The following is a 72,089-nucleotide window of genomic DNA, read 5'->3' on the forward strand; positions in this document are numbered from 1 at the left end:
ATCTCAAGCATTGATGAGCTCATTACCTTTTTAAAGGTCTAGGTAATTAGGTGCTAATTACTCTATAGTCACTTATAAAACGTAGGTTTCCTCTCCTCTAGATTACCTTTTCTATATGAAGAATTTGCCCAAAAATAATCTTCATTTATTGAGATCATTATCACTAAAATCAAGACTCTTTAAACTTTATACAAATAATTAAACTTTTAGGGCTTCCCCTTTTTGATTATGAACAAATTTGAGGGTAAGATAATGCAATATTTATCTAAGTTTAAGGTTTAATTTAATGAAATTTAAAGTTTTTGGTACTTTTTTTTGTACACACCCTCTTAGTTTGAGATATATGCCTTAACGCTGATCTATGCTTGTTTTAACAAGTTTTTAGTAAAAATTGATAGGTTCAATGATAAAAATTTAATTTTGATGTGTGGGCTATCCACATTCATGTTTCCTCTCCACATGAACAATTTGAATAAAATAATGTTTAATATTTATAAAGTAGACTGCATTAATAATAACACTAAAATAATAAACTCAACTTTATTCGTTGATCTTTTTATATTACTACTTAAATTGAATTGTTGTTGTAGGTATGTTTATTACCATTTTAAAATAATAGTGAGTAATGATAAAAGTGATTTTAGTCATGTGAAAATTATTCCCAACATACCATAATGTTTGACAATGTTATGACCATTGAAATCTCGATGTTCTCTCTCCTCATACGTGCTCAATACTCTATCAATTATGTATGTGTATATCAATTAAACATATATACGTACCAAGAAATTAAACAAGTTAGCTAATTTTTTATGAATCAAATGTCTACAATTACATTACTTGCGCTGAAACAAATAATTAGAGACTATCTTATTAAATTTAGATTTGTCTAACTTTTTTTTTTAGTTCAATAGTTTGAGGTGAAGATTCGAATATTTGATGTTTAGAATAAATATGCGCATTAGTGATAATTTATTTTCCTAGTAAAATGTTAGAGCATACCGAAGGCTTAATGTCCTTCCCTTATTTTTCTTTTCATGATAATTTTTATTCGTCGAGGTAGCAACCAACCAGCTCACATATTTATTTAATGTTACATTTTATGCCATAAAATTCATGAGAATATCTCTACTTCTTCGATTGCTATTAGTATGAAGGGACTCTTCTTGAGTGGAAAAAAATAAAATAAAATGATTCTTTTTCTTTGTATAGGTTTAAAAACTTTTGTATTGTCTTTAAAAAAAGAAACAAAAATTTGTATTACCATACTAAAATAAAAGGAATTTGTGTTGCTTAGGAGTTAGAATAATAAAATTAAAGTTGAAAATCAGTAATCAAGCAAAACACGAAACGCTGGGAATACTCACCATACCATGTAGTCATTATTGGATAACTATTTCGTTTTTTAATTCTCTATTTTTCAAAATTATGCTTGCTTCCTTGCAATTTCTTTCATATATTTTTTTATTTTCATAAAATCATATTTTAATTTTAAACCAAGTTTTTTAGAACTATTTTTTTTTTAATTTTTAAGATTTGAGTTATGTTCATGCAAGAATTTGCACAACGATTTTTCGCGAACCGAACTCGAACCCGGTCTCCGATCTCGACCTGAACATCTAGAGTGGACCTGCATAAAAGGGTAAACACTCCGACGCTCAAGTCAGTATAGGTCGGACTCCGTATTTAGTTCGAGGTGAGATTCGATACCTGAGCGTGAAATGAGACCCTCTATTTATAGGTGGTGGATCCGACAGTACTCACGACCGGCGGTTATATGTCTTTTCTCATGTCGAACCTGTCGGGTTCCAAGTAGATCGGGCCCCAGCCAGGTCGAACCTTGACGTCTATACTTAGTTGGGCGAACCCAGTCTCCTCAGCAAGGCCGAGGTGGACCTTTCAAACACCAACAAGTCCTGGTATGTTGACCCCAAACAAGTTAGATTTTGGAAACGTTTTTAAATTATAGATAACAAAATAAAGAAATATATAGTGGAAGTATTGTTAATAAGCTTGATTTAAACAAAAAAAAATTGTTATTAAATGGGTTGTAGTGATCCATCTATATATATCATAAATCAAAAATCAAAGGCTACCTTAATCTGTGGTATGAATGAATACTGAAAAAGGAAAATATTATTATGCAAAATTATACATTAATTATTATTAATTTTGTGCTTATAAAAAAAATAAATTACTGAAGTTATTTCATAGGATTAATAATAATATCTTTACGTATTGGAAAATATAGTTTCCAAAATAACAAAAAATTGAAAAAGAAAAAAGAAGTTGGATTGCCCAAATCGCCAAATTGGGCTTTCTATCTACCTGTGCGACAACACTAGGGCTTTCATCCCTAGGCCCAAAATGATCAATAGGGCAAAATCTTGGATAAAATTGCATATCAATCTAGAAGGTGGGGGGCGTGGAGGCGTGCCACGTTTGGTTTTCGTAAGTAGTGTTGCATATCAATTTAGAAGTGTGATAAAAATGCACTCGGACAAAAGTGGGAAGAAGGAGTCCTTTCCATTGCTTTCCCCTCTATAATGGATCTTGACATGATATTAATTTTCATCTTCTCAGATGCAACTACCCCATCCATATTTTTTAAAATACTTTTGAATTCCAATATTATTTTTAAACACTAGATGGGTTAGATAAATTTGATTTATTTATATGGATTCTAACATAAGGTGGGAAGAGAGAGAGAGGGAAGAGAGAATGAGTAGGGGTGGGAGAGAAAAAGAAAGAAAAATGGAAACAAAAGTATTACCAACGGAATGTCAACTCTAGGGACCTTTTAGAACTATTTTTTAAAGGTCGGGGACCAAAGTGTCACTTTTGAAACTCAGGGACCAAATAAAAACTTAATTTCAAACTCAGGGACCAAAAATATATTTTACCCTAGGTTGGGCGGCCATTACTACAATAGGGTTTCATATCACGGTGTCTATTTGCATAACACGATATGAGGATGAACATTGCAATATTATACCCTAATGTGGTTATACTTGAATCAAGATCGTGATCTTCATAAAATCACTATACCAGATAATCATCACTTAATGCGATTGGAAGATGAACATCGCAATCTTAAACCATATCGTTGGTGTTATCGAAGAAAAAGATCTTGATGTAACATGATCAGATGGAAGAATGCCACGTTACACGATGACTCCAAAGCCCCAATATTGTAACTCGGATTTGTGACACCATATCACCTTTGTCATCTTTCCGGTAGAGACTTAGCAGAGTTGTTAGTGGATGAACTATTTAAACCTATTTTTTAAAACCTTAGTGGGAAAAATGCACGATTTTGAAACTTAAAGACCAAATTAGTACTTTTCCCTATAATTTTCTTTCTTTATTTCTTGTAGTCATACATAATTAGAATAAATATAAAGAGTGCAAGTGTACACCTGTCACAAGTAATAAGTGGAATGAGTGTCGATCCTCAAGGACGACGTAGTCATTTTGAGAAAAATAATAATGATCGGAAAAGTTGTAATTGGATGAGGTGACAAATAATTCAAGGAAATGTTGATTTGTTGGTTTAAAACTCAATGGAATAAAACCCAAGCCCAGTTACCTCAAATTAGCTAGAAAATGGATGCTCAACCTCTCTTGTTATTTAACGACTACGCTTCTTAATCCACTTATATCTAAGCAATCTTAGATTTTATAAGTTATTCTTAATTTAAAAATAATCGCAAACTTGGGTCAAGGTCGTATATCTAGGCTACTTGAACGAAACCTTTATATCTAAAGTCTTCCTCTCCTTGGTTTAAACTTGGTTTAATCCCTTAAGTTGTAAAAATGAGTCAACATTCTCAGTATTGACTATGTTTAAATCTTAATTGACCAAATTAAAACTTAAACTTCATAAAAAACCTTAAGTGATGAAGAAGTGAGAAATTACCAATTTACCCATGTTGTCCGTTTTAAATAAGTAGCTAATCATCCGTAACTGGGTTAGGAAAAACAAATTTAGCGTAAAAACATAATGTAAAGATTTTGCAAAAGTGAAACATGATTTGAGAAAGTAAAAACATAATGTAAGGATTTTGCAAAAGGGAAACATGATTTGAGAAAGTAAAATTGAAGAACAAGATGTAAACGAGAAGTTGTAATCCGAATGAACTTTACCCTGAAGAAAATGTGATGTAAAGAATGAAAAACAGTGCTGAAATTTCATAAATGGAAGTTTAAAATTACAATAAAGAAATAAACTTAAAGGAAGGGCAATGTAAAACTAATCTATGTTGAGAAAGAACTCCAAGAAAGCTCGCAAGGTGATCAAGAATGGTAGAAAGCTTGATGCCAATGAATGAGAAGCATGCTGGAATTTATACGAGGTGTGGAAGTTGGTTGAGAAGTTGAGCGAAATGTGGAACCAATGCTTAAAAACTCTGAATTTGTTAGTGAATAAGCATCCTTCACGTGACACGTGGCTTTATAACCAAATATTCAACCTTCCTTGCATGGATGACACGTGGCTCTCCTAGATGTAATTTTATACACAAATTTTAGTTTTTGTTATCTTTCCACCTTTAAACTATTCTAAAACTTAATATTTATGTAAACAACTTAAGGTAGAACAAAATATCTCAACTTAACATCAATTGGTCATGAAAAGCAAGAAAAACAACCCATTCGTAAGTAAAACAAAGTCGGAACTCATGAATTTAACCTCATTTTTACCCTTATAAAAAGGGTAATTACTCATCCAAATATGTTAATTCATTCAAGAAAGGTATGATCAATTACCTCAAATTTTCATGTAACTCAAATAACATGTTGTGGATAATTTATAAAACCTATTCTCAACCAAATTATGGCAAATTAAAAGGAAAATAGAAGGCACATGCTTACCCCATGGATTTCAATGATTTACTAATTATAATCTTTTATGCATGTTAGAAGAATTTGAAACTTTATACCTCAAATCATACAAGAATACATAAAATGACCTCAATCTAGAAGATTATGTTAATAAAACCAAGTTCGAATAGGAAAAAAGGATACACAAGTACTTGGATAATTCATAGAAGATATTTGAATAGAAACAACCTAATTATAAAAATTTCTCTAACTGTTTGGATAATTCATAGAAGAATTTTGATAATTTCTTCATGTGACGTATTTGAGCAAGAAAATTGGCACTCAAATGACTTGTGAATCTCAATGGAGAAAGTGCGAAGACAGCTCAGGAGCTAATGACGTGTAAACATTGGGAGTTAGTGACAGTGTGATATTTTGTTGAAATTGTTTGTTATATTTGTTATTATCCATTGATTTAGCAGTAAATTTTGATTTTGTTAGTAGGTTAAGATCTCAGCAGGAGTTTTCTTCCCTGGCTTATATATGGCTTCACTTTAATTCACAAAATTACAATGGCATAAATAGAATTAAAATGGTTTCTCCTGCATCTCTCTTTTCTTATATATTTTGGTATGGTATCAGAGCATAATATCTTTTTTAATATATATATATTTGTGACGGAACGAGACAAGTTGGGTGCAAGGGTTTCTCAAGCAAAAAATTGCAGAATGGATCCAATACAATTCCTTTTGATTAATTCAATTGTTACATTACAAAACATATATGTAGACTTGACAGGGGAGAAGATTAAGAAGGAAGTTGTTACAGAAGTAACTATACAGAGAGGATATTGCAAATTTAATGGGCCAAATTTGGGAAGATTCTCTCTAACGGTAATTAGAGATTAAGATGGAGAAATCAACCATATTTGGTGAGATTTGAGAAATTCTCTTACCATATATATACACGGGTGATCTTTAGCATGAATCAAGGAAAATGACTTTATGTCATAGACAAAATCTCCGATTTTGTCTTTTGCTATTCTGCTGTTTGGTTGATTGCTGAGTTGTTATTGTTGATGTGGTACTGACAATGCATTGATGTTGTTGATGTGGTGCTTGTATCATTTGTGGTGTTGATGTTTTGTTTTACATTTTAGTTCAATTCTGATGGTTTTGTTTTTCTCCCAAAACAGTTGTTGCTTGAAGACAGGAAACAAAAATTCTATAGTGAAATTGAGTGATGAGAATTACCTTCTATGGAAATTCCAAGTCTTAACCGCTCTCGAAGGCCATGAATTAGAAGATTATTTGGAAGGTGATTCTGAACCACCAACGGTGTTTCTTCAAGGTACTGGAAGTTCTGTCATTACTCACCGTCCAAATCCAACATGTACTCAGTGGAAGCGATAAGATAAAATCATTTTTTCGTTGCTGCTTGGATCAATGGTCGAATAAATTTTAGAGCAGATGTTACATTGCACGTCTGCAAAGGAAATCTGGAAATGTATGCTACAAATCTTCAACTCAAGAAATCTTGTCAACTAAAGAAATGTGTTGATGCATTGGCAACTGTTGGCAAATCTATTTCAATTGAAGACCATACATATTATGTACATATTGGCTATACTCGAAAATGAACATAAATTCACGATCTCTGTTATTACTGCTAAAACTGAGTCTTCATCTGTACAAGAGGTTAGGGCTCTTTTGCTTGCACAGAAAAATCGAAAGGAAAGTAAGCAGGCTAATATTAGTAAGACCTTTCCCTCCTTTCCCTCTGCTCATCTTATGGTTCAAAGCAACTCAAAGAAAAATGACAAAAATCCAACCAACATAGAAATAACCATGATAGCAGCCAGAGAGGTTGTGGACGTTCTAATCGTGGAGGTAGACAATGAAAACACAGCAACAAAATGTTACTCGCATTATGATCATGAAATCATGGTATGAATTATGGTCAATATACAAATGTCAGCGTACCCCGATTATGGAGCAACAAATCATTTGACCAACAATTTCAATAATTTTTTTGTGGGGTCCGGATATGGTGGAGACAATCAGGTTCTTGTAGGCAATGAAACAGGTCTGCCAATTTCACAATTTGGTTACTCTTCTTTCTTCTCACCCTCTACTAATCAGGTTTTTCATTTAAACAACGTATTACATGTCCCTCACATAACTAAAAACTTAATTACTGTAAGTCAATTTTGCTACTCCAAGAGATTCTTCAAGAAGGCTTGTACAAGTTCAATCTTTTTAAACATTATCCTCAATCTAAATCTCTTAGTCGCTCTTCTACATCTAATAATGCCCTCACTTCTGTCTCTAGTGATGCTTTACATTCTAAAAATAATGATTTGTTGTCTTTTTCTTAGACATTTGATAGAGAAGACTTGGACATCCCGCCCTCCCTATTATTGCCAAAATTTGCAGGTCAAATGTGTTTAATAATAATACTTTTCATTTTTGTCAAGCATTTGCTATTGGCAAACCTCATTCTCTACCTTTTACTCATTTTCTTACAAAATTTCCTACTCATTTGCAATTAATTGTTTCTAACTTGTGGCGGCCTTCTCATAAGGCTTCTCATAATGGTTTTCGTGATTACATTAGTTTTATTGATGCTTATTCTCGATATACATGGATTTACTTTCTTCAAACTAAGTACAAAGCCTTTAAAGCTTTTGTTCAGTTTAAAACTTCAAACACATAGTATTGATCGTCGAATTTCCTATCCTTACACTTCCCAACAAAATGGGATAGTGGAGCGGAAACATCGTCACATGGATACTGGTCTTACAATGTTGTCCTATTTACCACTTGATTACTGTTCTTGAAGATTTGAGTCCCTTGGAAAAGCTCTTCTAGCAGAAACCCGATTATTTCTTAAAGACATTCAGCTAAGTGTTTTCCTTGCCTTAGACCTTATAACTCTCTTAAACTTGAGTTTTGATCTCGTCCTTGTACCTTTATTGGTTATAGTAATATACATAAAGGTTACGACGAGTGCATGTCTTCATATGGTTAAATTTTTATTTCTCGTCATGTCTTGTTTGATGAACTTACTTTCCCTTTTGCTCAACATCAACCTTCGTTACCACCGGTTAATTCTATTGTCCTATAATCACTGCCTTCCCTTCTTCCTGCAACATTTTGTTTTACCACATCTTCCCTCTCAAATTCATTTTAACCCCTTCTATTGAGCCTCCTAGTACTGCACCATAACCTATGTCTGAGCCTCCAAATTTATCATCTAACTCACAGCCTACTTCCATTTCCACTAATGCACAACCTACTTCACCTATTATCTTGCCTGACTTGCCTCCACTTGGTACAACCTCCATTTCTTCCACCACACCTACGGATGACTTGGTACACAATTCTCACCTTATGATCATTCGTAGTAAAAATAGGATCTTTAAACCCGAGGTATTTTTTATGGATTTTGTTGACTCTGAACCTCCAATGGTGAAGGAAGCATTACGATGTCCTGATTGGTGTCAAGCTATGAAAGAGGAATATGATGCTTTACTTCAAAATTGTACTTGGGATCTGGTTCCACAACCCTTGGACAAGAAGATTGTTGGTTGCAAATGAGTCTTTAAGATCAAGAGAAATTTTGATGGATCTAGGTGTGAATTCTCTCAATTCTGAACCCCAAAATGAATGAGATCCGCTCTATTTATAGAGGTTTCTATAGGCTTTGGTGGGCCATTGAGCTTGGATAATTTTGGGCAAAGCCCAATTCTTTAAATGGATTTATTTAAAAGGCACGACTTATTGTCAAAGGGTTACATCCAGTTGTAGATATTGATTATTCTGAGACTTATAGTCTTGTGGTAAAATCGGTCATCATACGGGTGCTCTTAATTTTAGCTCTTGCTCATGGATGACCCATTCGTCAAATAGACATTAATAATGCCTTCTTACATGATTGCTTGCTGAATCTATTTTGTGGAGCAACCTGTAGGATTTCCTACGCATGGATCTGTACCTCTTGTTTGTTAGATACATAAAGCGCTTTATGGCCTAAACAAGCTCCTTGGGAGAGGCTCTCCCGACGGTTTTCTCCCGACATTTCCAACATTTTTTAGGCTTTTCCTAACCTTTTTTCGGTTAGGATAGACCTTTACTCTTGTAGTGTGTCACACCTATGGTAAGTGGACATTTGTTCTCTGCTCATCAAGGGGAACCATTTTATGATGTGCATCTTTATAGGAGAGTTATTGGGGAGTTGCAGTATGTGACTCTTTCTTGTCCAGAAGTCTTCTTTAGTGTAAATAAAGCTTGCAAGTTCATGCATTTACCCACAATTCTTCATTGGCAGTTGGTCAAACGTATCCTTCGTTATTTGAAGGGTACTATTACTCATGGTTTGTTTCTATCTAAGCCTCGTGACTTGTTACTTCATGGTTTTGATGATGTTGATTGGGCCTCTGATCCAAACGATCGTAAGTACACCTCTGGGTTTTGTGTATTTTTCGAGGGGAATTGTATTACTTGGGGCTCTAAGAAACAATTTATTATTTCTGGATCAAGCACTGAGGCCAATTCCTTTGCTACTGAACTTGTATGGTTACCATCCTTATTTGCAGACCTACATATTCACCTCCCAAAGCCTCCTATTATTTGGTGTTACAACTTAAGTGTTGTCCAGTTAAGTGTCAATCTGATACTCCATTCAAAGACTAAACATGTGGAAATTGACATATATTTTGTTAGCGATTTAGTACTTCAAAAGAAGATTTGTGTTCAACATCTTCCTGCTTTAGCACAAGTTACAGACATTCTGACTAAGCCTTTATGTGCTTTTAGTTTCAATCAATTGACATTCAAGCTCAAATCAGTAGAGGTCTAAGCTAGTTTCTCTAAAATTGAAGTCGAGATTCACGTGTACCTGTAGGTAATTTTACCCTTAATATTTACAGACAGTTAACACTCTGTCATCAATTGTTTGTGAATACTCTACCGAATCATGGCGTACCCTGGAGATCATGCAGGCATTAAATGTCTGCGGTAGATATTGTGATAACCATCTATAGATCGCGTGCGTAACCACGCCCTGAGATCCTCAGTGCATAATATGCTTAGTGCTTGACGACACGGTTAGGTGATCTTCACATGAGACTCGAAGTGTTGTTCAGCCGCTTAGGGCCTCTATCTAGCCATTCAGCTTATAACTCGGAAGTGAGCTGTTGGGCTCCTCGGGATGGGGACACGTGTCCAATACAGAATTCATCATTCATCATCAAACCTCATGATGGCCACCTACCTTAGGAATTAGTAATTCATATGTGTTTCTCGGCACCAAATGTTGTAAGGCTCAACTGGTTGCCCCTGAGATTAGTCGAGATGCGCGCAAGCTGACCCGGAAACTCACAGGTATCAAAGAAAAAAAAAAGAAAATCCTTCATCATGACGTGGACCAAAAGATTAATAGAATTTATAATATATTGAAAATTATAAATCCTATATTAATAATATTCTATCTTACATTTTCATAGTTCTAATAGGATTAACGTACTGGTAAGTTGCCAATATTGAAGAAAGAAGAGATGTCAACTTCCACAAAAGTATCAAAGTGAATACATAAATCAATAAATAATAATCCAATGGTAGCTAAAATAGTACTTTGCCACAAAAAATTAAGAAATCTTCTAATAAAATATCTCTGAGTTGCAAATTTTAGTCTCAATAATTTAGAACATAATTTCAGTAATTTGAAATTAGTTTTAATTTGATCCATTTCAATAATTTGAAATTATTTTTAATTTGATCCTAATAATTTTAAAAGTTACAATACATTTCTTATATATAATTACGTGTACTTCTCAACTTGTGATCTGTATTGGTACCATGTATTTGATTTTTTTTAATGTAGCAATAATCATTGATATGTTTTATATTTGGTTAACTATGTTAATTGAATTTATTAGATTTATGGTTGAAAAATTAATAAGAGAAAAATTGGTGGGTATATATAAATAGTTTAGAAATGAATATTTGCGAAGTTTAACTAAACCATTAAAGTTAAATTGAAACATTTAAAATTGTAAGGACAAAATTGAAACTTAGACTAACCCATAAAAACTAAAAATTGAAACTTTTGAATCACATGTACCAAATTTGAAATCAAACCCAAATTATAGTTAATTTTCTAATTTAACCTACAGTTCTTTAATTATAAGTAACTTAGTAAAACTTTTCTTAAATAACAAATCATTTTAATATTTGTGATTCCACTCATTTTCAGAAGTGTTTTTTTAGTAGGCTCCATTTTTCCTACTAGGGGCATCTACCAGGATGACTTGTTATATCACTATCTTTTCATTGTTTGTGCAGAAGGGCTCTCTATGATGACTCATCATGCAAATAGCCTTAATCGACTGTCTGGTATCACTTTAGACCTAGATGTACTACCGTCTCGCATCTCCTATTTGCTGATGATAGTTTAATCTTCCTCAATGCCACTGAGGTTGAATGTGCTCTTCTTCGAGAAATTTTGGTTGGATATGGGCAAGCTTCGGGCCAATGTATTAATTTCTCCAAATCAGTTCTCCTCTTCTCTCCTAATGTTCATACCGAGCGTCATAAAATTCTGCCAACTATTCTAGGAGTGCGTTTGGTTTCTCATCTTGGTACCTATCTTAGGCTTCCATCCTACTTTACTTGCAGGAAAGGAGAGGACTAGAACTTTCTCAGAACAAGCTTTGGAAATTTGTGTAGGGCTGGAAACAAAATTTCATTTCCGTGGGTGGCAATGAAGTCCTCATCAAAAGCATTGGATAAGTCATCCCTTCATATGTCATGACAGTTTTCAAGCTTCTCAAAGGTTTTTGTCATGAGTCTCCAAAATGTTTGCTAGATTCTGGTGGTGTACAACCAATGACCACAAAAGATCCACTGGATGAGTTGGGGTTGCATGTGTCTGCCAAAGGAGCTAGGGGGCTTAAACTTCCAAGACCTTGAAGGTTTTAACCAAGCTCTTTTGGCTAAACAAGTTTGGCGGGTCCTCCAATATCCCAACCTCCTTATCTCTAAATTTCTCGAGGCTCGTTACTTCCCTACTTCACATGTGCTGGATGCTTCGGTGCCTAGGACCTCATCCTATTTTTGGAAGAGCTTCATTTGGGGAGGGACCTCCTTCTTCATGGGTTGTGTACGAGAATAGGCAATGGTTCTTCAATCCATGCCTTCTTAGACCTTTGGCTTCCTCGGCCCTTGACCTTCAGAGCAATTACACATCCTCCCCCACACATTTTGAACCTTAAAATGTCAGATCTTATCTCACCCTTTAGAATGTGTGACTTACCTAAAATCTCATTGTATTTTGAGTCTGAAGACAGGGATCTAGTTAAGGCTATTCCACTCAGCTCTTTTTACACCAAGGACTCTTGGTTTTGACACTATGATAAACGGGGTTCCTACAATGTGAAAATCGGCTACAAACTCTACATGAATCTAAAAAATCTCAGGGCTTCTACATGCAGCAACGGTTCGGGTCACTATTGGAAAAATCTCTGGAGTCTCAAAGTCCCTTCTAAAATTAACCTCTTTTTATGGAAGGCCTCTTATAATCACTTTCCAACTAATTATACTTTGTAGAAGAAGGGGTTAAAGATTTTACCTTTTTGCGCATTTTGCCTTTTGAAGTCGAAGACTGTGGCCCACTCAATTTTCCACTACAAGCGTGCCCGCCAAATTTGGCATTGTCTCCTCCCTTTGGTGATCATTCCCTCTGACCCGCATCTACACTTCAAATAAATTTGGAACGAGATTCCGGTTCACCTTAGTACAGAGGAAAGAGAGCTTGTTGCTCCCATCTGCTGGGCGATTTGGTCTGATCGAAACCTCAATCTTCGGACGAAGCACCTCCGTTCCTTGGAGGCTAAATGCAATTGGATCACAAGCTATGTAAACAGTTACCACTCTGAGCAGGCATTGCTGGTTTCGGAGGCTCTTACGAGCTTTGTTCGTCGTGCACCTAATGGCAGCCCTTACCATTGGATTCCCCCTCCTGCTGAGTTCCTTAAATTGAATGTTGATGTGGCATGCAATAGCAGCCTTGCTTCGTCTGGCTTAGGTTTAATCCTTAGGAGCTCCAACGGGTGGATTATTGCAGCTTCTTCAAAATTTTCCTCTCTGTCTCCCTCTCTCAACTTCTCGATGAAACCAGAGCTATCTTGGAGAGGTTACGTTTGGCTATTTCTTTGAATTGCTGTAATTTGCAGGTAGAATCAGATTGCCTTTTTGCTATTAAACTTATCCCGGGAGAAATTTCAACGTTGAGGGATGAATGAAGTTGGATTTTGGATATCAGGAACCTGGCTCTTCAATTTACTTCTATTTCATTTCATCATACACCTCGTTCTTGCAATGTGCCGGCTCATTCTTTAGCTAAATATTGTTTTACTGATTTACCTATTCACAGTTGGGATTCTAAGGTGCTTTTGAACATTGAAAGTGCTTAGACGAGAGAGAGAAATCCAAAAACACTCCTAAATGAGGTAGATTTAGGGTGTGTTTGGGAGTGATTTTGGCATGGTTAAAATCACTTTTGTCATTGTCAAAATCACTTCCCTTTCCATGGATCGTGTTTGACAAGTTAAAAAATTGATGGTATCACTTGAATAGTAATTTTGAAAAATCAATTATGCTTAAATTTCTTTTTTTTTTAAATCATTCATTTTATCATCATTCCCAAACACGCATTTAGTCTAACATTTTGATTTCAAGTCCACTTGAATGAGGGGTGAATTTAATTTCCACTTCCAAAGCTAAAAAAGAATGTCGTTCATAGATCAACCAATAAAATCACACAAAATCGAAAAGTAATAAAAAAAATTAGATAAAATACACTTGTGATCCTTGAGGGTTGAACTTGGTGTCTATTTGGTCCTTAAAGTTTCAAAAGACACATTCAATTTTTGTCCCTAAAATTTGGAAAATGGTTCTAAATGGTCACTACATTGATTAGCGGAAAGAATGACGTGGCAATTACCTTGCTTGCTTGACTTGCTCTTAGAAAATTATATTTGTTTTATATTATATTTGTTTTTGTGATTGGACTGATGCGTTGGCAACCTTTCTCTTCCTCTTCTTCTTCCATTCTCTTCCCCGACGGCGCTGCTGTTTCAGATTTGGAAAAATTAAGGAGAGACCTTCGTTTTAGATATGGAAAAATGAAGGTTGAAGGTGAGCTTGTTGGGAAATTGAAGACCCTGAATAATTTCTCCTTCCACAGAAAATATTCACACACAACTACAATATTCAAATAAGGAAGAAACTGTAAAAAACAAGAAAAACGACACAGCAAATTATACTGGTTCACCACTAAGGCTACGTCCAGTCTTCCACTCAGATGTGGGTAATTCACTAATAATTATTTAAGGATTAGAATACAAAACTCTCCCAAAAAATATCCCCTAGAGGTCCCAACAAAAGTCCTCTAGCTTCTAAGTATTATAACACACTATACTTAGGTACAGGAATGAAAAACACTCACTAAACCCACTGGATACAGAATCCTTTTCAACACTGCCCACAACCACTCAAGTCCCTTTTATTTGGATTATGTACAAATGAAACCTTAACATAAGGGTTCTATATATAAGAGGCCAAATATGCTAATTCTTATAGGAAAACAATATTGTAATCCTTATAAGACAACAATATTCTACTCCCGGTAGGAATTGGTAATAGTGTTGAAAAATCCTTTTCTTCATAGGACATGTGTTTCCTGTTTTGGCTCCATAATCCCAATAGAGCTCTCCCTTTCGTTTTCACTATCTTAAGGACCCCTCAAAAACCATATATGAGAATTTCATCTGGTGAAATTTACTCAATTAAATCCTCTTCGTTGAGGAATATTGGATGCTCCAAGTAAAGTGGAGCCTGCATTAAGGAGTCAAATAATTCAATTATCTCTCCATATATTTCCTAAAAAAATCCCATTCCTACCCATTTTCTAAAATCACCGCCATTAATGATTACAGAATTAGTGATTTTAACACAAGAGAATAAATGATGATTGATTTTGTGAGAGTGATTTTCATATAATTATTTTAACATTCCGTGTGATTTTGATGGATTAATATTTAAAATTTAATGAGAATATTTAAAAATGAGAGAGCAAGAAGGTAAGAAATTAATTTTGTTGAGGATATTGGGGGTAAAAATGTGGTCACAACCAAGTAGGAAGATGGATATATACCAAAGTTAGAATAAAGCTGTCTAGATTGGAATACACAACTTTGGAAATGTTTTTGTGTGTATCATATCATCTCTTACTCACCACTCCAAAAGCATTAAAAACTTCTTGTGAAAAAGGCAAGTTTCTTATTCTATTCCTCTTCCAAACTTTTTCATATTTGCTTTACTACCCCCCTCACATTCTCTAGTTTTCAAATGCCCCCGGCCCCTTTTGCTTTTTCAAGTTAGAAAGTCGTCGAGGATATTCTCCGAGCCTACTTCATGAAGCTCGTTCCTTGATGTATTCTTTACAAATTCAGTTGGATACACATATTCGGTTCGAGGGGTCCACTCGATGTTCTAAAGGATAGTGGCATGCTTTTTAGTATTGACTCTATAAAAATTATAGAAAACTTAATTGTCATAACGTGAGAGCGAGTGGAGTTTAACAGGGTAACAAGTAATGATGTCTTCGATTCAACCCTGTATGGTGTCATTTTCCTCCTTACTCAGTTTCATATAAAAATCTCACTTGCTTGATCTGGTTTGCTTTTGACAATTAAAAAGTACTACTTGAATCAAATCGAAGTAAAATCACTACTAGAAATTCGGTCTACCGTGATGTTTTTTTGACGTCACAAAAAGCTTTCGTGACGTTTTTAACGTCGTCACGTATACGCCCATCACGAAAGGTATACGAGACGTTTAAAAAACGTCACAAAAAAGGTATACGAGACGTTTAAAAAACGTCACAAAAATTAGCACAGCCAAATATGGTATTTTGGTATTGCTTCCGTATATAATATTTGTTTGTACCCTTCTGTTATTCAAAGGATCATGATACCCTATGAAATTGTTTATAAAGTAAGAAATTAAAAGAAAGAACGATATTCTGATCTAATTTAGGGAGAGAACATTAGATAATTGTTTAGAAATAATTACAAGAAACATTTTAGTTCAAACTATCCGTTTTTTAGTAGAACAACTAAGATGGGAGGATCATAATTAAATTCATGACCTCTTTGTTAGTAACAGACGTAAATTAGTGTTTAACTAAATTGGTGTTTGCGGTTGAAAATAATCTTTAAATGGTATAAAATTTAATATCATCCAATTAACTTCTTTGATTAGTCCCACTTCATAAGCCATCTATTGACTAAATTAAACTATTTAAAAACTTGAACTTCATAAAATATTCAATATTTAATATTCAAGCGATCTGGTGGGACAAATAACAACGGGCCACGTGTCGTAAGAGGTCTCATGAGTAATATGAACTAAGAAACACCGAAACATAAATACCAACTAATGACTTGATCTTAAGGACTGACTTATTGGAGAAACAAAGATCGAGACATTCGAACTAAGGAAAACCGCCCTTCAACGATCCTCACTCACTATTATCGTTGGATTCTCTCTGTCCTTTACGGAACACTCAATATGGCCGAAGAGCGGTCTCACTTAAGACCTATAAATACAAGATGTAATTCGATCTTAAGTACATGATGTGAATCTAATTGCTAATATTAAATGAAATAGATGGATCTGCCACTAATTTGAGCATCATAATACTCTCCTTTCTTTTGCAAGAATTTTTTTTACAAGTCGTTTGAGTTACAAAATGTTGCTGAAACAAAGTCCTTTCTCATAAATCTTTGAGCTCGACATAAATTTAGAGTAATTTAGATCCCTAATCAGCAATAAATTGAGTTTTTTTTTTTTTAATTTACAGTAATTTTATATTTTAAATATATTCAATTTTTAATTAACATGTTTACATTTTACGTTAAAACAGATATCTTATCCACCAATTCAGCCCTTTTCTAGATAGCATTGACCATTGACCATATTATTAAGAAAAATAATGTGCATTAAAAATATAAACAAATATGATATGACTTAAAGGTAGTTCTATCATTAGTGTTTATATATACACACGCGTATGATTTAATTTATATTGGAATTAATTTAATTTTTAACTAAAACAGTTAAAAGGAAAATTATATATACTTAGGATGTTTAATAGGCACGTTAAGTGATTCACTTAACTAGATTCGTAGATTGCCCATAAAGAAATGTACTAATCTATTCAACGTATCTAAGCATATGTTTTATGAAAAATTCTAAGAACAACATTATATATTTATGGTTACCGTCTCCAACATATTAAACCTTCTATCGGTCTTCTATATTTTATCCAATAGTAAGAGTTATGCTAAAATATAGTAAGCGAGTCAACTGAACCTAGATCAACTGACCAAGGATATATCAACGATAAAAAAATTGAAGATTGGAATTTGATAGAACAATCTAACACTTTTGCCTAAAGATGAAAATACATTATTTTACATATACATTAGAGATTAAATAAATGATTAATTTACCAACATGAATGAATATGAAGTACACAAGAGACCCAATATCAAACCCACACCAATAACATATTGCATCTTTTTTTTTTCTTTCTTTTTCCCATAAAAGAAAAAGGCATTCATATTCCAATTATCAATAGTGGAAAATAAAAAGGAAAATTAAAATAAAAAAATAAAAAAAAGCAACATAAGAAGCTAAAATTTGAACTTAAGTGGGTCCGACATGTCGAATCTTTTGAACTTCCTCTTTGTTATTTGCAGCCTTCCTTTTCAATGAACCATTCTATGCCATGCAACAAACAATCACTTCTTTTTATATACTCTCTGTGTGGAATTCTTTTAGAGAGAGAGAGAAATAGAAGAAGAATAAGGGAAGCTAAAAAGTTTTTAACTTTAAAGAGAGAACCACCACCAAAGCCATGGCCAAATTCAAAAGAAGATGTAGGAGAGAGAGAAGCTTGATTCTAGAATCATCCCTTTTGAAACCCTCTCTTCATTTGCCACCTGTCAAGATTTCGATACCGAAAAATATTAGGATCGGGGTTAAATTGTCATTTTAGTTCTTATGGTTTGTGCTAAGACTCTATCACTTTAAAACTTCAAATTTTTTATTGTTTAAATGTTTGTGCTAGTACTAAAAATAAAAAAAAAAACATGTTAGGTGAGAAATTTATTAACATCTTTGTGACCGTTAAAATGTTTGACATTTTCAAAATTATTGTGACGATATTGAAACTAATTAATACAAAATATAAACTAAAATGGGAATAATAAATTATGGTTAAATTATGTTCTATCCGCCAGAAAAATCCACATATTTTCATCTATTTTTACTCATCCCTCATCTTTAATACAATCTTAACACATTTAACTAAATAGAAAATATTACTTTAAAAGGCACATAAATAAATATTTTTTTTAATATGGTGACAACCAAAGCCATGATCTATAAAGTTTGATTAAATCGTAACGACTAAATTGAAAGTAAAATCAAAATTTAGGGCCAAATTTTTTGGATGAAATTAAAATTATGAAGAAATTTATAATTTAACAAAAATTATGGAATATTTACCTTTTTGTTTGGCACAATAATGGCTTAGGAAAGCGAGGAAAACAACGACGAAGGCAATTCCAGCGATGAGTCCAATTATTACTGCGAGGGTCTTTTCAATCTCTACGTCGTCGTTTCTAACATCTGCAAAAAATAACTAATTACTCTCTGAAAATACGATGGATCTTACTTTATTAAAATTATTTTTTTCTACTGTCTTTACTCTGTTGGATGGAAATGGCTTTTAATCAGATTGGAATCAGCCTCACAATATTTTCAATTCAAACTTAAATTTAAAATCATTGGATTGGGGTTTCCATGTTTCGAGGTTTAAAAATACAATATTTAGAAGTTTAGGGACGAAGAAAAAGTTTCAGAGTGTATTTTGACGTATATTAGAATAATTAGAAAAGAAAGAGATTTGAATAACAAAAGTTGAGTTTAAATATAAATCTATTTATATGATTATATCTTTTCTTTGATTTATAATCTAGGTTAAAATACTATTTTGGTCTCTGTATTTTCTTTGGTTCATTTTGATATTTGTACTGTTCGTTTTAGTCATTGTATTTTTAAAAAGTGACAATTTTCAAAAGTTTTAGTCCATATTTTCAAAAGTTTAACACAACTACACACCATGAAAATCCTTTACTGTAAAGTCAGAGTTACAATTTTGAAGAAAAATATTGAGAATAGTATTGAAATTGTAATAGAAAAAATGAGATTAAAAATAAAATTAAGACACTAAACTGGTGACTTAGTAGAGATAAAATGAAAATTTTGAAAATATAGAAATCAAAATAAGTACAACGACTAAAATGAATATTTTGAAAATACAATAATCAAAATAAATTAAAACTGATAGTATAGTATTTTAATCTATAATCTATTTATAAACATATATTTTAAAAAATCCACCTAATTTTTTGAAAAAAAAAGTGATATTAGAAACCTTCACTTATATATATATATATATATATATAAAATATGTGGCTAAAACTTGAAAAAGTATTTTCTTTAGACTAGAAAGATGTTGAAAAGGACTTTAGTTTATTGAATAAAAGATACATTTAGAATTGTGACCTTCTAAAACTACTTTTGTTCTACTCTTTTTTTTTTTCCAAACAAACTTTTGTTCTACTCAATACCCATAAAGAAAAAATGAATGAAAGATTAAAAAATTTAAATAAAATATAGAAATATAAATGCATGAAAAGATGTGAAAGAAAGAAAGAAAGATGGCAATCATCTCATTGACTCAAACATCCAATACACACCTTTACATGCACATGAAATTATAAATAATATTTGCCACTTTCAAGCAAAGTTCATTTCTATTTATCTATTTTTACTTAGTTTAGTACATAAACTAATTCTCTTCATATATTTTTAATTACTAAAAAAATCTAAACCACATTAAAAAATATAAAAAAGAGTCTTACCCATTTATGTATAAACATATTATGTTTAGCCTATTTTTTTTTAACCTTCTATATTAATTGTTAAATGCTTTCGTTATATAATATTTATTATGGGTAAAATCTAGAAAAGTCAAGAATTCTTGATAAATTTGAAAGAAGAAATTAAAAAATTCTCTTCTAATAACTACTTGCTCGTTATAACGAATGGGTAAGTAAATTAAAAAAATATCCAAATTCAAAAACTAAATTTAAAGGAAAAAAAAGTCCAATATTAACAACTAAAACACATTTAATTTAGAAAAATACTTCAACCTTAACCTTGACTAGTGATGCTTATCAACCTTAAAAAATTGCCCGCTAATTATTTTTTCAAAAAATTCTCAATTTTTGTAATTTGGTTTAATTTAACATTTTAAAACATATTTCTCTCCCCTCCAATAATTCAACCACTTTCCAAGGTGGAATTCCAAAAACTACTTACCATTTCCGCCGCCGCCGCCGTGGGGGCGCACTCCGGCGTGCGAGAACCGCGCGTAGCACTTCCCCAAGAACACATCCCCCCAGCCGGCGGCCCCGCACTCCGCCCTGAGCCGGCCGACCGCCTCCGCCACGCAGTCCTGGCACTCGCCGGCGCTCAAATCGCCGACGCACTGTGCCACCCCCTGAACATCCCCGGACCCACCGACCCTAAACGGCGCATAATTATTACCGCCGCCACCTGGCTCCGCCAGATACGCCAGCACAGCATCCCGACGGGCCCACGCCCCAGAATCGTACCCCATGGGGGGCCCACACTTTTTAACGACCACCGCCTTGTCCTCCACTCCCAAAAAACTCGCGTTGTCGTACTTCACGAAGCAGCCCTCCAGTTGCAACGCGCCGCCGCACGCGTCCAGGCAGAGCGACCCGAGCCGGACCACGGCGTGGGCCGCGCACTCCGCGCACTCCGGGTTCGGGAGGTCGCCGCGGCACTGGAACACGCCGTACACGGTGTCGCCAGCGCCGGCGCCGGCGACGGTGAAGTTGCTGTAGAGAGTGAAGGAGGCTGAATTGACGAGCGAGGTGAGGAGGGAGTTGACATTTGAGTCGTAGGTGGAGCCCGGGGAGTACTTGGCCTGAGAGCAGCCGCCGTAGATGAAGGACTCGGTGGAGAGCGCCGCCGCGGACGGTTGCGCCGGCGGGGTTGAAGCTAGGAGGAAGAGGAAGAGGGGGAGAGAGGGGAGAGGTTTAATTGAAGCCATTTTGGAGAGAAGAAGAAGAAGAAGAAGAAGGTGTGGAGTTTTGGGGATGGAATTGAGAACTTTATAAGCCATGGTGATTGGTCCCCATGGAAGAAACTTTTTGAGGGGTAGAGGTAGAATTTTGTGTGGGTGATGTGATGAATATTTTAACTAAATTGAAGTCATCATTGAGTCAAATCATTAAACAAATAAAAGAGATGTTGATGTAATTTTAGAAGTTTCAATTTTATTCACATGGGTGTTGGTGATCATCTCATGAAAGTGATAAATTTCCTCCCTTTATAGAATCCAATTGAAATTTTTAAAATTATAGGAGTGAAATTCAAACCATCCAAGTGGAAGGGACTTAATTCGTAATTTAACTAATTTTTATCTTATTGCAGCCTAAACTTCTAAACATAATATGTTTTTAAGCTTCAATGGACCAGAATTCATATGATCATATTTGTAAATTAAAATATAGTAACAAAAATATAATTTTAGAAATATGACAAATTTGAAAAGAAAAAAATTTGCATGTGTCTATTTAGTCATTTTTACTATTGTATATCACTCTAAGACATCAATTGATAGGCTATATCAACAAAGACGTATATCATTGACATAGTCTATCAATGTAAATATCACTAATAAATTGATAGATATTTCATAGCTATTTTAGAATTTTTATGAGTAGTTTACGTTAGACATTTTTGTTCCTATATTTGCACTAAATTGATCTTACTTTGTCATATATTTCTTTTTCTTTTTTATTTCCTTTTTGAGTTCGATGGCTGCACAAGAGGGAGATTGCACCAATTGACCTTAGAGATTGGTACTAGCTAGGTGTATGACAGCTACTTAAGCTATGCTTGATTTAAGGCATAGTTTCAATTTAATCCTTGAATGGTTTAAAAATTTTTAACTTTATTTTGTTGGGTTAGACTTAAACCTCATAAATTGTAATTTTATTAAAGTTTAGAGCTAAGTAGAAAATAAGGAAAAGGTTGCGAGTTCTTCGTTGGGTAAAAAAATAGTTTATAGATGATTTTTTAGATTCAATCAAACTATAGAAAATCAAATGAAAATTTAATATCGTAAAACCAAATTGAGAATTTAACCCAAAAACTAGTTTGATATATTTTTTTAATTGTTTAATTTAAATCTTATTTTAGTTTTGAATGTTACGTTATTCTATTTTGGCCTCAAGTTTCAAATATTAAGTTAGTCGTTGAAGTTAATTTATCTTTTACATTATTTAATAGAAACGTCTTTTATTCATTTATTTATTTAACAAATATTTGAAATGACAGAAAAGTGTCCGTATCAAAATAAATTTAGAATTGTTAATAAATAATTAAAAAAATTTAATGGTAAGGACTAAAACATGTCTCTTGTGCAAAGTTTAACTAGACACTAAAATCAACAAAATAAAATAGTTAAAATGTTCAAGAACAAAATAGAATATCCAATAGATATGAAAAGAAAGAAGTAAGAGAATACTAAAAATGGTAGTCATTCTAACCCCATAAAAATATGGGAGTCGTCTTCAGAAGGATAATATTGTTTCTAAACCATTAGATTAAGAAATTAAGGAAAAAGTCCCTCAAAAGAAGGAAAAAAAAAGAAGTAAAAAAGAAATTTAAGGAAAAAGATTCTAATCTACACAGAAACATTAGTATCTAACCATTTGAAATATATTTATGACTGCATTTTGGTGTGGGAATGTTTATAATTTATTTTTTATTAGAAAAAAATAACAACATTTAAAATATAGTATGAATCATGAAATAAAATAATACGTGTCAAAAGCATGAATGGAAGGAGTATGTGCTCTCCTAGTACTACAAAAACTCTTTCTCATAGGAGTGTTCGTGGATTGGGTTGAAGTACTTTTTAGACCCACCTATTATTCGAGTTGTAAAATTACTAATCCTGAACAATCTTTATCAAATAATGAATCCAACTCAATCTAGCCATGAAATACTTGGTTTGGTTTCGATTGGTTCAACTTATTCGAGTCACTCATAAAAAATATTGTATAACAAAAACAGTAAAAACTAACGTCTTAAAAATTTATTAACATATTTTCTAACTTTTGAATCAAGATTGTTGATGCAAAAATCTGCCAAGGCACGGAGGACGACCTAGGAGGTCGGTTGGCAACACTTAGAGTATTCTTCAAGAGTACCTGCAAAACAGGTAAGCCACTCTGATGCCCAAGTCAGTAATATTTCGACCTCAATAGATCAGCTTCAAACGGATTTTCATACCTTAGTGGATGGAGTGAAGGTGTATTTATAGCGGTCAATGAGGTAGATAGCTGTCCCATCAGGGTATAGTCCTGCTCGAGCTGGATTCCCCCGAGCGACTTTCGGTCCCAGTCACGGACCGATCCGTTCCCTGCTCCATTAGGCGAGTCTGGACGCTATGTTTCTCACACTAAGTTGCTGCAACCAACCTGGCAGGTCGGTCGTTTGTGGAAATTGTGAACAGGTCGGGTGTCCACAGTTTGACCCCCCCAACATTGGCCACCTCTCAGGTCGGGTGAAAGTCATCTACCTGAGAGGTTGTTGTTGCGGACGACCTGTGTCTGGACCCCATTTCTGAGCTGAGGTGGATGACGTGGACCAATCAGTCTCTCAGATAGGGGCATTCAATAATTACCCAGGGGTTTCACGTCGGATGCGACATTCGAGGTGCTCTTGAGCACTTAACCGTCGCTCTAAGGAGATGATCTGGACTGCTCGTGAGAGGACACGTGTAGGGCGGAGATTGCTTACTACTTCAATATCTATAATTGAGGGCTTTCCTCTCACTTTACAATTTCGAGACTCCCGTTTGTTCTCGTGCCCAGGTCAGTAGCCCATCTTCCTTTATTTCCTTTCGCAAATAGGTCGTAAGAGATGTCTGATAGAGGTAGTAATTCTAGATCGGGTCCTGGGAGCTCGGAGGAGAGCTTCAGGCAGCCCTTGGAGGGGTCTTCCGTTTAACGTCCTCGAGCGGTAGGCCTGCCTCCGACAGGTCGTCCTCCGCTGAGTCTTCCAATAACAGGTCTTCCTCCCCCACGGTAGGGGATGAGGTGCCCCCTTGTCTTGCCATCCAGCTATATGTCCCCCCCTAAGGTCTCGGAAAAGGCAAAAGGTAGCCCATCCGACCTAGGTGATGGTTGCCTGGCCTACTTCAGGGATAGGTACAACATCCCTGCGTCAATAGGGATGAGGTTTCCTAGGAGAGATGAGACAGTAGAGAATCCTCCTGAAGGGCACGCCGTCTTTACGAGAAGCCCGTTTATCGATTTTCATTAAGGTTACGTTGTAGCTTTCGCTTTAATAATGAATGATGTTTAAGTTCGGGGTCAGGCTCCCCCTGCACCCTTTCGCGTAGGAATTTCTAGAGATGGTCAACATAGCCCCTACGCAGCTCGCACCTAATGGTTGGGGAATCCTTTTGAGCTGCTGAACGGTCTTGTGGGGGCTCGGGGTAGATACCTTAGGTGCATACTACCTCACCTCGAGCCAGTTCCTCTCTTTTTACACAGTGAAGAACCTCATCAAGAAACTAGGTCGATTTTATCTCACAGCTCGACAGGGTGTCGGGAAGTTAGTCTGGGGACCATCTTCCATCAAACACTTGAAGGTGGACTGGTTCTACATTTATGGCGACTAGTTGGCTAAGGGTTGTGGGGGCGAGCTGAGTTGGTGGGTTCCTAGCCAATTCAACAATTTAGGTAACACCCTCTTCCTTAGTCGTCAAGTGTCTTCAGGTCTCGCCGGCCTCCTAACTTTTCTTTTTTGCTTGCAGCTCTCCCCAAACATGTTCCCCGAACTGACGAGCTCACCACGAATACTTGGTGAGGATTCCTAAAATATGTCAAGCAGCTCGGCACCGCCTCGCCCTCCTTGCCGACAACAACTTGTACGATTGTGACTTGTACATTCTTGAGTGGGTCATGCCAGAGGAGGTCATGTAAGAGGAAATACTCTAGGAGGTCGCTCTTGAGGAGGAAGCCCTAGAAGAGGTTGCGTCCAACCCGCTAACGCCGAGACCCTCTAGATCTCTCTCTCCCCTTTTGTCCCCCATCTTCAAAGGTACATCGTTTTTTATTCCTCAATCAATTCTTTCAGGTTGATCCTAACTGTGCGAGGGCAACGCAGACTTGTTGCCTACGTTTCTCCTAGGCAGGAAGAGGGGGGCCACCGAGCTCAGTAGTAGCTCTACCCCCATTGAAGTCCCAAATGAAGAGGTGCAGATGGGGTCGGTTCCAGATTGTCTACACCTTACCTCCTGCCGAGAAGAAGAAGAAAAAGGAAAAGACTTACAAGGGGTCTAGCCTGAGCCAGAAGATGGTGAAGGGAGCTGAGAAGGTCGGGCCTTCGGTGACGACTAACTTCGACTGGTCAGGCGTCACGAGAAAAATCGAAGAAGTGAGGGACTGCGACCTCCGCTTCCGAACCTTCCCCACCTTCGATAGCATCAACTCCCTGTCGCGACGGATCAACTGTGCCAGCTCAGATCGAGCTCTGGGCATGCCAGCTCGCCTACTGAGACAGTTGGGGAGTCCATCCAATTGACCATCAATCATGATGCCGAGGTATCTCTTTGGGGCTCTCCCTTTGTACTTAGCATTTCAATCCTTTAGTTACCCTTTCTTACCTTCGCTTTTTTAGGCGCACGCCCTCATATGCAAGTCGGTGGCATTCATGGCTGCCGAGCTCCTTGGTCGTGAGCAATGGGCGAACAAGGAGACTGTTGCTCACATCAAAACTGTCGAGAAGGTGCATCTCGCCAAGGCCGAGTTGGAGGATGCAAGGACCAAGCTCCTTGAGGTGACCCATAAGGTGGCCACCTTGGAGGCGAGTGACGGCGAGCTGTAAGGGGAGGTGAGCTTACTTCGAGCCCAACTGGCAAGTGAGACCTCTAAGGTCAGGAATCTGAAGGAGGGTGGGAGCCTTCAAGTTGAAGTGGATGCACTGCGGCGAGCTGAGGCCACTATGGCAGCCTACCTGAAGAGTAAGGCCTTTTTTGACTCGCGCCCCTAAGAGTTGCTGAGCTATGTGGACTACAACAAAGGCCTTACTAATGATGGCTTCAAGTTCACGCTTGCCTTCTTGGAGCACTACCACTAGGATGTCGACCTGACGCCTATGAAAGGTCTTGGACAATCTTCTCTGATGGCACCATGAACTCTTAAGAAGTCCTTGTGGCTCTTGTGGATGATGATGATCCCCTAGCCAAGGTTGCTCAATCCAACCTTTTGGACAAATGATCCTATTGCTTGCTTTTTCCTCTACATGTTGTTGTTTGTTTTTTTTTATTGTTGTACTAAGGCCCGAGGCCTTCTCCTTAGTATTATGAATGAAACCTCGACGCTCTTGTTTTTCACCTTGCGCTTTTTGCTTTTACTATCTGTACGTGTATATATTCCCTCTTTTTATTTTAGCGACTTATTGCCTTGGCGGCTCGCACTTTCATACTTAGACAATATTTCCAGACAGCTCGCTCGTATGTACTTGGACAATATTGCCTTTGGCCCCCATTTAAATGTAGCTCGGTTTGTTGATAAAGAAAGGGGTTGCATTTAAATTCTTCATCACGTACACAATATTGTCTAAACATCTCGCTTATCTATACTTAGTGATAATATATGCGTAAGTGTTGTGCATTCCACGGGTGAGGTAATTGCTTTCTCGCCAGGTCAGTCAAGGTGTAGGTTCCAGGTCGTTTTTCATACTTCACCTGAAATGGGCCTTCCCAGGTGGGCTCCAAGGCTCTCCCTTTTTGTAGGACTTTGCGTAGAACGAGGTCTCCAGGTCGGAAATGACGCAGTTTCACCCTTGCATCATAATGTCGCTTTGCTCGTCTTTGGTATTCAGCGAGCTCGAGCTGTGAGGTCTCCCTTTTCTCTTCAAGGAAGTCGAGGTTCAGGCGGAGTTCTTCGTTATTCTTAGGCGCGTCAAGGGCTTCAGTCCGAGCTGTTGGTAGATCAATCTTGACTAGAACTACGACTTCTTAGCCAAAGGCGAGAGCGAATGGGGTTTCTCCAGTTGAGCTCCGTGTAATCGTCCAGTACGACCATAGTACGTCGGGCAGCTCCTCGGCCCATCTATCATTGCGGTCTTCTAACTTTAGCTTCAGACCGCGCTTGATGATTTTGTTGATAGCCTCCACCTGGCCATAGGTTTGGGAGTGAGCCAGGGACGAGCTAAAGTGTTTTATCCCGAGCCTCGCGTAAAAGTTGTTGAACTGCTTTCCTTTGTCAGTTATTATGACGTGGGGTATGCCGAACCTGCAGATGAGATTACTCCACAAGAAGTTCGTGATTTTGGTCTCGGTTATGGTGGCTAGCGGCTCGGCCTTTGCCCACTTTTTGAAGTAGTCCACAGCCACTGCTGTAAACTTCATTTGGCCTTTCCCTGGTGGGAGGGGTCCAATGAGGTCGATCCCCCATTGAGCGAATGGCTAGGGGGCTGAGATCGGTGTAAGGAGCTCGGACGACTGGTAGATAGTCGTAGCAAGTCGTTGGCACCGATCACATCATTTCGTGAACTCCATAGCATCTCGTCCCATGGTAGGCCAGTATTAACCCTGTATGACCAGCTTAGCAACAAGAGATTGGTCCTCTACATGGTTGCCACAACCCTTCGTGTATTTCCCTCAAGGCGTAGTTCGCCTCTTCTAGGTCTAGGCAACTCAGCAGCGAAAGGGAAAACCCCCTCTTGTACAGTACATCACTTCGAAGGACATACCCTGCTGCTTTGCACCGCATCTTCCTGAGATCGGCCTGTTCCGAGAGTCCCTCTCCTCGTAAGAAGGGTTTTATGTGGTCTATCCAGGTCGGTATCGCTACTTCAATATTCATTGCCTCCGGCTCTTGAACAGAAGAAGCCTCCAAAATTTCGATCGAGACTGACTTAGAAAGCTCGATCGGTAAGAGGATGCCAGCTTCGCCAAGGCATCTGCATTAGCGTTTTCCGCACGCGGTACCTGCTCTATGGTATACCTCTAGAACCGAGGTAACAGCTCGCGTACCTTATGTAGGTACTTCTCCATCCTGTTGTCTATAGCCTGGTATTCCTCGGTAATATGGTTAACTACGAGCTGCGAATCGTTCCTTATATTCAGGTATGTGGCTCCCATGGCTTCAGCCATACGTAGACCTACTATCAATGCTTTGTATTCGGCGTCATTATTTGAGGCTGGGAAGTTGAACCTTACTGCATATTCAAACCGATCTCCGCTGGGTGCTTGGAGAAGAACTCCGACCCCACTGTCTTTCTCATTTGAGGAACCATCGACGTTGATGACCCACTTGTTCGAATTCCCTTCTTCCGAGCTGGGCAGCGGAGTGAGCTCGGCTATGAAGTAGGCCACGGCTTGAACCTTCATTGCAGCTCTTGGCTCGAAGCTTATGTCGTACTCACTCAGCTCGAGAGCCCACTTCATGAGCCTCCTTGAGGTTTCAGACTTCTGGAAAACCTATTTCAAGGGAAGTTAGTGAGGACCTTCATCCTGTGAGCCTGGAAGTAAGGTCGAAGACGTCGCGCTGCAATAGTTAGCGCCAGTGCTAATTTCTCCAGTTGCGGATGCGAGTCTCAGCATCCGTCATGAATTTGCTGGTGTAGTACACCGGGCTCTACCAATCATCGTCCAACCTTACCAGCATCGAGTTCACTATGCTTGCAGATATCGCTAGGTACAATATGAGCTTTTCACCAGGCAGTGGCTTTGACAATAGTGGTGCCGAGCTCGGGTAGCTCTTGAGTTCGTCAAAGGCCCCTTAACACTCTAGAGTCCATTCGAAGCGATCTTTCTTCAATAAAACCTTGAAGAATGCAAACACTTGTCCGTAGATCGCGATACAAATCGATTCAGTGCGATAATCTTCCCGTTGAGGCACTAGAGCTGCTTTAAGTTCTAAGGCGGCTGCATATCCAATATAGCTCGGATTTTCTCAGGGTTTGCTTCTATCCTACGCTGGTTAATCATGAACCCTAGGAACTTGCTAGATGAGACTCCGAACGCATACTTTTCCAGATTGAGCTTCATCTGGTACTTTCGAAGGACTTCGAACGTCTCCACCAGGTCAGCGACATGGGAGGTCATCTTCTTGCTCTTCACGAGCATGTCGTCTACATACACCTCCATGTTCCGACCTATCTGGTCGGCAAATATTTTGTTGGCCATACGCTAGTAGGTCGCTCCAGCATTCTTTAGTCTGAAGGGCATCACTTTGTAGCAGTAGAGCCCCTGGTCAATGATGAATGAGGTGTGCTCTTGGTCGGGAACGTGCATCTTGATTTGATTATACCCTGAGTAGGCATCCATGAAGTTGGGGAGCTCGTGCCCTACCGTTGCGTCAACTAGCTGATCGATCCTAGGGAGGGGGAAGCTATCTTTTGGGCACATCCTGCTTAAGTTAGTGAAGACTATCCATATCCTCCATTTCCATTTGGTTTTTTTACTAACACTACATTTGAGAACCATGCAGGGTAATTAACTTCCTTGATATATTTAGCTTTCAAAAGTTTTTGGACTTCTCCTACAATAGCTGCGCTTCTTCCAAGCGAACACGTCACCATTGCTTTTGAGGAACTGGACGAGCTTTTCCTTCTCGGTGGCCTCCAGCTTCATGTCAATACTTTTGCATTTCTCTAGGCAAAGTAACAGGATGAGCTCCAAGTCTTTTACAGGCTCCCTACGGCTCTGTTTATCAAGTGATTTGCTTGCCTGGAGCTTGGGGCCTCTAGTGATTGCATTGCAAATGGGCTTGAGGGCTACCGCGTAGCATTTCCTTGAAGTCTTCTGCTCACCTCTTATCATTCCTACTCCCTTGGGAGTTGGGTATTTCATCACTTGGTGTAGTGTTGATGGCACGACTTGTAGGTCATGGATGACAAGTCGGCCAAATATGGCATTGTACAGGTGAACCACCACAAATTCTGCCACCCTTGAAATTTGATGGTCTCCATCTCACAGAGTTATCGGAAGACTGATGCACCCCTCAAGTCTGACTGGTTCTCCTGCAAAACCGACCATCGAGGTGGGGCTCGGCCTAAGCTGGCTTCACTTCCATCCCAGAGCAAGGTAAGCAGAACAAGATGGTATGTTAGCAGAGGCACCTCCATCGATCAGTATGCACCTGACTGTCACGTGGTCGATCTGACCCTCGACCACCGAGGCGTCATTATGTTGGAGATGCACGCCCTTCACGTCCTCATATGAAAATGAGATATGGTAGGGGGCAAGCTGCACATAGCTCACGCATACCTCGTGGCGGGCTTCTCGCGCTAGCGCCATGCGTTTGTTTCCCGTTTGCCCTCCGCTTGGTCCCCCGAAAATCATATTAATCACGACAGGTCGGTCGATGTACTGTGGGGGAGATCACGTCCTCTCCTTTTTTGTCCTTTCACCTTTTGAGCCGTTTGCCCACTTCCTCCTTCACTGGGAGCTCGTCCCATGTGCTTCTTGAAGTAACCTTTCTGAATGAGACCATCGATCTGCCTCTTCAGGTGTGGCAGTCGGAGGTGTTATGGTCGTGGTCCTTGTGGAAATGGTAGAACTTTGATCGGTTGCGCTTCTCGGGGTCTCGACGCCTAAGGTTAGGCTCAATGAGTAGGTCGAGCTTCAAGTCTTGTATGTTGGCGAGAATTTCAGCCATCGGCTCGTTCAAAAGTGTAAAGCGGTCATACCTTTCAGGTCGTCCGCACTTCAGGTCCTGCTTCTGTCGAGAGTTGCAGTCGTATTACCGCTGTCGCTGTGGTGACCTCTGAGAGCCATCCCGACCTCGCCTCTCATTTGCGGAGCTGGTCCTCGGCGGCTCCTCCCTTTATTGAATAAGCTCATTTGCCTATATGAACTTCCTAGCTCGCTCTATGCTGGCCTTGATGGTGAGCTCAGGTTTCTTGGCGAGTGACCACTTCAGCTGCTCGTGTCGAACCCCCGAGGCGAACACCGAGCATGCGAACTCCTCCTTGTAAGTTACCGTGATCTACGCAGCGAGGAACCTCCTTACGTAGTCCCTCATGCTTTCCCCTGCCTTCTGCCTTATCGCGAGCAAATACTGGGCTGAGTGTTGAGTCTCCCATTGTGCCGCAAACTAGGCCACGAAGGCCTTGTGGAGTTGCTTTTAGGAGGAAATGGAGTGGGGCGTGAGTTGCACGTTCCATTTCTTCGCGGACCCCTATGGTCACAGATAACGCCCTACACATCATCACGTCAAGGTCAGCGTGGAAATCCATCAGTGACTCGTAGGTCTCCACGTGGTTTACCGGATCAGCGGACCCACATACTTGTCAAAGCTTGGGAGCTTCCCTTGGGATGAATCGGTGCAGTCAAGATGGACTAAGTGAAGGGTGGCTCGTCGGGCTCGTCATCATCAGAGATTGGCTTCCCTTGGACTTTCCAGAGGTCATTCTTGAGCTCTTTTCGGAGTTGTTCAAACTGTAACAACAGGTCTCCGTTGTTGATCGACTCCAACCTCGTCGGGAGGTCATCCCTCTTGGAATGCTTTTGGTCCAGCACATTGCGAAGATCACGTACGTTTAGCGATGAGAGATGGGCGCGCATGTCCTCCGACTCCTAAGGGCAATCATTTCCCCCAAGGACGAGCTTGACGGGTTACGTCCCATTGACCTCTTTTGGTCGACCCCGGTAGCCTTCGACTTTCTCCTTCGGGGGTCGCGTTGGATTTCGAGCTCGGGGAGTAGCACTCCTGCTATCTGTAATGCCTCAGTTAGGGCTACAGCCGGAGCCTTCAATGCATCCATTTCTTCTTGCTGGTCGAACACCACCTCGACCTGGAGGCGGGACTTCGACCTTTGGGAATCAGCCTGGGTATTTGGCTTCCGACCTATCATGTGGCTTGTAGGCACCTGGTCGAGCTTTCAGGTCCTTGGAGTGGTGGTTGCTTAATGTTTGAGAACCTCCTGTCATGACTAGCGTTCGAGCGATTTGTTTGTTCTGGCTACGACTGTCGAGTTCTACAGACGGCGCCAACTGTTGATCCAAAAATCTGCCAAGGCACGGAGGACGACTTGGGAGGTCGGCTGGCAGCACTTGGAGTATTCTTCAGGGGTATCTGCAAAATAGGTAAGCCACTCTAACGTCCAAGTCAGTAATAATCCGAGCTCAACATATCAGAGTCAGATAGATTTTCATACCTTAGTGGGTGGAGTGAAGGTGTATTTGTAGCGGTCAATGAGGTAAATAGTTGTCTCATCAGGGTATAGCCCTACTCAAGCTAGATTCCCCCAAGTGACCTTCAGTCCCAGTCATGGACTGGTCCGTTCCTGCTCCACTAGGCGAGTCTGGATGCCATGTTTCTCACACTAAGTTGCCGCGACCGACCTGGTAGGTCGGTCGTTTGTGGAAACTGTGAACAGGTCGGCCGTCTTTGACCCCAACAAAGATTAAGTCTTACAATTAAAAAAAAAACTTAAAGAATTATTTGAAAAGTTGTTGGTGATCATAAATAATTCATAAAGAATGATTGAATAGAATAAAATTAAAATAAATATATCCGTATATAATTTTACCGTAAATAAAATACCTCGAAATGAGGCACATTAATTTGTTGTAAAATAAATCCTAGTTCGCTGCATTATCTTACTCCCCCTAAATTTTAATTTATGCATTAGAGAGTATTTGGTCGTGTTAAGGATCCCACATTGAACAGGAAAATGACCTTACAATAGTTTATAATAAATAGACATTGGTCATTCTGGTTTTGAGATGGAACCCATGAATGTTAATAAGTTGAGCTCGACATCGGTGTTAGTCTCGAGTCCACTTAGAGTCTTAGGATAGACATGACACCTGCCCCAGAAACGCGGATCAAAAATAGATAATATGAATATGTCCCTTTTCTAACTAAATGGCACAGAGGGAAAGGGAAAAAAGGGTCAGAATTGTCAAAAGAAAAAAAATGCTTAAAGACTAAGGGAAATCAGTATGCCAAAAATTCAGGTCGCCCCTTTCAGCCATCGATGAGGGGTTGATTTGAATGAAAGTTTTGAAATTTTGTCCCAATTTAATACACAACCAACCCCATTTGTATGTACGGATTTGACTTGTAAAAAAACGTAGTATTTGAAAATAGAGAAAGAAAACTAGAGGGATAAACCCACTACTTTCAAAGTAATTTCATTACGACTCGAATACTAAATTATATTAATGTCAGTTGCTTCTTAAGATTAACACACCATCCAATCAGATGTACACTCGTCGAAATAGATCAGAATCATTACCATTTCTATAAAATGAGATTTGTAAAGAATTTTAGATCTGATGTCGAAGACCAAATTTTGATTCAAAAGAATATTAATCAAGAATATTTTAATGAAATTAATTAATTAAAACGTTAATAAGTTTAATAAAATTAATATATTAATGTAAACATAATTAATTAAAATGTAAATTAAAACATTGAAAGATTTATTTGGTCCAAAAAATTATAAGTCATAATAAAAATATATTTCTTATTTTTGTATAAGTAGAAGGAATCCATCCATCCGATCCAACGATAGTGTCACACGCATAAAAGAAGATGTCTTGGGCTTATCCCAAATATCTTTTACAAGTGCATTAAAAGGCTTTCCAACATAAACTCTTCCCTGTCAAAAACTTCCTACGCGAGACAAGTACAGCAAATTTTTGCTTTGTCATTCTCAACTACCATCAAATTTTTATTATATCTAACCATCAGTGTAAAACTGTAAGTTTTGGTGAAGTAAGTGTCTTGACCAATTGAACTATATTTATATAGGTGGTAAATCAACTAATAATATAGGTTAAGTGTAAAATCATAAGTTTCGGCCAATCACAGACAACCAACTTATTATTTTTAAATTAATGATGAAATTTATGTTATTAAATTTGGAGCCAACTACAAATTTATATGTGCATTAAATTACAATGAAAGACAAAAAATGACAAATCTCAAATAATGACATATATGTTTCATTAAGTCATCTCGATTTGATTTAATTGGTCAAATTGGGTCATATAAAAAAGTGGGCTCATAATCAAATTAGTCCAAAAATCAATTGATGGTAATTTGGTCTGAAGCCAAAAATACAATAAGACCATTGTAGTGGATCGATTGACCAATTTTGAATAAGTCTAAATTCACTAGAGAGATTAGGCCTGTGATCTAAATAGAGCCCAAATTTAATGGTTGGAAAGGAATTATCCGAGCTCAAACCTAATTAGATTAAATTGGATCTATGACTCAAATAAAGTCTAAGTATATAAATTGAGTTAGAGATGATAAATACTAGAGATTGTACCTAACATACAAAACTAAAATTTTAACTCTACTAAAGAGTTTAAAATTAAAAAAATAAATAAATAAATAAGTATATATATATATATATAACATTACCATGATGACAAGATTAGGTTAATATATAAAAATTGTGAGCTGTCTCTACATATCCCAAATGATTTTCTTTCTTTTTTTTTCTTCATCTTTTCTAAAAAAATTTAGAGATTAAATGCAGATTGCAATTCTCAGTTAGTTAAAATCTTTTGAAATTTTCACTTTCATTCTTTATCAAACTAATATAATATAAATATTATTATTTTATTTGATACATAGAAACTCAACCCCAATTAGAAAAATTTGACCTGTCCATCAACAAAACTCATTTATTCGAAGTGGCACGTTGGCATGTCCAAATATATTTTTTAGTATATACATAGTCTAAATATTTAAAAATATATATGTTTAATGATACATTTGCTTTTTTATTAATAAATTTTGTTTGGAGGCGAAAATGTCTTGGACACGTGGAGGACGCTTATTGGTGTTCAAGGATTAAAATGTCCCAGGTCCACCTCGAACCCGTGGAGGAGGTCGGGTTCGTCCATTGGAAAAAAGCTAAGTATACATGCCGAAGTTCGACCTGGTTGGGGTTCGATCTGCTCGGAACCTGACAGATCCGACATGAGGAAAAGAACATGTAACCGCTGGTCGTGAGTACTGTCGGATCCACCACCTATAAATAGAGGGCCTCATTTCACGCTCAGGTATCGAATCTCACCTCGAGCTAAATACAGAGTCCGACCTATACTGACTTGAGCGTCGGAGTGTTTACCCTCTTGTGCAGATCCACTCTTGAGTTCAGGTCGAGTCGGGGACCGGATTCGAGCTTGGTTCGTAAAGCATCGTTGTGCAGACCTTTGCATAAACAAATTTTAACATTTTTTAAAAGAAAAGTCTTAATTAAGAATTTTTTATACAATATGGGTAAAAGACTTAAGGCACAAATTGAGTATTATATTTAGCCAATTGAATACACTTAGAAGGACACCTAAAATTAAATGAGTTTTTTTCTTTTAATAAATGGAAATATTATGAAAAAAAAAAAGCAATAACAAGCAATAAATACTTCATAGAATGGGAGTATCCAATTAAATTTCCTTATAAAAAGGTTTTTTTTTGTTTAAATAAACATAATATAGCAATTTTACCATTGACTCTCTCCCCACCAAACAAAATGAAAGAAAAAAGACCGAAAGAAATAAACTAATTAAAGGTCCGTTTAGTAACATTTTTGTTTCTTCCTTTTTAATAAAAAAATAAAAGAATTAGATGGTCTCAACACCCATAGATTCAAGAATGATAAAGCAATATTTTTATTTATGCTTTGGAACAAGATGAAAATGGAACCAAGAAACTACGCTTAAGAATCTTAAGAAAATTGAAAACTAGAAATAAAAAACGAAAACGTTACCAAATAGGTCATAAATTGCTCAATTATATTAAGGTTTAAGCTAATTAACCCATGACAATATAAGTTTAGCTTAGCAGTTAAGACATTAATCCTTTTCTAGAGGTCGAATGTTCAATCCCCCATTTCATTGGTCCTTCTATCTTTTCTTCAATTTAAACTCAGGCAGCAGATAAATTTTTTTCTTTTTCTGGTACAACAAATGAGGGTGGGAGATGGAACCCATAATTTTTTAGTTGGAGATACATGTCAATTATCGCTGAGCTAGACTCGCTATGGTCAAGAGGGGAATAAATTGATATATATAATTTATATTAATAAGCATATTAATAGAGACAAAAAAAATATTAATTCAAACCTAACGCAATAGATAAAGAAAGGTTGAATTACTCACCCTCAAATATGTTCAAACTTGGGGAAAAAAATAAAAGAAAAAAGGACCAAAATACTCCAATTCCACTAACTTGCATTTTACTATAAGAAAAACAGCCCAATTCATAGGCTAAATACATAGAAACTGGATATTGGATAAAATAATTACATACATCCAAAAACAAATAACAAAAGCTCGACACCAAAGGCCTACACAAAATAATAAATAAGGATATGGTCTTTCGCAACATAAGTGCAGTGCAAAGCGAACCACCTTTAAATAAGAGTGGTAATAACCGTCACTGCATAAACTAAGTTAGATTCGAGAGTAGCTTATACATAGGAAGGTATATTACATTATTCTCATTATCTTAGTTGATCTTTTCTTGCCTTCAAAAATGAAGCCAAAGTTTTGATACGAGTGAATGAGATTGGTGGCCATTAGTTAATTTATCATGTTTAACTTTTCAAATATCATGTTCAAAATTCATCACAAATCAACCTCACGAGCCTATAACCACGTTAGAGATCTTAAAACTCTTAATTTCTTTAATTTTTCTTTATTTTTAAATTCACCCGATGATTGAAACTTCAACTTTGAGTATATGTTTTAATAAGTTAGTTATAATCAAGTTGACAATTATTAAACCATCGATCTGGCATTTCAAACAAGTTCGAAACAATTGAATTGAACAACAATTTCATCGTTACATCCTCTTTAATTAAGATAAAAGAAAATAAATTTAAAGCATCATCATAGCATACATTTAAAATGACAAATAAGTAAATAAATATAAATAAATCTACCAATTACCAAACCCCAACAGAATTGAAATCTAATGCTTTCATTTCATTTCTTCTTTGTTGTCAATTCTCTCTGTTTCTCCATATGTTCAAATAAGCTTCCATCATAAACAGCTTTCACAGTGTGCTTTTGAAGCAAACCATTGTCGTCTTTGCAAAGATTGTACAGAGTTGTCCACTCGGCGTAGCTAGCAAACCTAACAATATACATACAACAAATACCACACCAATAATTAGCTTTTCGGGTTTTCGGTTTAGTCCTTAGCGTTTAAAATGATTGGTTAAAAACATTTTTGGTCTCTGTACTTTCATTGAACTAACAATTTAGTCTTTGAACTTTAGTTTGTAACGATTTAGTTTCTATAGTTTAAACATTGTAACAATATAATTCACTCTCTATTGTAAAAAAATCTTATCAAAATTAAGTGTCGATTCTTCTTATAATATAACATTTTAGTATTTGTAATTTATAAACGTATTTGGTCCCTCGCCAACTTATTGATCTACACGTATAAGAAACCTAATCAAATCTTAACAATTTTTTTACAATATGGATTAAAACGTTACAAATTTTAAACTATAAGAACTAAATTGTAACCAATTTTAAACTACAGAATTTGAATAGTTACAAGCTAAAGTTCAAGACTAAATTGTTACTTCAATTAAAGTACAGAGACCAAAATTATTTTTTAACAAGTTCTACCTACAATTATTATTGTAAAACTTTTTTTTTTAACAAGTTCTACCTACAAGCTAAAGTTCAAGACTAAATTGTTACTTCGATGTGTAATGCGTTCATATTCGTTAATTATGTACTAATTTTTTAACATAATAATAAAAAATAAAATTTCTAAATTCAATTGTCCTAAACTTTGAAAGTTTTTTCTAGCATTAACCTTCAATTTTGTGATTAATAAGTCATTGGAATTAACCATCTATTGGTTTAATTCTTTCGTGGCACATTGACTATATTACTTGAGGGTTACCCTCGCCTGATTTCAAACAAATTCATGTATTTAGAGGCGTAATCGTCAAACTAATTGAATTTACATAGAAACCTATTAGACACAAAATTGAAAGTTTTCATGGACCCATCAAAAACCTTTTTCAAAGTACGAAGACCAAAGCAAGCACGACCGTAAAAGTTCGGGAATTTGGTAACTCTTTTAAAATTCATGGATTGAAACTATATTTTAACTCTAAAAAGAATAATTTGAGCAAGAGTTAGAGAAAAACCAACCATCCCACGTAGTTTTTGGGCTCTCTATTTCCCATAAGCAAGGCTTTAAGCTCTTCTTCTGTCAAGGCATCAGGATAAGTTTTTGCGTGGTTCTTGAAAATTTCTTCAAATTTTGAGGCAACAAACCTACGATCACGAATTTGTCAATAGTGATTTCAACGTAGGTTCAAATTAACCATTTCAGTCCTCGTTATTCTGCTATCGGTTATTTAACAAATGAGTGACGTAGTTTCAAAAACGCGTATCAACGTTATAAAGTAAATATGTCTTTGAAGCCATATAAGTTGGTTGAGGAGAGTATCGAGTACTCAAACCGTCATAACTAGCCTATGAAGTTTTGAAACATGCTTTAGATCGACACGTTGATACACATACTATTTGAAGTCATATATGCATCAATCTATATCACGCATTTAGCAACGACAAAAAAAGTTGAAAACTAAAACAAACCTTCCAATTTTTTTTTAAAACCTATAAGAAATTAAGTTACAAAAGAGATTATTGCATGTTTAAGTTGGTGAGATTTCTTTTTCTTGAAAGGGATATTAGAAATTAGATGGCTAAAAAAGTTAGTTGAAATTTTTTTGAGTACTTGGAAGCAATTAGCCGTAAAATAGAAGGACTTAAAAGCAAAGTTTGGTGCAAATAATTAATTGCTATTCAATACCTTCCCTCAGTGTCATATACACCAGAATCACTTCCATGTTTGGCAAGATGAATGTTCTTTATTTCAATTGGGAATAGGAGATTAGGAAATTTTCCCTGCAAAGTAAAGCATATTAAATCACATTAATTGTACAAATCTTTTATTTTTAAAAAAAATTATACTCAAATTTTAACCACTATATTAGTTTATTAGTCATTAAGTTGATGGATTGGTTAATCTAGACATAATTCAATTGATTAATACATTTATTTCTGATCAAAAGATCATGAGTTTGAATTCTCACCCTCACATAGTGTACTAAAAAAGTTTAATAAGTCAAGTGACTTTTATAAAAAATTGGTTAAACCACCTATATTAAAATCTTACGCTAAATCAAAATATAGAAATAAAGAAAAAGTCTATATTACTTTTTCATTAAATCTAAGCCAAGCTTCTGAAGCAAAATACGGGTTTTTGAAAAGTACTTTTAGCTCATTTTTAAATTTTAACTAAACGTTTAAAAAAATAGAAAATAAATAAAAGGCGGGAAGATAATTAAACATAAACTTAAACTAGAAAATGACCCAAAAAAAAATCAAATCAATTTAAGAAAATAAGTTCTTTTTTTCCTTTAAAAAACCAACTCTCGTATTTTAAATAAGAAGATAATTACCAAAAATAAAATATCTAGTAATAAAAAAAATCTAAATTTGGATCATGACAGTTTTGTCTCAATTCTTCTATCTATTCAATTATTTCATTTCATTCCCTATGCCAAACCTGACCAATATTCCCAAGATTTTTGTACGGTAATTCTTAAAAAAAAAATTTATTAATGTTCTTTAATTTTTATTTTTACTTTGTAAAAATATTTTGAATTTCTAAACTACAGACGAAAATTACCATCACTATATAAACATAAATTCAAAATAAAATAAATAAATAAATGAATTGTAGCTTCATCCCAATGAATTCAAAATCACATATTATTGATTAAAAATTCTAAAAAGCAGAGTCCATATTTGGTTTTGATATTTTCATATGGATAAGGCTTGACACCAAGTATATAATATAATATAAATTTGGAATTTTCAGAACTTTCTCTATCATTTAAATTTTGAAATTTTGAGATTTCCTATTTATTAATTTGAAAAAAATGGACCAGTAGGGGTGTTTAGAGGACGAAAACATATTTCAACTCATTAAAGACAATTTAACCTTGACCAAAAGGTAAGGGGGTCAAATTTCGTATCATCTATTTTTTTGTGTCACTTCAATTAGAAGTTTGTTTTTTTCATCTATTAAATTTTTATCTTCCAATTTTCATTTTTTTAATTGTTCAAAAACATTAAGATTTTTATTATTGCTTCCACGTTATCTTTATTACTTTCATTTTATCACATAAATGGTATATGGACACCACACCCATTTAATAATTGTTAGCATATCAATATCATTTAAAAATGATATATGAGTCTAACAATATCAAAACATTATTCATAAAATTGAAACTTAAATGAGAAAAAATATACGGAAGATTTCTCCTCTACGTCATCATCATATGATTCAATGATAGCGTAATAATAAGAGACCAGAGTTTTATCCCTAAGTTCAACCCATAAACAAACACGAATATAAACTTAGCTCAACTTGTTAAAGTATATATTCTTGATCATAAAGTCATACATTCGAATTCTCACCTCACATATTATTATACTCTAAAATTATGCCTTAACAGTTAAAAGATATTTCATTCTTTTGGAAATGCATATTGATTTTTTTTTTATTAAAATAAAACTTAGCGTGGGAATAAAATGGAATGCAAAGAATAAAACGATGAATAAAGGTATCCCACAAGTTTACATATCAAAATAAGATTCTCTTCTCATTTCTTTTCCAAAAAAAAAAACCCCCCGTTTTTTTTATTTCCCTAAAAATCATAAAACAGAGGAGAGAGAAAGTTACCGGTCGGGTTTTTGTACTGAGCCCAACGTTAATAAAAACCGCACTGACGGTGGACAAGAGCAGACCGGCCCCAATGGCACGGAAGCCTTTGAAGGTCTCCCAGGGGTAAACGACGCCGTCGTGGTTCCTGTCAAAGAACGCCACGTGTCTCTGCAGCACGTTCTTCTCGGCGCCTGCGTGCAACCGCGGGTGATCAGAAGAAACCGGCGGTGTGGAAAAAAGTGCAATTTCGAGAAATTCTGTGGGGGGATTTCGAATTACCTTCTTTGCTGGGGCTGGACGCGAGACTCGACTGATCGGCCATCGGAGAAGAAGAACGGATTCTGGTGATTTTGGTTTGGAATAAAACGGTGCGTTTAGGAATATTTTCAGAGTGGCTGAGGGCTGAGTTTTGGAATTATATGGACCACGAAGAAAATGGATCGACTCATCCTCCTTTTATAGACATTTTTATTTCCCCCTTCTAGAAAAATAGTCTCATTCTTTCCAAAACTTTAATATTATCTTTTAGTATTTAATAAATATTGCACGTATCGTATCATTGGAGTAAATATCAATTAATATTGAACATAAAGTTGACGTGATTAAATTTGGAACGACATGATAATTAAGATAGAAAATTGTCTAGATCGTTTACTCAATTTCATCTTAAAAATTTTATTTCTCAAGAGTTTGTTTCGTTGTGATTTATCTAATTTTACCATAAAATCTTCTCTTTAAATCGATAATTTCTTCCATATATTTTTTATTCTTTTAGATTTAATAAAGACAAACTCCATATATAAATATTTAATAATATAGATTTACATCTTACTTTAATCAACTTTGAGATTTATTTTATTTGTCATCAAACTTTCAAAATCTATTTTAATTCATAAATTGAAGGGAAAAAAACAATCATTTTAGTTCTCAAGAGTTTGTTTGTTGTGGTTTGTTTAATTTTACCATAATTTTACCATAATCTTCTCTCTTTCAAAAACTATTTTAATTCATAAATTGAAGGAAAAAAAAAGCAATCATCTTAGTTTTGTCATTATTTGACCATTATTTTTGGCAACACAAACTCAATATATTTCCATATTAGAACATTCATGAACTACAATATACAAAATTTGAAAGTTTAAGGAAAAATAAATGGAATTTAAACCAATAAAATATCGAACAAATGATTAATTTATTCTAATTCTTATAAATGATCCATTTAACTCTTCTCTCTGCAAGTATGAATGAAAACCTCAACGAATTTACAGTTTGCTTGAAAAATAAGTTTATCTTATTAAACCATATATTTCTCGTGAGGTCTTCATCGAGGTCGTTCAAGAGTAACATTAATACAATAATAAATTATAATAAATTAATACAAATTTATCTTATTTCCTAAGCAAAATTATCAAAATTACATTTCACTTGCATCAAAAGTTAAGTTTCACATCTCCCATATGTTGAATTTGTTGTAATTACTTTTGCCATATATTTGACTTTTCTATACGCTTTATTATTATACATTGAAATTTTGCACACTTTTTTTATAGGCATGCATAATTACTTGGCTTTTACCCCAAATAAATCTTACTTTGTTTATAATAATCAATGGCTCAATATTCATGCAAGTTTCAACTCAACCACACAATTTGAACCTAATTCCTTAGGTTGGCTCTTCAAATAAGTCACATAAATAATCAGATCCACGTGTCAATTCGAACATAATTGAGTGAACGATGTATCAATTGTCTTTTTTCCATGTATTTATTGTTTTTTTCTTTTAATTTAGTCTATTTCTTAAAGTATTTTTATATCAAATAAATGAGTGGAATTATACATTTGCCAAAATTAAATTTGTCATTCAACTTGACTATCAAATTAATTTTTACCTAAACTTTAGGTGTGAATAAGTGTTCAATTATTACTTTTGGATTAAATGATGATTAATTGCAACAAATTCTTTTTCTTCTTCTTCTTTTTTTTTTTTTTTTTGCTTTCATTGGAATAGAATCATTAAAAATATATTTATTAAAGTTCTTGCGTACAAAATTAGTAGAGATTTGAAAAAGATGATACTAAGTCTGAATCTATTGGTTGGAGATATATGTCAATTACCGCTAAGCTATGCTCGCTTTGGCGTCGACATATAATCTTAATTTAGTTTTACTAATAAGAATGAATGTCTAAATATATATCTATATAAGGGTGAACTAAAGTAATTTGAAACTAATTTCCCTTACTTCATTCATGTATATACTAATTATAACTACTAAAACTGTGCTAAGGCATCTAATTATCTATATATATAAAACCTTATATATTAATCCTAAATCATATATAACAATGATCAAACTTTTTAATTAATTTGCAATTTTGTTTATCCTTAGCTTTAATTTTCTTTTCTTAATCATAGCTTAAAACTTTGCAATTTTTATATGGTGTGCAAAATTAATAAAATTATGGTAGTTTTTTTAATGATTTAAAAATAACCTAGTATGTTTATATATATATATATATATATATATATATATCTTATTTGAAAATTGGATTGGCATTAGACTGAGAAATTTATTGTATACTCCATTTTACAAAAAATAAATAATAGTAATAATAATAATCAAATAAAACAGATATCTTTTCTATCACTCATTTATCTTTTCATACACTTTCTCATGTTTAATATTTATTTTAATTAATTTTTTTAAGAATATAAATTCTATAAATATTTAGTGAATAACTGATTAATCGTTTAAATAATATTCTTAATGAGATCAATAATAATTTTGAAATACTAGAACTTGACTTTAAAAAAAAAGGTAGTATTGAAATACTTATAATAATACAAATTATATTTTAAGGCAAAATTCATTCTTTTACTTAATTATTTGATGTTAACTTTAAACTTTGAATTTCAAATAACTCTAAACTTAAATAAGTAGGGTAAATTAATACCTTCTACCAATTGAGTTTGTTGATGCACCAAATTTACACCAATTTTCTAGAATAGAGAAAACGATGAGACCTGCAAAATAGAATAACACTAAGTCCGGTGTGACTTTGACCCCACGGGCGGTTTGAAGTAATTAAGTATAGAGTGTAGGGTATTTAAGCATATCTTTAGGGTATGACTTCCTCCTTTATTTCTAGGAGTCCAATCCTCCCTTCTTTAGGAATCACCTCAGTTGAATCCTACTGTGCCCTAGATTTGGATTTCTGAGGCCCATATGTTTCGTAATGGGCCAAATGTCAAATCCAAGGTCGGGTCTAAGGTAGAGTCAGACTGGGCCGTGCAGGAGTCGAGAGAAGATAGACGGAGGCTTCTCGACCAATGGTTGAGAACACCTCGACACTGAGACCTTCTCGATGCTGAGGCCTAGTTGGTTTGACTATGGGTTGGCCACGATCAACCCGGGTTGGCCCGAGTCGACGGGTTTTCAGGTCTTACCTCTTTGTGCGCTTCTCCCCTGGCTTAAGCTCCCTTTCTGTCGCTTGGTCAGCTCCATTCTTCTATCCCATAATAGAGTTCGACCTAATCTTTCTATTAACATCATTATGCTATTATACCATATTAGGAAAGGTTTTTAAGTAGACTGAAACTTTATTCCAATGGATAAGATGAAGAAGATGGCTGAAAAAACCAGAAAAAAAAAACCTTTCAGAATGGTTCCTGCTACTCAAACCAAATCTACAACCTATAAAGAGAAACATTAATGTCTTACTACTATTACGTGTACGAGTCGATCGAGTTGAATCGTTAGCAGATAGGACACGTTTTGATATTACAATTTACAATATTGGTTATTTAATTATAACAAGCTCAAATTTTCAAAAGAGATGGAGCTTGTGAGGTAGTTGCCTAAAACATAAATGGCATTTAAGAACATGTCCATATTGTCCCCATCTAATTTCTAAGCAAAGCATTGACAATTTTGAGTCAAATTGAACTCTCCTTGAATTTTATCTCATATATCTAATTTTTCGGTATTGATCATTATCAATTTGTTCGTTTATAAAGACAAATCTTTTACTCTAATTCATTTCTAAATGTATATGGAAAGAAGGGAAGAGAAAACATGAAGAAAAAATTGAAATTTCTTGTTTATTGTCATAAAAAAAATTATTTGCAATTCAAATTTTCAAATTATATGTTATATTGTTTTTATTATGCATTTTAAAAGCTAAAAAGGATAAAATAATATTTTTATCTATGTTTTGAAAGAAGAAAAGAAAAACAGAAAATGAGAACCAAAAACTTGATCTTGTTGTTTCCAAATTTTTTACATCATTTTAGAAAGGCTTCTTTAAAATAAGAAACAAAAACATAAAACAGTTACCAAACGCTTATGTTTCTAAAACATTGGCAACGAGAAACAAGAAACGAACTAATATTTTTTAAATTGCTTTTGAAATCAATGCTTTTAAAGAATTAAAACATATTTTCAAGGGCTATATTAGGACTCTAATAACCTCTTGTTTGTTAAAGACTTATTCGTTTACTTTCTAAAATATATTCTCAGTTGAGTTCATGGTGTTAGAAATCTCGTTATAATTAACTCAAGACCAAGTAAATAAATCATCTTTGATGTTGGATTTAAAAATTCCATTAACTTCATTTTACCCTTTCTATAAAAAAGGTAAATGTATTTCTACAAAAAAAAAAAAAATCATGAAATTTAAAAAAATTAATTAACAAATAAGCATTTTACTCTTCAAATAAGTTAAAAATTCTTATTATTAATGTCATGTTTATAAATTAATGATATTTGGTTGATATTTTCCATCTTTCATCAATTCTATAATGATGTAACAGAAATATCAATTCATCCCTTATGTTTGTAGAAATGTCAACATGTCACAGCTCTTTCGTCCGCCGCACCCATTTGTATTGCTACAATAATTATGTTGACTGTGAGCTCCCATATATGGTCTTACAACTTTGTGGAGACATGTGTTTTTTTGTTCACAGTCACTCGGGCGATCAGGACCCTAGTTTTATTGCGAGCCAAATACTTCAACAGATCCTATAAAGAGACCGGCTTATGGGATCAAATCAATGCGTTCGAAGAAGAAATATTGGAATATCAATCTCTCGACCGGTTTAACCAGAAAAAAACCTAGAAAAGAGGAAGAGTCACTAAGATGCCTTGCCATAATCGAAAGGATGTTTATAGCCGCGACTGTTGTCATAGTTTAACAATGGCGTAGCTTGATAATTTTCACTACTTGTCCAGGGTTGAGCCTTGGGATTTGACGGCGGGGTAACTTTTTCTATACTCATTAGTCGACAAAATGGGCCGCTGCGAGATGAAAATGGCAGACTGAAGCGGAATATTTTAGTTTAATAACATATATTAGATATTTTTTTGTTTTTAATTTAAAGATTTATTAGACGTTTTTCGAAGTTTAGAAATATATGAAATATAACATTGAATTTCTTATAAAAGTTTATAAGTTCACCTCAACATTGAAAACTTATGCTTTAGAGTTTAGAAACGTATTAGAAGTTTTACCGATAAAACTTGTGATTTAACACAAACAACATAGAGGAAGGGAAGAGAAGGAAGGAAGGAAATAATAATAATAATAATAAAAACGGAATGGGGAATTGCGTGTACGTCAAATAGGGAAGGAAAAAAAAAAAAAAAAAAAAAAAAAAAAAAAGAGGGAAAATGAGAATCCTTTAGCTGTAAAGTGCAAGCAAGCGTGGAACCAATGGAGCATGGATTCGACGCCACGTCTCCTCTTTTAATACAAAATTACTAATTAATCCCTCTCGTTTCTTTTCGAGGGCAAAAATTTAGTACTACGAGAATATATACTCCTACCTTACAATTTTACCTTTATAAATAAATTTTTAATGTTGGTGAACTCCACGTTATTTTAAATATGATGCTAATATGGCATGGAGTGAATGAAATGAGTATCTTGTAGTACTAGAAATTTTCTTCCTTTCGTGATTGCCCATTTAGCTATGGGAGTGCCATCAAGATTTTTAGTTTATTTTTTTTATAATGTGATTGCATGGTTTTAGAATTTTAAAAAACTTTAAAAATATTTATTTTAGTTTGTGAAGTTTTAAAATGTCATCATTGTGGTTCTTACCGTTATTTTATTTTTAACAAATTTATAATGTGGATTTGAGTATTATATATTAATGTTTTGATGGGCTCGTATTTGAGCTACCTAGGATGGTTGAGGGTGAGTATTGGATAGGTGAATTTTTTGGGCAAAATAACGGTAAAGACTAAAATAGCTATTTTGTAGAAGTTTATAGGCTAAAGTAGATATTATAAAAATTCAAGAGTCAAGATAGGACCTAAATTTTCTTTTTCTTTCATTTTTTTTTTGTAATTATTAGCGAGTGTTCGGATCAACTTACAACAATCATTATTAATTTTATAGAATAATCATTAAATCCTAATAAAAATTTATAGTATTATGGGAATATATAGATACTATTTTCATTAATTATCATTCAGTTAACATCATTTAAAAATGATGTGAAATCCACCAACATTAAAAAAATTATTTATAAAAACAAAATTATAGGGTTAATAAACGGAGGAGTACGTACTCCCATAACGTTAGAAATTTTCTTTAAACTCTGACGTTTAAGTTGTTAGAAATTTTTAAAAATTTGATAACTTTAAGTAGGTGCCTACATAGAGTGTTCATTCTCTCCAACCAACTTTACTTTTTTTTCATATATCCAACCAATGATTGAGTTGGTTTTGCATTTTGCTTGCTTAATGAGTTTTCAATTAATAGTTTTAGAGAGTCTGTGCACTTTAAGAGAGTTTGAGACGTGATTGGATTGCGGTGGAAGGGTTGGTAATGAGTAGAAGAAGACTTAGGTGTTTATCGATTAACACTCATTTTCTTACTGACTGGCTGTCATTAAAATGTTGACAAATAAGACAGATAAATGAAAAAAAAAAACTTTTTCTATCTTTCGAAAGAACTAAAGAACTGTCAAATTTTAAGGTTGAAGTCATTTTTGGAGAAGGTAATTATTTAAATAAGTGGTTCTTGTGAAAATGGCGTGATTGGGGAATCTTTTCCAGAAGAGTAAGTATGAAAAATGTGGATGGCTTCCAACTTTGTTATATATTAGGGGGCGTCACATGAAATTAGTCACTAATATATTAAAAACTATACCATGTAGTTCTTTTGTGAGTGACCTTCTTCAACACTACTGGAAATAACCTTTTGCTGCCACAGCATCGGCAAAAGTATAATAAATGTCAAGAAAACAAGTTCCTCGGCATAACATTGTTGGGAGATGCTTTTGAATTTTGTTATCCTCGTGTTCCTTGTTTCTGTTCTTAACAATTGTATAACCTCCGACCCATAAATCTTTAATTCAAAAATGAAACCATATTTTTATTTATGTTTCAAAATAAATTGAAAACAAATAAACTCGTTTTCAATAATTCTAAACAATTTTCAGAATGTTTTTTAAAAAATAGAAATAGTTGACAAATATTTAAATTTCTTAATAAAATTAAAACTAACAAACAAGAAACGAGAATGTTACCGAATGAATTTCTCCCAAAATCTCCCATGTGAAAAGATGAAGCATAAAATATAATCAACCTAAACCAGTAAAAAATTAAATAAAAACATATGCAATCTTGTTCATTTCGTGGAACCCATATCCAAAGTGATATATTTTAACTAAGCACATTTATCATTTAATACTTTTACTTAAACTTATAATTCATTTACACTGACCCAACCCGACCAGACCAGAATAATCCGTCATCTTAAAGATCCATCCATGCATAAGACACATGAGATTCACTTAGGAAACCAAGCTCGCTTTTTGAGAGCTTGCCAATTCCAAATTGCTAGGTTAAAAGCTATAAAACGGAGCTACTTGAAGTACAATCTGATGCTCCCTGTACGTCTCTGGCTTCACCAAAATCTGCAGTCATCGTGATCAAGACAAAAATTATTGTCACAGTACCCAATTAATCTTTTAAAAATGCTTCTACTTAGTCCATGTACTTTTTAAAAGTTTCTAATTGATCCCTTAACTTCTAAAGTTGCGCGGTCTAACCCGTGAAATCTAGAAAGTTTCTGATAAGTCCTTGACATTAACTTTGTTTAATGTTTATGTAACAAACTAACTCTATTATTTTAACTTAGTTGCTGATTTTGAGCAGAATTAGAAATTTGGGAGGGTAAGTGTTAAACTAATGGATTCAATGGCAAAAACTTATTAGACACCAAATTAAATGTTTGGAAGCCTAGAAAGATATAACCTTGAAAATTTAGAGTTCTATTAGAAATTTAAAGACTATATATAGAAAGTTTATAACCATACTTATAACTTAACTGAAAATAAATGAATATATATGATGCAATGCAATGAATAATGTGGTCAACTTGAGCATGGCTTAATGGTTAAGACATCTTACCCCTCTTGAAGTCAGCGGTTTGATCTCACATCCCCACATTTATTGTACTAAAAAAAAGAATCAATGAATAATGGGAACATAAATTAGAAAATAGAGCTTTTGGGTCTAATCTAATCAGTCAACATGTAAATGCACAGTCTATCATGACAACGGGGAACTCCAATCATAATTCTCAATTGTGTTGATCTCCCTAAAAGCTAAATCATAATTCATCGCGTCACGCAATTATCTATTATCAAGCATCAAATTCTCACCTGAATCAAAGAATACAACATTTCAGGACTAGCCCCTTTTGTTCCGTCCTTCCCTCTTCATTTCCTGAAAAATATGTCATCAGATCATATACGGATAATATTATTAATTATCCTTCGTTTGTAATCATTTTATTTTTTATTTTCTGTCTTTTACAAGTTTATACACAACTTCTACCGATGTGTTTAAAAAATAAGCCGAAGTTTCGAAAACTAACAAAAAAAATAATTTTTGAAAACTTGTTTCCACCTTTAAATTTGTGCTTTTAAGAAACGTGAAAAACATACCAAAAGAATCATAAATCTAAAAATGAAATGGTTATCAAACGGGAGCTAAATAACCCAACAAATAGCTGGCAGTAAAAAAGCTTAACTACATTATTGCTTGGAAGTAATGTTTGAAAATAGTAAAACAGTTTTAAAATGTGTAGCTTTCTTTAACTTTATAAATGGAAAAATAAATGAGAACAGAAACAAACAGTAACTAAAATTTAAAAATAAAATAAGACAATTTTAAAGCATCAGTTTGCAAAATAATACTGATTGGAAATTTAAATAGAGCACCTTCTGGAGGCTGAACCAGCTTTCGATTTTGTGACGACGTCATTTCTTTCTTCAATTGAGTCAATATATCCTCCATTGTATACTCCCGTTGCCATTTAGCAAGCATTGGGAGAAGGTTCCGTTCAACCTAATAATTTTCAAAAGCAGAAATTATTTCCAGTTAAGAAATCGCTACAAATGCCTTGAGAAATATTTCATACCAGTCCAGTTTCTGGATTGACACAGGTCATGTTTATCCTGCTTTGGAATCTAACAGCGGGTGGATTATCTGGATAATCCTTCCCACAAAATAGCTTCAATTGGTAGATTCGCCCTTCATGAACAGTCTGAAAAGACAACACGAAACCAAGCCATCAATTTTCTTTATGTGAAACAATAAGCCAGAAACGTAGTCATCTGAAAAAATATTTAAATTAGAAGGAAAAGTGCTAGAAATAAGAAGGCTAAATATATGTTATTTGGGAGTTAGACCCTAATCTTTGAGTGTTCTTTGTTTCAATTTGGCCCTAATCTTTTAGAAGTTCTAATTTCTATCCCTTACCTATTGAATTTTTTTCGATTAAATCCATACCATCACTAAATATTAAAATAAAGACAGTATATGAATGTAAAAATATCATTTTTTATAAGTTCGTCAATCATTAGTATACCAACATTTTAATGTGCCAATTTTTGATAAAAAACAAGCAATTTCGGATATAAGATACTGCGTACTATGTCGTATAAAATTAGAGCTTTAAATTTTATGGTGAGATTCAAAAGCACCTCTTTAAGGAAAAAAGTCTTTTCTCGAAAGAGAGAGACTTACGCTTATACAGACAGTTTTGAAAGGAATTCCTACATGATCCTGTCCCCTTTTAGTATCCCAATCACTGTGAGCAATAACTCGGAAAAAATTATAAAAAATTTCCTTTGGGAGTAGTGGATAACGAGAGTGCTCACTTAGTCAATTGGGAATACCACATCTAGGCCTTTGGAGGTAGGGGATTTGGGAACTTGAGACTTAGGAATGAGGCGTTGTTGGTCATATAGTTGTGGCGGTTCCTTCAAGAGCCTAGTGCCTCATAGCGGAGGATTATCATGAGCAAGTATGGGTCACACCATTTTGACGGAGTCTCGACTGGTGGGCTTAAGGTTGGTGCTAATCATCCCGGGAGGCTATTTCTTCTGTCTTTACCTTCTTCTCCCAATTCTTGAAATGCTTTGTTGTGGATGGTTCCAATACCTATTTCTAGGACCACTGAGTTGGCAATAAATCCCCTTTGCCTTTTATTCCTACATCTGTACCACCATTGTGACATGAGGCTGCACTTAATGGCCTCTGTTAGGAGGAGTGCGCCTTCTATTTTCTTGAGCCTCAGTCGTTCCTAAACTTTGGAGATTTCTACATTTCTTCTACAGCTTAGGGATGTTCTTTTTGTCGGGGGAGGAAGGATTATTGGGTCCAGTACACTAGCCCAAAGGGTTTTCCTATTGTTCGTTTACTGTTTGTTTTCATCTGTTATGTTCTCCTCTCTCCCCCCTTCTACCCCGCTTTTTGCCTCACTTTGGAATGTTAAAATTCGAAAAAAAATTTTGAGCGGCAGGTCTTGGCAAATCTAACATGGGAAAGTCAACACATTTGATCGTATTCAAAGATGCTTTTCTTTTTTTTTTCAGGTTGCAATGTTGTATGTTCTGTAGAAGTGGCGAAGGATCTCGACCTCATTTTGTGGTATTGTTGATATCTAAGGTCATTTCTTTGAACTGTTTGGCATGTCTTGGTTTCATAATAGGGCTGTCAGCCTCAGATGGAAGAGGTTTTGTTGTTCCCTATTATTTGGAGAATACAGAGAAATAATAGAATCTTTAAGGGATGGAGAGATGCAGGTAGTCTGTTTGGAAGCTTATTAGATTTGATACTTACATGTGGGGTTTCTAAGTTTTTTTAATTGTCAATTAGGTGTTATTCCTTTGAATTAGAGTCCCTTTATTTAAGTGGGTAGTCTGTTTGGAAGCTTATTAGATTTCTACTTTCCTGTGGGGTTCTAATTTTTTTTTAATTGTCAATTAGGTGTTATTCCTTTGGATTGAAGCCCTTTTATTGAGGTAGGTAGTGAAGCTTATTAGATTTGATACTTTCCTGTGGGATTTCTATCAATTAGGTGTTATTCCTTTGGATTGGAGCCCATTTATTTAGGTGGGGTGAGTCTTATGTCTAATTGTCTATTTTATTAAATTAAAACACTGAGTACTTTTAACTTAATTAGTAAAATGTATTTTGATGTTACATTATTGTTTTGTTGATTATTTTTAACATTTTGTGGCACTAGGGACTTAATTGAAAAACTTCAATTTATCAGAGATGAAATTGAAACTTTTAAAATATCAGGGATCAAATTGAAAAAATATCCAAACATTAGGGACCAAACCATATATTTAGCAAAATAAGAATGTTGTATTGCCAAGCAGAGAGATGGAACTTATATATTCATTTCTTGCAAGTGCTCTGCCTTCTTCTGAAGACTTAAAGTGTGGCAACCAAAGACATTTATAATTATAAGTTTCACAAAACCGAGATAACCAATGCATGATGTCTCAAAAACTCACATTCCCCATAAGTTTATCTGATTCCAGTACATTCCCAACAAAGCAGAGGTGTAATTAAAACCTTTGGCTTCTTTTTCTCATACTTTTCTCCCAAAACATGACAAAATCTTAATAAAAAATGCAACTTAGGAGTAAATAAAATCCATTTTCTCAGAGAAAAAGACATTCACATATATATTGATAATGAACCCCAGTCATCAATAACCTTTAATTGAATACCACAAATTCATGCAAAAAAAAAAAAAAAAAAAAAAAAAAACATGCCCAACCCAAAAGCTAAAAAATAGAAACTCACATTAGGTGGGCCTATAATGGTCCCAGTCCAAGATTGCATTAGTAAATCATCTGGATCATCCATGCCATAGCTGACAGTTCCATCGCCAATCCCTTTTTCACCTCTCTCGAGCTCTTCCAATAATCTAAAATTCCTAGGAACTGCAAGAAAACAGAATTGTGCATCCATCAAGCAAAGAGACAGAGATATAATTAGCAAGCAAAAACTATCACAAATCAAAGTTGCAACACATTAGTAACCGGCTCTAAGGGTTTCAATTTTCGAACACACAGAATAAGATTGGTGGCAGACCATACAGAGATGAAGGCTACAAACTTTCTCAGAGAATAGTAGATAGTGAAAATACATGTGCATACACAATAAAATTTGTATTATAAAACTGACCAAAAAAAACCATAGGTCTATGAAAAAAGAAATCAAACACCCAACACTATTATCGCTAGTAGAGGATTGGCTGAGAACCTCAATCATTCGACCTTTCTAATAGGACTTGTATTCTATGTAGACTGTAGAGCAGAGGACCACAATCATTTTCTTTAGAGCTGCCACTTTGCCTCCCTCGTTTGGGATTGCTTTTTTCAGATTTTTGGAGTTTGTTTGGCTCGCCCTAGAAGGTGTTCGAATATAATAGAGGAGGCTCTTCTTCAACCCCGTTTCGGGATAAGGGTCAACTTTTATGATGGGCGAGCCTTTTAGCTATTTTGTGAGACTGTGGATTGAAAGGAACAACAAAACTTTTAGAGAGGTTGAGAGTTATTGGGAGAAGGTTTGGGATCTTGTTTATATCATTTCTCTCTTTGGGCTTCCGTGTCTAAAGCTTTATGTAATTACTCCTTAGGCCAGATCTTGCTTGATTGGAGTCTGTTCTTTTAGTTTGTTTGGGCTGTCTTTTTGTATGCCCTCCCATCTTTCTTCTATGTCTTAATGAAAGATCAGTTTTTCATAAAAATTAGTGATAATAGTAGTGATGTTAAACATGTTCTTTTAGAATTTTTATTTAACTGGGGACGATTTCTTTTACACTTTTTTATACTAACTATTATGTTTAGTAATACTTGATCACACAAATTTATGATTTTGTATAAATTTTGTAAACTAAAATTCAGGCTTATGCCTCGACTCTTCAAGATGAAAAGCCTCAAGGTTGCCCTTAGCCTTTAAAAACATTGCGTGACTTATTATTGCCTTTATTTAGACTCCACAATTGCTCACAAGTTAAAGTTCCGTTCAAAATCTCCATCTTTAGATTCTTCCTATCCACAAACTCTGCCTAGATCACCGTTACCCTAATGCTCTTCTCTAGAGAGTAGAGACTCATTTCATCTAAAATCACCACAGAAGCTTTCGCTCCAATCCTTTAGTTAACTCATTATCACTTGGAACTTTTACATTGAATACCATCTAATCTTCCACAAAGCTATCTAACCACTAGTTGTCAAGTGAATGTCTGAAACAGTGTTGCTATTGACACCAATACTCTAGTTTCTGCTTTTCTTCTATGCTCTGCTATTAAGTGATTGAACTCTCTCATTCTCTAGTTTCTGATTGTTCTTCCATGGGTTGCTACTGAAACAAATATTCTCCCACCGTGAGCCACAATCCTGGCTTAGACATAGGAGTAGTTGAGTTCTAACCGTATTAGCTAGCTAGATGTTCCTTTATGGATACTGTGTTGCACTTGAACCAACTTGATGCAAGTTCACTAGGGTATCCACCTCTTTTCTCTACAACTCACTTTTCTTTTATTTTCTTCCTTAAATCCAATCAACAAGTTAATTAGGAGTTGGCTATTAGGTTTACAATAATTTTAATACCACAGTCAACTAGGCTGACTTAGAACTGATACAGTTGTGAGTTGTACAACCTATACAAAGGATGTTGTTCAAGGTCAGTCAACTAGGTTGACTTCAAGTTGAATTAACCTGCTGGGTTGATGTGGCTTACAGTGCAGATATATCATGTATATAGGCCCTGACATCATTCTTCAGTAAGATGGATGCAGACTGAATGGCAACTTGAACATTGGAATAGGTTGTCGTGCATGCAGAAGTTGAGGTAATCAGGAACACCAAATTGTAAGAAAGCTAATTTTTGTATTACTCTAGCGACTGAAACTAATATCATGATGCAGTAACCAATGCAGACAGATCATTCTCAGCACGGTAAATAGTTAAATAAGGATAACAAACGGAAAAGGGTCCTCTTTAAAATTAGCGAGATCTAGTCTTGGATGAATCTTCTTGAGACGGATCAATCAACCCAAGAGGTAGATTACTTAATAGTTCAGAAAACAAGTTGCAAAGAGGAATGATAGCAAAGAACGTTTGCCCTACTTCTAAAGATTAATATGCCAAACAGCCTTTCACGAGAAATCCAATCTAATCCAAAAGCTAACCAAGTCATAACCTTAAGAGGCTGTGATATCAATGTAATATTTCTTTTAAGAAGTTAGTTACGAGGCTCCCTTTTCCTCCCTTCCTATATTAACCTTTTTTAGTTAACGAATACTTATATAAGAAACAGGAAAAAAATCATGAGACAATTTATTTCATAGCTCTAGACTTTTAAATATATGCTCTCTCAAAATTCATCAGTCACGCGGATCCAAAGTTCCAAACTTCAAATCACAGTGTTCTTTATTATTTTATGAACAAAGTTGAACAATGATCACCCACGACTCAACAACAATAAAATTTACTTCATGCTTTGTAAAGCAAATAACCAAAAGAATTAAAAGACAATCAAGTAACGTTATCAAACACGTGGCCAACAAGAATTCCAATTCCAAAGGACTTAAACCCCTCAATCAACCAATCAACAAACAACAATTCTATTAATACCCAAACCGAACGCCAATTAACCGAACCAAAACCATAATTCCAAACCCGACCAAAACCCCAATTAACCCAAATAGCTTTAGAAACAAACAGAACAACCAAAAACGAAATCACGATCAAGTTAACAGAGATAGGAAGATCGAAATTGAAACAAAACACGCAACAGGCAAAAAGGAAATAGAAAGAATTAGGGTTTGAAGAACTGACCAACCACCCTGGATCCTTCAGAGCCCATGAAGCATAGAATTCAGAGAGAGATTCAGAAACTTTCTAGAGAGAGAGAGAGGAAGAAATTAAGGCCAAGCGGCCAAAGAGTTGAAGAAAAGAAAGTAAATCGCAGTCCCACCTACTAATGACTGCTGTTTTCGCGAGTCCCGCTGGCGAGGCAGCGGGTAGTGATTCTCTGTGACGATGTCCATGGTACTCCCATACACCCGCAGATCCCAGCCCTACACGTAAGAGATATCCATCCGATTGTTTACTTCTGCCATCGGATTAATATAGTCTTCTAATTTTATTAAAATTGTAAGCTAAATTTGAACAATTGCTGCAATTTTTAAGTTAAAAAAAAAAAGAAATTGTTGCAACTTTTATCTTCTCCTTAAATTTTGGATAGATTTTTGGTCGATCTAGTAGTGAGCTAATCACTAATCCAAGAGTGAGCATGTGCTAGATTTAAGCATTTAGGGTGTGCTCGGATTAATTTTGTTTTAGCATGACTAAAATCAATTTTATCATTGTTAAAATCACTTTCCTCTCTATTCGTGTTTCGTCAATTAAAAAAAAAAGATTCTAGAAAAATTCAAAATCACTTAAAATTGATTTTTAACAATGTCGATGGAAATATCGAGGTACCAATTTTATAGATATGTCGATGTTGAGGATTTCAAAAAAAAAAACATAGAAATTGTGATATTTATGCAAATTTTTTGAATTAGTAAATAAGACTTAGCTTAATTAGTTCCTAATTATTCAATTTTGATCATCATATCTAAATATATCAATAATATACTTATGAAAATGTAGTTGCAATGATAACGTCAGAACAAAGTCATGTATATACTTACATGTAAATTATTTGAATTAGTAAATTAAAGTTACTATTGATTGATTATGAATCGATAATTTCTAATATTTAGTTACATCATTAAACAAGATATGTGAAATAGGTATAAAATTTGAAAAATAAAATTTATTATATACAAATAACGGTGATATAATTTAACTAATATCAAAGATGATATTTTCTTTTAATTCAAATAAACATATAAATATAATCTTGACCCAAATTTAAATGAGAAAACCTCAATTTTTTTAAAAAAATATTTGATTATCATTCGTTAGATTTACTTATTTCTTAGGACGTTTGCTTTTTTATAAGAGATAAAGAAGGAAACTTTGGTAAAAAAGAAAAAAAAAAGTCGATTTCAAATTATTTAGGAGAAAAAATCAATTCCTTCGTTATCTCACTCAAATAAATTATACATATATTTTCAAATTATTTAATCGAAATATTCATCAACACCACTAGTGAGTATATCTTTTCAAATTATTAAAAAAAAATCAATTTATAAATTATAAGTAAAATCGGCATGTCAACATTACGTCGACCTTGGGGAAAAACGACACTCCCCCATATCAACATATGGCTCGAAATTTGAAACACTGGGTATCACTTGGTGATTTTAAAAAATCAATTATACTTAAATCTCTTTTTCGAAAATCACTAATGTCACCGCCAGTTATAGATATAACGCTAATGATTTGGTGAGACGTAGAGATGTAGCAACCCCGTGAAATGTTTTTCCTTCAAAGATTCAAAATCGAGCTCGGATAGAATTGAGTAGGATTTAAGTGCTAAAAAAATATTCTCAAATGTTTTAATAGATTTACTATGACTTAGCTTATGAATTTTTTTAAATGGGAAATATTGTTTACTGATTTGGGGTGAGTTTGATTTTTTTTTCTTTTTGACTTTTTAAGAAAATGTTTTTAAAGAAAATACTTTTTATTGTTTTGTAAGCACTTCCAGAAGCAAATTAATTATTTATTTAATACAACAGTACTTTTAACATATTAAGTATTAACGTGAGCATATATCTAAGCCATATAGGTTGACGACAAGTAATAGGTAAGTAAATATAAGTTCAAAAGGTTATATATCAATGACCCAACCATTATTTGCTGGTTTATTGGTCTAAAGGGACTAAGATAATTCAAAAGGATAGGGAGAGAATAAGTTAAAATTTCATAATAGCTACAGTTTCGTTGTTGGAGATATTATATAGAGAAACTTAAGGAAACACAAAATAAACAATCTGAACTCAGCGTTGTTTCCTTAAGATAATTTTGTTCCCTCCGATACTCAAGACGACAGATTTACCAATCTGTGAATGCAGCACTTCATGCATAGGACTCAACGAACCTTTAGTATTTAAGTACTCGTACAGAAGGAAAAAGAGAGAATTTTGAGAGATCGATTTTTCAAGTAAAAAGACATAACCTTTACAAAAGACATATCATGCATGAAAAGGTACGATTCTTACTTTTTAGTAAAAATAATTTTATTAAAAAATTCCAACATTACCTGCCAACCAAATGTACATTCAGTTGTAAGTTGTTTGAATATTTAGTAATACCTCCCAAACATAATCTCTATATAATGAAATCAAAATTTTAGAGATGTTTAAAATGATATGTTTAACTAATTGAAACTATGACTTAAAATAAATTTATTTAAAGACGGCTAGTATTTATTTTATTATTATTTTTTTTTAGATAAAAGATGTCTAATATTTAAAAACCAAAAGATATAAATAAAATCTCTCACATGTATTTGACATAACAAAAAATTACATAAAATTCTAAAGAATACAAATTCACGAGATTTTATAATTATTTGTTGTACGGTGTTTTTTTTCAATGACATTTTTAACAAAATTCCCACGACAATCGAGAAGAGGTTAGAAATTTTTTAAATCAGGTTCTTTTAACAAATTGCAAACTATACCTTTTTTTTTCTTCAACCCAAAATCTTTCGACAAAAAATATTGAACCTTCCAAAAAGCCACTCGCAAATATAAGCTTCTAGAAACTCGAGGTAGAGTCTAGATAAATCCTATTCCTCACTCTAAAAAGTCTCGAAATGATATCGAGTTCACTCGAAGTGAGCCCAAATAAGCAACGTGGGTCAAATCACTCAGGTCAAATCAATTAGACTTGATATAATTGATTTGATTCGTCATAGGTGAGTTAGGGTGGTAGTAGACCAACCTATTAATTGATTCCGACATATAATATCTCCTCAGCTTACTCAATGCGAAAAGAAGGAAGCTCTCTCTATAAGTAAGAGGAGAGGCCCTAAATTCTCACGACATGTATGATGAGATTGTCGAGACAACACATATCATTTTATTATTTTTTATTTTTTGAGTATAACATGTGAGGTGGGGATCGAACTCACAATCATTTGGTTAGAAATATATGTCAATTACCGTAGAACTATACTCGTTTTAGCAACATATCATTTTATTTGGCCTGCTCTCTTATATTATGCTCAATTTCATTCTATTGAGCATCCAACTCTATTGTACTTAACATCATACCGGTGTACAGATCTTCTAGTGTTTGCATATGTTTGTTCGGTGCCTTCTTACATTAGAACCTAATTAAATCTAAATCTTGCATCAACAAAATCTAATCCATATTACATAATGTTCTCAGAGTTTGTTTGATATTTTGAAGTTGAATTTACGAGTGGGAGGAGGTGGATCCATATTATATAAATTTGTATCTTAATTGATTAACAATTTTTAATTGATGAAATTATTAGACTATAATTTTAATTGACCTAATTACCTGCCAAGTTTAGAGTTCTAATAAAATATTAATTTATAGTTTTAATTGACTTGGGAGTATAAATTGATTTTTTTTAACTTTTATTAGATATTTGTATAAAATTAATATTAATATTAAAAACAAACATAATAAAGTAAACTATTATGTTTGGCCCATGTTTGAAGTCCAATTCTCATTTGGGCCTATGGATTTGATATCGGAGCAATGACACAAATGACTAAAATTAATAATCTCTTTTAAAAAATATCCAAACCTAAGAAATATTGCAATAATGGCTAATTGATTTTTTCCGTTAAATTCTAAAATATTTTGTAGACAAATATAGTCTTGTAACCAATTAACTATATACGCAATTTAAGATTTTTAACTAATAGTAAAAACAATGGACTTTGGAATCAATTCTATCTAATCAAATGAATGAAATTTAAATAATTAACTTAAATCTAATTTATAATTGATAATAAGAATTTGAAAGTTGATTTAAGAAAAATTATTAAAAATGTGTTGGGGTAGATTTTGAAATTTACCCATCTAAAATTCTAAAATAAGGGGATAAATGAGATTATTACTAAAATCATAAAATTTACTTCTCACATTTGACTTGAGTTTGAGAAGTTAAGGTTTTAGAAGTCCCCACCTTCTTCCCACCTTTTGGTCTCATGCAACTTCATGCGCCCCACAGCCATCGTCTTCCTCACGAAGTAGATCCGCAAGCCACCATCCCACCACTCACCTTCAAGGCCACCATCCCGTCTTGCTGCTCACCTCACGAAGCAAATCGTGCACAGCTCACCTTCACGCTGCCGTCCACGAACCAAAACCAGACCCGTCGCTACCGCACCCAACCGCCGCCACCCTCCCTGTTGGCCGCAACACGTACCATATTTGCTTGATGTGCCATGTCCTAAACAAGATCTATCGTCCTGCCGCCCGACTAGATCCACCCAAGGCCGATACGATTTGCCAGCCACCCTAGACTAGATCCACCTACTGCCGCTTTCGATATGCTACCCAACTTCCATCTTCTAGCAATTGTTCGAGAAAGGTAAGACCCTTTGTTCAGATTTTAGACCCTTTGTTCAGATTTTGCGTATTTTAGGGGTATTTAAAAAGATATTTTTGGCTTTCCTATATTTTAGGGTATTTAAAAAAATACAAGTATGGGACCGACATGTGTATTTTGTTTATAACTAGATCTGAGAAGTATATATCTACAACTGTAATAGACTTACTATATTTATATAGCTTAAATTCTAAATAGAATCTATAGATATAGTAAAAGTTAGAACATCTCGATTAAAAGCTATTGGTATAACATGACGTTCAAAGGAATCGTGCAAAATCAACTTAGAAAGTGAAAAAAAATGTATAGATGTAGTAGTTTATATATTTCTTATTTGTTAATTTTTACAGTAATATTTCCAAATTAGATTCACTGAACTAACTGTACTCGTATATTTCAGGAAAATGAAAGGGTCTCAAGATAGTTGAGGAAGAATATGTCAGTGAGATAATTATTGGTATATACATGTATTGACATTCTACTTATGATATTTGAGTTGTATTTACATGTATTGACTTTCGTATTTTGTTAATTCTTGAATTGGTATATACATGTATTGACATAATTGAGTTTCATGGTGATATATACGTGTATTGAATTCTAATTTTGATTTTTCTTTAATTGGTATATACATTTATTGACCTTTTAATTTTGATAAATTTTTTAATGTTTTAAAGGACGATACAAAGTCTAATGAAGATAATGAAAGAGTGAATAATGAATCCACCGATGAACATAAAAAAAAAATAACTCATCGTCAAAAGAAGTTTAAGAAACTGAATCTAATGACGATACACGCCCAAAGACTACAAATTTGAGAGACATCACCTATTTTCCTAATCGTTTTGATTTATGAGTTGTTAGTCTTCAACTTTTTAATTTACTTTTGTTGTATATGATTTATTAAATAATACAGAAATAGGAAAACAAGAATACAAATAACCTGTGACAGCATATACTCCTTAGTGGTTAGGTATATATACCAATTGATGCAAATATGTATATATACATTAAGAAGATATGGTAGAACAATTACAGAACGATGAGATGAGAGATGAATTGTTGTACACAAATCGTTAATTGAAATACAAAACAAAATAATTAAAATAATTAATTTGAAATCCCTTGAATGTAGGAAAATCATTTTGAATTCAAAACAAAGTTTGTTACGTGTTCGAATATAAGAAAAAACCAAAAACACATAGAAAAGGGTATTGTTGGAAAACAACGTTTTTTTGTAAAACTCCTAAAATACCCTTTAGCCATTTGTGCAAAATTTAAAATTAATAGACATTTCTTAAAACGGGTGGCAAAATTTAGCCATCCACTTAATAGACATTTTTTTGTTGGATAAATTTATAAATTAGATAATTTAGGTGTGTGGTTAAATTTTGTTACCCATTTTAAAAAATGGTCATTAGTTTTTAATTTTACACAAATGACTAACGTATATTTTAGGAATTTTAAAAAATAGGGTGATTTTATAACTTTACCATTTTCCATGTTTTTCGGGTTTTTCTTATACTCAACCACTTAACAAATTTGATTTGAATTCAAACTCATTTCTTACATTAGGTGGATTTTCAGTTGTTTCCTAAAGGTATTATTTTAATTATTTTGTTTTGAATTTGAATTAATTTAAATGATTTTGACATTATTCTACTATCTCCCATCTCATCGAGATCTTCATCAGACTTTGTGTCATACTTTAAAACATTTGATGAATTATTAAAATTTGAATATCAATAAATGTATATACCAATTGAAGAATTATTAAATTTAGAAGGGCAATATATGTATATATCGATATGCAACTCAATTATTAAAATTAGAAGGTCAATAAATAATGTATATACCAATTCAAGAATTATTAAATTTAGAAGGGTAATACATGTATATAGAACTATGCAACTCAATTACTAAACTTAGAAGGTTAATACATGTATATATCAATTCAAGAATTATTCAAATTAGGAGGTCAATACACGTATATATCATAATGTAACTCAATTATCAAATTTTGGAGACTAATACATGTATATATCACAATGCAACTCAATCATCAAACTTATGAGATCAATACATTTATATATCACAATGCAACTCAATTATCAAAATTAGGAGGTCTATATCACAACGAAACATGGTATATACTAATTGAAGAAGTATCAAAAATAGAAAGTCAATATATGTATAGACCAAAACATTGAAGCGTACTAATTAACTCACTAATAGGTTCTTCCTCCACTACCTTTAGGCCCTTTCCTTTTCCCTAAAACATATGAGTACAATAAGATTAGTGGTTCTAATTTGTGAATATTACTATTCAACACAAATATTCCTAAATTTATTACATTTTTTTGTAGGTTCACAACTTACCTCTTTCTCCTTACCTGAACACAAATTCCTTGTCGGGTCAACTTTAACATGTTTTCTCTTACATCCCACTAAAGTCTCCCCCGCCCCTCTTTCAGTCGGTGTCATTCAATTTCTTATTTTTCCTTTTCTGAACATCCTCACATTCTACGGTATTCATGGTAACCTCCCTTTGAGTTCTTGATGATTTGGTTTGGGATACGCAACATCCCAAGCGTATTAGACTACATGAGCCACAAGCCATTTGAACCCAATCGTACAAGTGGTTCAACCCGAAAGACAGAGGGTTAGATGAATTACCTTTGTAGCGTTACATTAAGCAGACAAAATACTCACTATGATCGAGCCGGAAACACTCCACGAGTTTAATAACCAATCAAACAAGCATGCTCCGAGAGGTAAAATACGAAGAACTAAGTTCTACCACACAAAGGAAAGACTCAACTCAAATTTTATTCATCTAAACTTCTTTTGCAAAGAGGGGGAACACGCCTATATATAGGCCAAGACCCATAATCTTTACAAGGAAATAACAAAATTAAAATAATAAAAATTAAAATGGTAATTTCCTAAAATTGTAAAATCTTGCCTAAAATTGAAAAGCAAATAAAATAAAACAAAAAACATTCCTCATTTGCTCTGGGAATAAATTAGGAAAATATTTCCTAAAATGTTCAAAGACTCGGCGGCAAGGAACAAGGTTTTGGCGCCAAGGGTGGGAGCCAAAGGGTGGCGGTATCAAACGATAGGGCGTCCTTGAGGGGCTGGCGGAGTGGCACATGCATGAGGGAGGCGGGCGTGCAGGTGGCACGATGTGGGGTGCGCTAGTGGCAAGGCATGGGGCGCACAGTAGGAGGTGTGTGCATGAGCGCTGGTGGCAGCAGGGCCGTGCAGCTGGCAACACATGTACGGGCATTGGCGAAGAGCATGCGAGCGCATAGGTGGCATGCGTTATAAGGTTAGCACCACAGGGGTGTGGTGCCATGCGAGGCTAGCAGGTAGGGGCGCGTGCTGGGTTGTGCGCCTACGAGGTTGGCGCTATAGGTGGGTGGCCACGGGTGGTTAGCGCGCGCACTGGGGTGTGTGCGAGTTGAGCGTTTGCGCGGGTACTATTGTGCATGGGCACGCGATGGCACTTGCGGTGCACTTGGCTTGACCTTGGGGCATGTCCTTGAGGAGAGGCCGTAGATGGTGTGACTTAATTTTATTTTTCTATTATTATTTATTTTACTTTATTAAGTATTATTTTAATTGTTTAGTTAAAAATAACATAAGTTTTAATGTTAATTAAATTAAATTTTAAAAAAATATATTTGTTTTAAAAAGAATTTGATTTGTTTTGATTTTTTTACTTTTATTTTATAAATTGAGATTTTTTTAAATGAATAATTTTCTTTTTCATAAATAGTTTTTCCCTTTTGATTTCTTCCTCGTCAAAGCCATGTAACGTGACATCTTCTCATTCCTCTCATTCGCCTCTTTTCTCTAATCCTCCCATTTGTTACCGTTAGAACATAGTGTATTTAAAGAGCAGGGGACACAGACAGAAAGACAACGACCTACAAAAAGAAAAAAAAAAAAGGGGGCATATAGATAAAGGAAGAAGGTAAATGTAAAAAGGGGAAAGAATTTTTTCGTATAAAACTTTTCTCCATATTTTCTTCTTCCTCCCTCTCTTTGGGATTTTGGAATGAAAATAAATGATAGAGCGCAAGTGTACACCCGTCACAAGCAGTAAAACTGAATTGGCTAACATCAATGTATAGAAGACACGTGGAGGGGCTTGAGGAAGCTTCAAAACACACAAAAACTTGTGTTTTACATTAAGGGCATTCTCGAAATTGGACAAGGCGTCTAGCTTGGATTTTTTCTGCACAAATTTGTAATTTCCGTTAGAAATCAACTCTAAAGTATGTAAAATGTCCTATATGCATCTATAACCTAAGATAACCCCAAATGAAATGTTTTGGATACTAAACCAAGCTTAAAATATGGGTTCTGAATGTAAAACGGTAGAAAACAACACCTAACTAGTTCCTTTTTACCCTTGTAAACAAGGGAAATCACACCTCCAAACTTGGCTTTTTTGCTTGTCCCCAAGCAAACTTAATAATTTATATCTCTTAAATCACATGCAACAATCATAAGCAACATCGAACATAAGGATAGACTAGACTTGCTTTTCATATGGTGTCTCAGGAAAGATCATCGCAACCTTATCGTCTTCGTATCTTCAAAAGCCAAATTACCATAAGCCAAAAAAATTCAAAATAATAAAAAGTTTCTTAAAATCTTCCCCTATTTCAAAACACGAAAACTTTTTAACAGTGTTAAAGAATATGCCCGCTTCTTTTTTTTTTCCACCTACGACTTTTATATTGAAAGGAATAGCTACTAACCTCTGTGGGGATTTCCTCCACAGCTTTGTAGAGGCGTTTTAGGTAACAACAGGTCATAACATATCTACGGTGGGTTGCACGATGTTACACTAGACCCAATTGCTACCTTCGAAGCTACTTACGCCACTCGATCTAAGCTACAACGAGTGTCTACAGTGATAAAAATAAAGACATTTTCTTGCCACTTTTTTTTCCTTACCTCTCTTCTTTTTCTCTCACAATTTAAATCTTTTCCCCACTCTTTTTTTTTCTCACAAAGAACGAAGACTCTTTTATTTGCAAACTTTTTTTTTCTACTTTTTTTTCTTGCAAAAACTCTTTTTATATGCATTTTCTTTCTAGTGACTCTTTTTCGCAAAAATAATAGCATATTCTTTCAAGAATGGAAAATAGCATTTTCTTTCTAAAAAAAATAAAACACTGTCCCCCCAAACTTAAGAGAGACAGTGTCCTCACTGGGAAAAGATTTTTGAAGAGGCAATGCAAAAATAAAGGTAAAAGAGGACAACGACTTCATGAAACGTTGAAAAAGTTTAAGTTTCAAAAGAAGAAAAGCAAAGAAAACATTTTATTGAAAAGAACTTGGTCACAAATGGCTCGTGGCTTTTCCGAACAAAAGAAAACAAAGTCTATTTAATTCTTAAGAATCATCATCGACATGAAAAATAAGAAAAGACACTCCAAAATGAGATTAAAGTTGTAGCATGCTTTTTTAAGAACTATACTTCGCTAAGGCTTAGAATGAGAACATAATCGAAACAAGAAGAAACTAGATGGTCATATTTCCATTTTTAACTTAGAAACAACTCGAAAAGATTCACAATATCCTTTTACCAAGACATATCATGCAACTAAATTAAAAAAAAAAAACAATATAACCAAGCATAAGAAAAATAATGAAACTTTCCTCAAAATGATGGTTGCACAGGAGGTTGCATATAGCAAGCTCTCCAAGCGATTTGACTAGCCAACCTCCTTACATCTTCAAACACTACTTCCCATTCCTTAAATGTATACCTCTGAAAATTATCCTCCCTACTTCTCTTCACCGTTCCACTAGATAAATCTACTAAACCGGCCTGTTTTCTCGAATTTTCAACCGCTGTCACAGAGGGAGGCAGACGCCTTGCCTAAATGTCTGCATTCAAACTCTCACCAACTTCTATGCTACGCACCCCTGAACTTCCCTCTTTATGTTCCCCTGTTGATTCTCTTGTCGGTGCCCCAATTCATCAAAATGTACATTGCCTTCTTTGCTTGGGATATCCTTTCCTTTATTTTCAGCATTCACATGATCTTTCTTATGTACTAAAGGTTATAAAGAAAGATGTGGGTTACTAAGGGCACTATAAGGGGGAGCCATAGGGATGAACTTTTCGATGGGTAAAGGTCGGGTGTTAGATGTAGTAGTGGGTATTAAAGGAGGCTCAAGAGGTCTCAATGACATTCCAAAACTCTGAACTTGTGAAAACGTAGGACCCGGTTGATACCCACTCATCGGCATCCCTCCTAAAAACATAAATTGAGATGAAGGGGGAGGGGTACTAACTATAGGTGAGGGAACTTGGGCATAATTAAACAAATTTCGGCCTAATCTAAGTAAATGTTGCGGCTGGACAGCATGATTTTGGAGGGGAAATTTTTTATTTTGATGATAAATAGGCTGAAGACCTATCGGGAAAGTTGGGTAGTTGGAAGAATGTGAACTGTAGCAAACTGGGAGGAAACAAATGATACATACCAGAAAAATTATTCCCGAATTGCTGCTGAAAACTGGCTGGAAGAGGGTCAAAACGCTGCTAAAATGCTCCCAAAGTTGGTGGGTTTTGAGCCCAGACCAATGACCCATCATATTGGTTGTGTATCGAGGCTTGTGGCACTGTCGGGTTAGCAATAAACGGCCGGAAACCCCAGTCACTACTGCTGGTCGAAAAATGTGGGCGATGGGAGTTTGAACATTCAAATTTTGGGAGCTTGAGGGATGATAACTTATGGGTATTATGGTAGATGAAGAGGGGAATGCAGTGTTTTGAGAAGATGAAGTCATGGATGATGAAGAAGACTCATATGAGAAGATGGAGAAATTTATTTATTTATTATTATTTTTTTCAACAACCGTAAAAACGGAAAGGGGAAGAGAAGAGGGGGGCTGTTTTGCGTGAAAGGGAAGAAGAATAAGGTAATGATGTGTCCCTTTTTGTTTTAAATTAGGGTTTAAGATTTTAATTTAATTAAACAAAAACCCATTTTGGAAAACGAAACAACAAAATTAAAAAAAAAAAAAACTTCTCTTTATTTTAAATAAAGCCAAAAACACATATACTCTTTATTTCTATTTTTTTTAAACCTCCTAAATTTGATTAAAAAAAATTATCGCACCCCTTTATTTCAAGTCAAAACTAACTCCCAAAATTAAAATCAAAATTTTTCGAATTTTTAAAACGGGCCGAGGTGGCAAGCGCCTTTAAAAAAATTTCAATTTTTCACAATTTCGCCCGAACAACTTGTTAAAACCTTAATCTTAGCCAAAGTAACCTATCTACAATTGAAAATAGTTTTATTTTTGAAATTTAAAACAAAAGAAAACTAACTTAAATAACATAAACTAACTTTGGATAAGGAAAAAAAAGAAAAACTAAAACCTAACAATCTACCTGACAAAGCAATTACGAAGTATAAGAAAAATATACGTAGGGATAAGAAAACTCCCTTATGGTGCAAGCTCAAATTTCGTCTGCAAGGTGGTATTTGGTCTTGTTATTCTCCTGACAATCTCATATGCTTTTAAGACTGCTACTCAAATGATTTTTTCCTACTAAATCATGGGAAAATGTTTGGTTCTTAGTAGTCTTAAACTCTCTTGGTGATCCAATTGATTTATCACCTATAATGGATCTATAGTTGAACATTTAGCCTGAGAATCCAGCCAAGGTGTCAGGCGGCTCTCCTTGCACTTGTGCCTTTCTTTATGGTTTTCTTGAAAAATTGATCTTGCACTATGAAAATGCACATATTAAAAAGTTCAGAAAAATAAAAGACTGGAATTTAAACGAGCAGTAAACTAAAACTTCCCTCCTCTAGATTTAACTTTAAAGAACTTTTGGAGGCTTCAGACTTTCAACTCATTTCCTCGAGCTCATTCAATCTTCTTTCAGCTACAACCATGTCATAGTTTCTCCTCTTTAAAGCCCAATATGCTTCATGGTTCAGCTCGAGAGGTAGGTTTGATACTTTTCTACAATTGCTTTTGGGAATTGAGACTTCAGTTTCAACATAAAATCCTTCATTTGCATATGTCTCATCCTCTTTTGTTTCTTTATTTTCTTCATCTATGAGATGTATGGTGAATTCCCCATTTTGTATGTCTTGAGAAAACTTTTGAGGGAAAGGAGAGTGGTCCCATATCTATAAGTAAGTGAAAAGAATTTTGAGGGAAATGAGAGAGTGATCCCATAGTTGCAAGTGGTGTATTTGAGCCTACTACAATCTCATCATTTGAACTTATCCCATTCTCTTTCTTTTCTAATCCATTTTCTTCATTCTGGAGATGAATGTTCAACACTCCCTTATGTATATCTTGATTTTCTTCTAAAAAACGTTGAGGGAATGGATAGAGTGGATCTAAATTTACGAGCATTGGATTTCAGCCTATTGCTACCTCATATCATCTTTTTGTTCAATCACCTTAAACGACTGCTCTGGTTCGACTTCTTTCTCCTTCCCTACCTCGTTGGTCACGTTAAAGATTGTTGGATCATCATTTTTTGCTAGGAGCTCTGGTTCTTCATAAACTAGCTCGCCCCCTGGGTTCGCTGTCTCACTTTGCTCTTCTTTTTGCATTGGGGATTCCATGTTAGTCGGCAACGCTTCTTGTGTAATGTTTCTCCACTCATCGGTCAACTGCCCCAGACGGATCTGCAGGTTGCATATTGCTACATCATTTCTTGCCATAAATTCCATCATCATCTCTTCAAGATTGCAACTTTGCGACGTTTGCACTTGTTCTGGCATCCATTGTTGATCGATACTGCATCGGGAACTCTTATGGGAATGTTTGCTCATATTGCTGGGTAGGTTGAGAATAATTTTCATTATATTGTCTTTCCCAGGAGAAATTTGAATGACCTCCCCAACCTTGGTTGAAGGTGTTCGAATGATGAGGGCCTGAGTTCCACTGGTTTTGTTGTTGACCTACAAAATAATTAGAATTAGGATAGGATGGACAATAATCAAATGGATGGTTGCATCCACAATATATACAAGAACATTGATTTTCAATAACTATGGAGAAATTACTTCACATTGCTTGGTTATGCTACATTTGAAACATCGATGGAACTAGAGGATTCCAATGTGAAAAGGAATCCATCTCAAGTACTTTTTGTATGAAAGAATAAAAGTATCTTCCTACTTTTTTTTTTTTCAAATTTTCAGTTTCGAAGTTTCTGTTCTCTTCTCAACCTACGAAAGATTCTTTTAGTTTCAGGATCGAAGGACAACATAAATGAATATGTGCTCATATATTGAACAATAACCTTCGAGATTGGATATAAATAAAATTTGTTTGAGAACAGAAACGACAATTACAAAAACCGATCGTAAAAATTAATAAAGACTAAAACAAATAGTCCCTGGCAACAGCGCCAAAAACTTGTTTGGAATTTTGGAATGAAAATAAATGATAGAGCGCAAGTGTACACCCGTCACAAGCAGTAAAACGGAATGAGTATTCCGAGTATCGATCCACACGGACAATTGAAGTCTTTTTAATGAAAATGATGTTGATCGGTGACTTTGTAATTGATTTTGGGGTAACAAATAATAAGGATAATGTTGGTTTTGGTATTTTAAGACTCAATGCAATAAACCAAGCTCAATTACTTCAAATTAGCTTAAAATACAACAATTTTTTTCAACTAGGCGCATGATATTTCTCATCGGTTTTGCTTCGCCATCTTCTTATGTCTAAGTGATTTTGAAGGTATAAGTTCATCCCTAATATGTCTATTAGAAAATTGAACTTAATTTAATAAAAAATAACCGTAACCTTAGGTCGAGGTCCTATGTGTAGGCTACCAAAGTAAAATCTTTATGTCTAAAGTATTTCTCTCCAAATTTAAATCATTAAAGTTGTGAAAATGTATCAATGCTTGGTTAAAACACTAAATTGGCCAAATCAAGTTTTAATTTTGTAAAACAACCTTAAATGATAAAAGAAGAGAAAAACGCCTCTTGCCTTATTGGATTTTTAAAAACTTTAGCTAATTATCCATAACCGGGCTTGGGGAAATAAATTTAGCTCATGACTTTATAGGAAAAACATAATTGAACGCTGATGGAAGTAGGTGGCATGATAAAAATATGGTTATAATTAAAACAAGCTGAAAATGGGTGAGTTGTAACCCGAATGACCCTAACCCGTTCTCTTTCAAGATTGGGGAGCAATACTCGGTCAATTCCACAAGATTGTGTGATTACAACTTCGTAATGAGAGAGAGAGAGAGCGATGAATATCAAAGAACTTGCTGGAGTTTTAATTGAATAATATGAAACTTACAACTCAAGAATAACAAGCTGGAAGATAAATGATGAACCTGAAATAAACAAAGTTTAAAACAACAACAACTAAAAACTATGATCACTTGAGGCACGTGGAGGGGCTTGGGGAAGCTTCAAAACACACAAAAACTTGTGTTTTACATTAAAGCCATTCTCGGAATTGGACAAGGCATCTAGCTTGGATTTTTTCTGCACAAATTTGTAATTTCCGCTAGAAATCAACTCTAAAGTATGTAAAAATGTCATCTATGTATGTATAACCTAAGATAATCCCAAATGAAAGGTTTTGGACACTAAACCAAGCTTAAAATACGGTTTCTGAGTGTAAAACAGTAGAAAAAAGCACCTAACTGGTTCATTTTTACCTTGGTAAATAAGGGAAATCACACCCCCAAACTTGGCTTTTTGCTTGTCCCCTAGCAAATTTAACAATTTATATCTCTTAAATCACATGCAACAATCATAAGCAACATCGAACATAAGGATAGACTAGACTTGTCTTTCATATGGTGTCTCAGGAAAGATCGATGCTTCTTCTTTTTTTTTTTTTTTTTTGAATGATGGTCAATGATATATATATGATACCAAAGACAACAAAAAAAAACAATTAATATGAAAGATACCAAATGATACTATAAGGGAAAGAATGAAAAGAAAACCGAATGATATGGTCAAATGAATGACGACAAAGAAAACAAGATGCAAAAACCTTGAGCCTAATGCTCTTGGTGACTAAGACTCGTAAAAAATATACAAATTGGAGTCAAAGCTCAACAATGAAAGACTGTAATAAAAATTAATGAAAACAAAAATTTACTCTAAAAGATGTACAAAAATCCAATTCGTAGTGCAAACACACACGAAAATTTTCTTACCAACAAAAACCACTACAACAATTCAGTTGGCCATTTATAAACAATGTCAGTTTACTAAATGATGTCGGTTTCATGAGTCAGCACCTAGTTTTCCAGAAATTTGATATACAATAACAGTTTAGAACTAACATTAAATAATTCGAATTAATGTCGGTTAATAAACATCATGGTAGAAAAA

At 34.7% G+C, this 72,089-nt stretch overlaps 3 protein-coding genes and 1 long non-coding RNA gene across 5 annotated transcripts in view; all 4 read right to left on the reverse strand.

The window, feature by feature from the left end:
* Positions 1 to 17,377: 17,377 nt before the first annotated feature.
* Positions 17,378 to 21,189, reverse strand: PDLP6 (plasmodesmata-located protein 6). Its single transcript, XM_088116827.1, has 3 exons — positions 20,340 to 21,189; positions 18,459 to 18,581; positions 17,378 to 17,890 (listed from the first exon to the last, which is right to left on the reverse strand). Exons 1-3 carry the CDS (start codon positions 21,169 to 21,171, stop codon positions 17,880 to 17,882), a joined length of 966 nt encoding a protein of 321 aa, XP_087972953.1. The 5' UTR covers positions 21,172 to 21,189; the 3' UTR covers positions 17,378 to 17,879.
* A 15,636-nt stretch (positions 21,190 to 36,825) lies between these two features.
* Positions 36,826 to 41,261, reverse strand: LOC111024392 (putative peroxygenase 4). Its single transcript, XM_022302072.2, has 5 exons — positions 41,102 to 41,261; positions 40,841 to 41,013; positions 38,897 to 38,991; positions 38,230 to 38,355; positions 36,826 to 37,186 (listed from the first exon to the last, which is right to left on the reverse strand). The coding sequence occupies exons 1-5, from the start codon at positions 41,142 to 41,144 to the stop codon at positions 37,036 to 37,038; spliced, it is 588 nt and encodes a 195-aa protein (XP_022157764.1). The 5' UTR covers positions 41,145 to 41,261; the 3' UTR covers positions 36,826 to 37,035.
* Positions 41,262 to 48,434: 7,173 nt separating this feature from the next.
* On the reverse strand, positions 48,435 to 56,146 carry LOC111024402 (ubiquitin-conjugating enzyme E2 variant 1B). 2 transcript variants are annotated; one of them, XR_015787251.1, is made up of 7 exons: positions 55,989 to 56,146; positions 52,945 to 53,084; positions 50,261 to 50,386; positions 50,061 to 50,187; positions 49,500 to 49,563; positions 49,246 to 49,292; positions 48,435 to 48,749 (listed from the first exon to the last, which is right to left on the reverse strand). XR_015787251.1 is itself a non-coding variant. In XM_088117662.1 (6 exons), the coding sequence occupies exons 1-5, from the start codon at positions 56,014 to 56,016 to the stop codon at positions 49,505 to 49,507; spliced, it is 480 nt and encodes a 159-aa protein (XP_087973788.1). In that variant the 5' UTR covers positions 56,017 to 56,146; the 3' UTR covers positions 48,435 to 48,749; positions 49,500 to 49,504. The 2 variants fall into 2 exon arrangements, 1 of the variants encoding a protein (XP_087973788.1); XM_088117662.1 differs by lacking the exon at positions 49,246 to 49,292.
* Positions 56,147 to 70,988: 14,842 nt separating this feature from the next.
* LOC111024407 (uncharacterized) overlaps positions 70,989 to 72,089 on the reverse strand; it is a 4,696-nt gene continuing 3,595 nt past the window's right edge. Inside the window, exons 3-4 of the long non-coding RNA XR_002603327.2 lie at positions 71,402 to 72,089; positions 70,989 to 71,225 (exon numbers count right to left, since the gene is read on the reverse strand). The exon at positions 71,402 to 72,089 is cut by the window's right edge and continues 1,057 nt beyond it. This is a non-coding gene — a long non-coding RNA (uncharacterized LOC111024407). The remainder of the gene's footprint in view (positions 71,226 to 71,401) is intronic.

Source organism: Momordica charantia (genome assembly GCF_013281855.1).
Source record: "Momordica charantia cultivar OHB3-1 chromosome 9 unlocalized genomic scaffold, Mcharantia_2.0 BLBB01000009.1, whole genome shotgun sequence".
Taxonomy (NCBI): domain Eukaryota; kingdom Viridiplantae; phylum Streptophyta; class Magnoliopsida; order Cucurbitales; family Cucurbitaceae; genus Momordica; species Momordica charantia.

What these genes read in the sequence shown, in the direction of transcription:
- PDLP6 (XM_088116827.1), bottom strand. Translation starts at nt 21,171, where the DNA reads ATGGCTTATAAAGTTCTCAATTCCATCCCCAAAACTCCACACCTTCTT. An exon ending in CGGCGGCGGCGGCGGAAATG is followed by an intron (nt 18,582 to 20,339) that starts GTAAGTAGTTTT and finishes TATTTTTTGCAG; the next exon opens with ATGTTAGAAACGACGACGTA.
- LOC111024392 (XM_022302072.2), bottom strand. Translation starts at nt 41,144, where the DNA reads ATGGCCGATCAGTCGAGTCTCGCGTCCAGCCCCAGCAAAGAAG. An exon ending in GTCCAGCCCCAGCAAAGAAG is followed by an intron (nt 41,014 to 41,101) that starts GTAATTCGAAAT and finishes GGTTGCACGCAG; the next exon opens with GCGCCGAGAAGAACGTGCTG. An exon ending in CCCAAAAACTACGTGGGATG is followed by an intron (nt 37,187 to 38,229) that starts GTTGGTTTTTCT and finishes GTATATTGTTAG; the next exon opens with GTTTGCTAGCTACGCCGAGT.
- LOC111024402 (XM_088117662.1), bottom strand. Translation starts at nt 56,016, where the DNA reads ATGGGCTCTGAAGGATCCAGGGTGGTTG. An exon ending in TGAAGGATCCAGGGTGGTTG is followed by an intron (nt 53,085 to 55,988) that starts GTCAGTTCTTCA and finishes GTTTTCTTGCAG; the next exon opens with TTCCTAGGAATTTTAGATTA. An exon ending in GCTGGTTCAGCCTCCAGAAG is followed by an intron (nt 49,564 to 50,060) that starts GTGCTCTATTTA and finishes CATATTTTTCAG; the next exon opens with GAAATGAAGAGGGAAGGACG.